This window comes from Molossus molossus, unplaced genomic scaffold, assembly GCF_014108415.1.
Source record: "Molossus molossus isolate mMolMol1 unplaced genomic scaffold, mMolMol1.p scaffold_m16_p_1, whole genome shotgun sequence".
Classification (NCBI taxonomy): Eukaryota; Metazoa; Chordata; class Mammalia; order Chiroptera; family Molossidae; genus Molossus; species Molossus molossus.
Genome location: NW_023425344.1, coordinates 244,121,126 through 244,192,489, shown reverse-complemented (window position 1 = coordinate 244,192,489; position 71,364 = coordinate 244,121,126).

Sequence of the window (71,364 nt, the reverse complement as noted above, 5' to 3'; positions counted from 1 at the left end):
TGGGAGCGTGGACGTGTGGGAGCGTGGACGTGTGGGAGCATGGGAGTGTGGGAGTGTGGACGTGTGGGAGCGTGGGAGCGTGGGAGTGTGGACGTGTGGGAGCGTGGGAGCGTGGGAGTGTGGACGTGTGGGAGCGTGGGAGTGTGGACGTGTGGGAGCGTGGGAGTGTGGACGTGTGGGAGTGTGGGAGCGTGGGAGTGTGGACGTGTGGGAGCGTGGGAGTGTGGATGTGTGGGAGCGTGGGAGTGTGGGAGTGTGGATGTGTGGGAGCGTAGGAGCGTGGGAGCGTGGACGTGTGGGAGCGTGGACGTGTGGGAGCATGGGAGTGTGGGAGTGTGGACGTGTGGGAGCGTGGGAGCGTGGGAGTGTGGACGTGTGGGAGCGTGGACGTGTGGGAGCGTGGGAGCGTGGACGTGTGGGAGCGTGGACGTGTGGGAGCGTGGGAGTGTGGGAGTGTGGACGTGTGGGAGCGTGGGAGTGTGGACGTGTGGGCGCGTGGGAGCGTGGGAGTGTGGATGTGTGGGAGCATGGGAGTGTGGACGTGTGGGAGCGTGGGAGCGTGGGAGTGTGGACGTGTGGGAGCGTGGGAGTGTGGATGTGTGGGAGAGTGGGAGCGTGGGAGTGTGGACGTGTGGGAGCGTGGACGTGTGGGAGCGTGGGAGTGTGGGAGTGTGGATGTGTGGGAGCGTGGGAGCGTGGGAGTGTGGACGTGTGGGAGCGTGGACGTGTGGGAGCGTGGGAGCGTGGAAGCGTGGGAGCGTGGGGAGGCCAGGCCCCTGGAGGACCAGGGTGAGGGTCTCCATTTCCTCGAGCCCTGAGCTGTCTGAGCCGCGGGGAGAGGAGTCAGAGCCAGAAGGTGCAGGAGTCACTTCCAGGAGAGACTTTATGGGGCAGTGGGCATGGATGGTGCTCCCTGGGGCCTGGGGACATGCAACCCCGCGAGCTCTGCGTGAACCCGTGGACACGTCAGGACTCTGCTAGCTCATGGAGGGCACAAGCTGCCTCCGTGCAACATTTCGATGAATCAGGTGTGGACGAGACCGAACACCTGACGAGGATGGCTCCGGGAGCACCCGCCACTTCCAGACGGAGAGGCGGCTGATTGGCAAAGCATGTGTGTGGTTCTGGCCAAACCCAGAGGGTTGGAAAGAGATCTTTCTATCGCTGCTCCCCAAACACCCAGAGGGGTATCTAACGTCAGGAGACACGACAGCTGCGTGAACTGGGGGGGGGACCCACAGTGGCCCCCCTATCGGCTGCAGAAGGAACCTCTGTCTCCCATGAACCCAGAGCCCTGTGGCTTCAGACTCCCACTGTCCTGCAGATGAAGCGGGAAAGTGCCACGGGAGGGCTGCCACACGCGTCTCAGTGCGGAAATCGTGTGGCCCAGCGGCCGGCCACGAGCCCGGCCAGGCCGGGACTTCCTCACGGTCACATCCCCAGCCCCTGGTGCCGTGTGTGCCCACGTCAGGAGCTCGGACGAGGTTCAGACCAGTGACTGAATGAGTGAATCTTTTTTCTTCCTCATCACAGCACACGGAGTAGGTAGAAATGTCCGAGTTTTCCAGTTGAAGACACTGAGGCTCAGTGACGTAGTTGGCCCCAATTCAAACAGCAGGATTATAGAAAAGCTGAGATTCGAACCCTGACCTGACTCGAGAGTCTGGGTGTTTTCTGGTTTTGTTTGTTTTTGAGCAGGTCGTGTGTCACGGGTAATTCAGAGAAGCCAGGAGCATTTCCTGTGTCAGGGGCTGGAGTTCCTGTGGGTACCCGAGCTGGCCACAGACGCGGGCTCGGCACTGCCCGCTGCCATGACCACAGCTGAGAGCCTGCTGCGCCCCAGCACTGTGCTCAGTCCGCCTCCCTCTGCACCCCGCCCTGGGGCTGGTCCTCGCCGGCCTTCCCCGTTATCAGGTGCGGAACCGAAGCCTGAGATGTCCCCAAAACTGAATGTGAAGAGCCTGAACATTCATCCGGTGGCTACAAGGCTTGGATATTTTAGGTGAGCTGATTTCTGGGGCAAATGGGTCTCTGTGCCGGGCAGTGAGTCCATGAAATGACCCTCAGTTTACACGAGGACATTGCGGTTGGAGGCGAAGGGACTTGCCGCCCGGTGAGTGATGCCGGTCTGGGCGTCTGCCTGGGCCCACAGCCACAGCCTCAGCGCTCAGGTGTCGCACTGACGCGGCCAGACCGGCCATTCTGTGCAGATGCTCGCGGGGCGGGGTCCCACCGGCAGCCGGGGCCGGGGGCGGGCTCCCCAGCAGGGAAGCCACCAGGTCTCCCATTTCTGTCTTCACCTGATACATCTGCCCAGGGAAGCAGGTTCCACTCACTCCCTTAGAGCCACTGCTGCAGGCTAACCTTTTCCAGAAAGTTCAAATGCGTGCCGGGAACCTTTCCCAAGGGGCTCCAGCTGCGCTCCGTTTCCAGGAGGGTCTGATAAGGGTGGGGGTGGGGAGGAGGGGGAGGGAGGAGGATGGGGGTGGAGGAAAGGGGGAGGATATTTCACAGCGTTGGGAATATTTAACCCTGGCGGGGTCTTTCCGGGGGGCGCTGAGGCCCTCTGTGGGCCCTGGGGGCTCCTGAAGGCTGTCCCGCTCCAGGCGGTGGTGACTGGGCCACGCCGCAGCGGACACCTCGCCTCGCCCCCCCGCAGGCACCCCCTCAGCAGCACTCAGCGAAACCTGCAGCACATAAGCGGCGACTTCCTACCCGATAAGCCTTCTGCCTGTCATCGCGGCCCTTCTCGAGACACCTCTGGACATTCGTCTGGGAGGAAGCGCCTCCCTGTCATAGCCCCGTTTCCTCGCGCTCAAGTCAGGATCTGATGCTAAATCTTGGGCTGACGTGACGCTGTTTATAATACTTCGCAGTCACTGCCAGGGTTATCCGGTGCTCACCAAACCACCCTCACCTTTCAGTTCAACTCCGAAAAGTGCGCGGGGGGGGGGGGGGAATCCTGATGGGGCCCGCTGACGGCACAGCCAGCTAGGGTTTGGGGTGACAGGGAGAGTGGGCTCAGTGCTCAGTTTCCAGCCACCAACCAGGGCCACCTACCTTGGCCATCGCCACTGGGAGTGAGGACAGGGGAGGTCCGGAAGAGCTGGGGGCTGTGATCATCCAGCAGGGAGGCCCCCCGAGGGGCAGGCAGCCCAGAGGGAGAGGGTGCAGAGGGCAGGGGAAGGGCGGAGAGACCTGAAGGAGAGGATGGGGACGTTAGCATGACGTGCTTCCATCCATGCACGGTTTATGTGTGCACACGTTCATGCCTAAGACATTCAGCGTGCGCCCGATCTGCAAGGCTTTGCATGTCGGCAGCTCTGTCCACAGCACCCTTGTGCAAATAAGGTCACCAGCTCCCACTCACTGGTGGCTTCCTCTGTCTACACACTTGCTCATTTCATGCTCTTATCAAGTGTTGGAGAGGGTGCATTTTTCTCATTTTACAGATGACAAAATGAAGGCACAGAGAGGTTAATCACTGGCCCACGGCCACACAGCAGTGGCAGATCCTGGACGAACACCCGGGTCTCTCTGAAACCCCAGCCTGGGCTCTCAGCGCTGTCCCACACAGAGCAGATTCCTGCTTGCCCAAGGCGCAGGCGGACAGCGCAGGAAGCAGGCCGAGGGGTTGGGAGGAGGGGTTGGCATTGCTGCTCAGGATTCCCGGGAAGGAGGTGCCCAGCGCAGTTTCGAGGCCGGCACTGCCGCGGCTCGGGGTCTGCGGCCGAGTCCGCTCCCGCCAGAGTTTGACCGCCTGTGTGGAATTGAGACGTTCAGCTGTTGCTCTTGGCACGAAAGATCCGATTTGCTCTGACTTCTTGGTAGTGTTGGCGTATCTTGTGAGGTTTTGTTTTTAATGAAGAGATTAACAGTCACGGTCCGTTACATGTCTTTTCAGGCCAATTCTAGGACCACTGATGGGACCCTTGCCGAGGTCGGGAACCAACCGGGAGATCTGTCTGCGCTTCCTCACCAAAGCCTCTCCATCGGCCCCCCAAGACACCTTTTTGTCCCCGTCTCAGAAACCCAGAGGAGCAGAGATGATTGTCCCAGGTCATTCGCTGAACAAATGATATCACCATAGCTGCAGTCTACCAGGCATCCTGCTGTGGAGGCACCAACCAGACACTGCCCAGTCTCTGTGACGGGCACGGCTCCCCAATGCCGGCTGGGCTGTAGTGACTTCACACGGGAGGGAACAGATCCAGAGGTGGGAACAGGGACCGGCCACGGGCAAACCGCTTCCTCTCGAGAACAGTTGCCTCCAGTTCCTTTATTGCATTCTTTCTACAGGTTTTGTTTTTTAACTTTGGATTGTTGTTGTTGTTGTTAATAAATTTTGGGGTGCTTCTATCCTGATCTCGGCTTTCTCTTTGATTGATTGCCTTGATAACTCTCCTGGTATGTGTTGAGTTTCTACCGTGTGCCAGGGCCGCTGCTGGGTGCTGGGGAGGAAAAGGGGGAGACACAGACCCCGCTCTCAGGAGGCCCCAGAAATGGGAGGGCAGACAGATAGCCACAGCTGTGCTGCCGTGGAGGGCAGGGTGCGACTGGGTTCCTCTTCTGCAAAATGAGAATTTCGGTAGGATTTACCCCTGGTGGTGAGCAGGAGAAGCGAGGGCAGGTGTGCCCACCTGGTGTGTGGGGACCTTTCGCTGTGTGGTAGGGATGCAATGATTCATGGTATCTTTTCCCAAAGAAATGGTAAGATGTTCTTCCCCATAAGAAGCACAAAATGTTTGCATGTGAAATGGTAACATTTAGACACCATGGATAAAATCATGACAGATCAGAATTAGGACGGCCCTAGATGATGCAAAGGATCACCTGGCCAACCTCCCTGATCCCCGACATGTGACTGACCTTTACAAATGTCAGCGTAGCCAGTCTGATACAAAAGTAGGTTGTTTAACTCTCTGTGTGGCTGTGAGTGTACCTTCTGCTGCTTCTTTGATTGCATTTCTGCTCTATCTGTTTTTGTAAAAATTTTAGTAACGCACACTTCAGAAAGCGATTCAACCACGTAAATTCAGCCTTAATCATTTTCATGAGGAAGTACGTTTTCATACAAATGTAAAAACGCACAAAAATGTCCATTTCAGTGTTATATGTAAGAGCAAAACACAAGAGTTATGTATCTATGGTCCATCCACTCAGCGGAACATTCTATGGACATGAATGGAAAATTAAATGAATAAAGAAAATGTGGAGTCTCCAGTTTGATTGCCATTTTACAGGTTAATTAGTTTGATCCACACTCTGCACGACCTTTGTTAATGTCAGAAGTACCCCTTCTTCAGGAGTACCCACTGCAGAGCTGGTTCCTTAATTCAGAGCATCTCATCAAAATGCCACCTCCTGGAGCCAACCCAAAAGAACCTCCGGCAGCCAAAGCTGGGATAATTTGAGCAAAAAAAACCTAAAAATATGCCATTGGATTATAGCCAATATATCCACGAGTCCATGCGGATAAAAATAAATGATTGAATAAATAGGGAAAGAGGAGATAAATCTCCCTTAGAGAAGAATTCACCGATGATAGGAAGGCAATAAATCCCATCCACACTCAGGGAGGGGGGATTAGGCCCCTTTCCTCCAGGAGATGGAGCTTAACCCCTCTCCCTGGAGTGGAGGCTGACTTACCGCCTTGCTCTCGAGGCGTAGACTGTGGCGAGGGACGGGAGAGGCAGCCCTGCAGCGGAGGAGCCTGGCAAACAGGACCTTAACCAAGGCACGAGGTCAAGTCCATCGTGATAAGTGGTGTTAATAGCATGAACCCCTGAGGGGAGGTGGTGAGAAGGGCACTCCACCTCTGGGATAATCTTCCCCACAACTGATCACCCCGGTTAACCATGAGACAGTCATCACACAACCCTCCGAGAGGATTTTTATTTTCTCCATTTTGTAGGTCAGGAAGCTGAGGCTCCTGGACACTAAGTGCCATGGGCAAGGTCACACGAGCGGGTAAAATCGGGGTTTCCTTGTGACTGGCCCGAGTCATACGGATCTGGGGGCGCCTAGAATTTCTCAGCTCTTTGTGTCTCCGCCTCTCCTGTTCCGGCTGGCTCTCAGAGGGCAGAGGGAAGCACGCACGTACCCAGGTGTGCCAGCTCAAAGGCATTGTTTGCAAGATTGAGATTCAGTTTGAGTTTGTTGATCAGTGATTTTCATGTTCACGTTTAACATCTCCAGTCTCTCTCTCCTTTCTGATGGGGACAAAGGACACAGTATGCGGAAGCTCTGGACGGTCCAATCTGCCTGATGGCTGGTCCTGAAGGGGTGCTCAGACCTGCTTCTCCCCCTCCCAGGAGTTGCTGTAGCGGGTTCGAGAAAGAGGGAGAAAGGGAGCTTGAGCTGGTAGGCGAGGGGGACTGTCACGGTCAGTGTAGTTCAGAGGAGGGGGTCACGGGGCAGGGAGGGACCAGAATCTGGAGCGGTGCCAGGTGGGTGGCCAATGAGGGTGAGGGTCAGAAAGCGAATGACAGGGAGCCCTGGCCAGGAGGAAGCAGGTGAGATGGTGGTAGGAGCAGAGGGACCATTCTGGGCAGAGGAGGACACGGATGGGCGTGAAAGACAAACATCAGAACCATAACGTCTACTCAGTTAGACAGTGATTCTCAAGGTGGGGTCCATGGGCCTTGCCTCCTGCACTATGCAGACATTCACACCGAGGGTGTGAAAACAATGACGGGTAGCCCTGGCCGGTTTGGCTCAGCGGTTGGAGCGTCGGCCTGCGGTACAGAGAGACCCGGGTTCGGTTCCTGCTAAGGGCACGTACCTCGGTTGCGGTTTGTCCCGGGCCCTGGTTAGTCATGAGGGTGGCAGCCACTCGATGTGTCCCTTCACATCGATGTTTCTCTCTCTCTCTCTTCCTCTCTCTCCCTCCCGCTCTATCTGAACAAAAAATGGAAAAATGTCCTCGGGTGAGGATAAAAAAAAAACAAAAAACAATGACAGGTACAACAACAGGCGCCTTCGCACGGGCCAAGGCAGGGCGCTGACTGTGCTGGTAGTCTGTGCCTTCTTCACTGCCTATCCGGCTGGGAAAAACACGCGTTTCACTTCAGGGTATCCTCGAAGCAGCAGTAGAAATCATTTATTTTATTCAACCTTGGCCCTTGAGTACACCTCTCCTCAACATTCTGTGTGACCCTCTAGAGAACTTCAGATACACACAGAAGCACGCTGGAGTTGTACGTTAAGTCAGCTAATTTTTTCATAGAACCCCATTTTTTAACTTGAAAGAACAACTAAGTAACTGATTCATACTTGGGCTCTCGGCAAGCATTTTCTAGAAAATGGATGAACGTGAGCCTGTCACTTTGAGGAAAAGAATTGAAAGCATTTGTTGCCAATAATAAACTTTAACCTTGCCAGGGGAAATTTGAATTTTGGAAAATTTGTATTCATAATTATACACTTCCCATACTTGAAGACTTTGTTGAATGAGATTGCAGGTGACAGTAATGACTGTGATTGTTACGTGCTATATAACAATATACATCAACCCATGGAAGAGCTGCAGAATTCAGTGACTCTATTTCCCAAGTGATGGATACATGACGTCTCAAAGGTATGGGTGGGTAAAGGATCTAGTCAAAATGCAAGATACACCCAAGTATAAACATTTCACTGATATGGTTTCAGATTCCACATTGAAGCTTTAAAAAATATTTTTTTCTTTATTAATTTTTAGAGAGAGAGGAAGAGGGAGATAGAAACATCGATGAGAGAGAACACTGATTGGCTGCCTCCTACATGCCCTCCACTGGGGATTTGGCCCAAAACCTGGGCATGTACCCTGACCAGAAATCAAACTGGTGACCTCTTGGTGCATGGATCAGTACTCAACCACTGCCCTGAGCCACACAAGCTGGGCCACATTGAAACTTTTTAAAAACGATAACACTTGTTGAGTTTTGGTGTAATATCAAAACATACCCAAAACAAATATCCACAATGATCTGAAGAGACAATTAAGACCCTCCTCCCTTTTGCAATTACACAGGGCGGGACAAAAGTACATTTATAGTTGTGAGTACATGAAACAGAGTTTATTCTTGAATTATTATTTACTAATTATGGTATTATTTTTCATATGAACAACTGTAAACCTACTTTTGCCCATCCTGTATACCTTTGTGAAGCTGGATATTCTTTGTATACTTCAGTCAAAGCAACGTGTTACAGCAGATTGAATGCAAAAGCAGATGGGAATCCATCTTTCATTAAAGCCAGAATTAAAGAGATTTGCAATCCCTTGCTGGGGAGGGGGCGGGGCATGAGGGTGGCAGCCGACCAATGTTTCTCTCTCACATAGATGTTTCTCTCTCTCTCGCTTAAAAAGAAGAATCAATAAAAACATATTTAAAAAATAGAGATTTGCAAAATTGTAAAACAAAGCCACTCTTCTCACTGGATGTTTTTATTTCAAAAAGCATAGTTATTTTTTACACAACATGTTATGTTAACACGTAATAGGTTTACATTTACTTTAAAATAATACATATTTTTTAAATTTTTAAATTTTAGTTCCCAATATGGCAAATATCTGTAGTCACGTTTCCCATAACCAGAAGCTCTCTGGAGACCGCGATGGCTTCCAGGAGTGCAGAGGCGTCCTAAATGGAAATAATCACTGGCGAACCGCGGGCCTGCAGCCTGCTGCCGCCGGGCAGCCCTGAGACACTGTCCCAACACCGCCCTGTCCCTGTCTGTGTCCCCAAAGGAAAGGCTGAGCAGGGCACAGGTGGTCTCCACCCACTTGTCCCCTCAGGGTACTGTGGTCTCTGTGTCCTCTTGCCCCACCCAGAGGTGAGCACAGCTCCCCAGCCCCAGGCAGCACATGACTCCGCCTTGCAACCAGTTCCTGGTTTCCCCACTTTCGAGTGAGGCGATTGGTCTGACCAGTCCTAGGGGTCTGTAGCTGGCTGAACAATGACCTCTGACGATGGCCAGGTCTGAGTCCTTAGAACCCGTGAATTTTAGCTCAGAAGGCCCGGGGATAGTGCAGCTGTGATCCAGGTAAGGTGCTGAGCGGGGAGACAGAGGGCCTGGGTTAGCCCCCCGTGGGCCGCTGGCCGTGGAGGACGAGGGACCACGTGGCGACGGGAGTGGATTTGGAGCCAGGTGCTCTGCAGACGGAGGGTGAAGAGTCCGAGCCAGTGGCCACGGGACGCCGAAAATAAAAACAAGGGATGGATTCTCCTCTAGAACCTTCAGAAGAACCCAACCCTGGGAACATCTTCATCTCAGACTTCCGGCCTCCAGAGCAGGTGGGACGGTATGTTTCTGTTGTCTAAGCTGCCCAGTCTGTGGCCTTGTTAACAGCAGCCCGAGCAAACTAATACAGCCATATACATAAACTTAAATTTTTCTACAGGCACATTAGATAAGGAACAAATAAGCATGCAAAGCTAATTTTAGTACATTTTGTAACCTGTGCTATCCCATATATTATTGCTCTAACACATACTCCATGTAAAACTATCACAGAGGATCTCACGTTATATTCATGCTTGTCTTTAAAATCCCATGTGAGCTCAGCTGGTGTGGCTCAGTGGTTGAGCGTCGTCCCACGGACTGAGAGGTCCTGGTTCGATTCCTGGTCAGGGCACATGCCCGGTCACAGGCTCGATCCCCAGGGGGGCCGTGCAGGAGGCAGCCGATCGATGTTTCTCTCACATTGATGTTTCTCTCACATTGATGTTTCTCTCACATTGATGTTTCTCTCACATTGATGTTTCTCTCACATTGATGTTTCTCTCTCTCTCTCTCTCTCTCTCTCTCTCTAAAAAATAAATAAATAAATAAATAAATAAAATAAAATAAATAAATATATTTAAATAAATAAAAAATAAAATCCCGTGTGAACGTGACCCTCACAGCACATCTCAGGTGCCCCAGTGACATTTGAAATGTGGTGCCACGGGTCCCCGGGGCAGTGGCTGCTCGCTGGCCAGCAGGCCCAGGGGATAGGGGCGCCTCTCGGGGTCTGCTGTCCCACAGCAGGTCACGTCGGGGGCCGGGCCCCGTCCTGGCCGCCCAGCGCCGCGGGCTCAGAGGCCGGTGCCAGCTGGCCCCACGCTGCCCCTCTCAGGACTCAGAGCCCGCGGGGCCGTCGCTCCCTGCTCGCGCCGACGCTGCCTGCTCATCCCCAACAGGTCTCCCTGTCAGTGAGCGGCCCCTGATGTGGGATTTATATCTGCACGCAGGTTTTTTTTTACCTTGCATCTAACTACACCCATATGCTTCCTTTTCATGGTGAAGATGTTACTGCTATTCATCTGACCACAGGCAAAGCCTTTCACTTCTTGTCATCTTCCTCCTAAAGGGGTTGGTGATGACGGATTAGCTGGAAGCCAGCAGGAAGCAGTTTTTTCCTCTCTAGGAGGGGAAATCCTCCTGCCTTTGTACAGGGTGACCAGCAGTCCAGCGCACTGGACCTGTCCAGGCTAGCACGGGGAGTCCCACACCCTGTCAGCCCCGGGTAGGCCAGGACTCCGGGTCACCCCACTGCTACCCCACCAGGGGCTGTCTGTGTGAGAAATAGCGCAGCCCTCGTTCCTGGCTCTCAGTGAAGGAAGAGAGGGTTTAGGGGGGTCTGTCTGTAGACTCAGAGAATTGGAGGGGACAAAGCTGAGGTCCAGCCCTTCCATTTGGCAAACGGGGAAACTGAGGCCTACAGAGGGGGCAGAATTTGCTGGGCTTGTCAGTGTCATGGCTAGAATCCTTCCGACACCTGCCCGCCTTCCTTCCAGTGTGCCACAGCTGTCTGCTAAAACGGGGGGCGGTGCGGGGGCCGTGCAAACCGCTCCTCTGGGTGGAAAGAAGGCTGGTGATGGCGGGACGTGGGCTCCGCCCTCATGCCGCGGCATGGCCGGGACCTGGGGGTCTGCCCTCCGGCTGCAGCAGAGGTCTGACACTGGCTGTGCCGTCCCCCGCGGGCTGTGGGCAGGAGCAGGCGGGTGGCTCCCTAGGGCTGTCCTGCAGGCGCTGTCTTCTCCCCACTCCTAATCCTAGGGTGGGGGAAAGGCTCCTCCCTTCCACTCTGCTCCCCAGGTCCCCCTGGACTGAGACCCCGGGGTCTGCAGGTCCTGGAAGTAGCCGCACCTTGAGGACGTGTGCACATCACATTGTCCATTGCTTACTTCCAACTGGAAAAGAACAAGACTAAACCTTGAATTGGGATGTTATTCCCTTTCCTCCTAAGGCCTGGACAATTAAATCAGCCATTTGGCTTCTTTTGAACCATGTAAACGTATTTTACAGTTTTACCCCTTTGACTCCTCTGGAGTGTGATTGTCTGCAGGGGGCTCAGCCACGACAGCCACTAAGGAAGCACCCACCGCGTGCCAGGCACGTGCTAGGTGCTCAGTGTTCACCCCTCCTGGACTCGCCCGACGACTGTGCCAGGGAGGGATTCACCTGCCAGATTCAGCAGAGGAGCAGGGGGAGGGCAAGGACCTCAGTGCCCGCCACACAGCTTCCTCGAGGCAGGTGTGGTCTATAAACTTCTACTATTGGTGACACTACTGTTATTTTCACCTTTTCATTTTCCCTAGCTTTTCCCTCCTTTCCTTTTCATGTAGTCGGTTCCGTCTGCTTACTGACTGCGGGATATTCTCCTGATGAACTTCATCTTCTTGGCCAATGAACCCTCCAGAGGAAGGTTGAGCCACGGGGTCAGCTGTGAGGACGGGCTCACCCCCAGGAAGGGGACAGGGGTGGATGTTCCCACAGCCTCCCTCGTCCAGGGCTGCTCCAGGGTCTGTCCCACACGGTCCTTCCTCCAAGCTGCCTCATCAGGGGCTTGCGGCCACCCACAGTCCGGGGGAAGACCAGGCTGCAGCAGCCTCTGGCCCCCAACTCTGCCCGGCAGGCAGCGACCAACCTCTCTGGATTCACTGAGGCAGCTTCTATCTCTACGGAGCTTGCTGGACCCCCTGACCTGCTCCCCACTTCCCATCTTCTCCCCCTCCTCGAAGTCTAGAAAGAGCACCATTCTAGAATTGTGTGGCCATTGTTTGTCCTTTGTCTGGCTCCCCAGTGGCCTTCCCTGGCCAGCCTGTCTCTAACTGCTCCTACGCCCCTCCCAGCACCCACAGCCCCCTTTCCTGCTCTGTGTTCCTTGTAGTATTTATCCCTCAGTGATACAACAATCACTGTCACTCACAGTGGAGCACACTGTGCTCACCTTGTAACATACTTCTCCGTGGTGCGTGTATTCTGTGCACTTTGTAACATTCTTCCCCACAGTGCATGTGTAACATACTTCCCCATGGTGCATGTGTTCTGTGCACTTTGTAACATACTTCCTCGCAGTGCATGTGTAACATACTTCCTCATGGTGCATGTATTCTGTGCACTTTGTAACATACTTCCCCGCAGTGCATGTATTCTGTGCACTTTGTAACATACTTCCCCATGGTGCATGTATTCTGTGCACTTTGTAACAAACTTCCTCAAGGTGCATGTGTTCTGTGCACTTTGTAACATACTTCCTTGCAGTGCATGTATTCTGTGCACTTGTTTATTCCGTTGAGTTTGCCTGCTTTGTCTCATTTACTCAGGGCTGTGTCTCTGCTGCTTAGAATAGTACTTGGCACACAGAAGGGGCTCCGTAAACCTTTGTGAGATGAATGAGCGTGTGGGGCTTTTATTAAGATTTGGAAGTGATATGGGGGGTCCAGGGACCCTCGGGCCACCAGTCCTCTTAGGTGATTACGATAAGTGGGGACTGCGGACACGGTGCCTTTTCCTTCTGGGGATCGTGACTCCCCTCGCCTGACCACACCACATCCCCCATCCAGGTTGCGACCACATGGTGCCTGCACACAGTAGATGGGACGTCAATGTTTATTCACTGAATGAAGGAGACCAAGCGGGATAACTATCCTCAGGCAGCCAAGTTTCTGGGAGGGAGGGACCCCGCCTGTGCCCCACAGCTGATCCCAGCGGGAGCAGCTCCAGATGGAAACCCCAGTCATTCAAGTGAGCCCAGTGGTCTGGAGTGGGAGGCTCAGCTCGTCCCTCGCGGAGTCTAATCCAGAGGGACAATGGGCTCGGAACTCAGTGTCCTCGGTTTGCAGGCATTCACAGCTGGTGGCTTTTTTTGAAATTACAGAGATGAGGCTCCCAGCCTGGGCTGCCTCATACCCCGGACGGCAGGGAGACAGGAGCAGCTGTGCAGATGTGGAGGGCGTGGTCGTGGGAGGCCCTTCACCTCGTCTAAATACAGCCCAAGTCCGACAGAAATCAGGACCGTGCCCAGGAAAAGGTGGCACAGCCGCCTCACAGCCTCAGGCTTACTGATCTGAAATTTCATACACACCAGTGTGAGACGAAGAGGTTGACCAGAAAGCTGGTTAATGTCCCATTAATCCTGCCTTCTTTATAGGACTGTCCCCAACAAATACGGTTCTGTCCAAAGAGGAATTCGGTGACTAAAACATCTCACGTCAGTGTGTGAGAATGTCACCGTGCCATGCTCCTGCCGGTGTGGGCAGGGGACGCAGGAAAAGATGTCCAAACAAAACCGACAAGACAGGGATGCGGGAGACGCGTCCCCTTCCCCCTTTTCCTAAACCAAATGGCCGCAAGCTTCCCGGAGAAGGCCTGCCCTCCTCTGCTCCACATATGCGCACAGGGGAGGAGGCTGGGGTGAAGCTGCTCCCCGGGGACCCGAGCCCGCCTCTGGCATGTTGGCTCCAAGCAGAAGCAGGACCTCGAACCCGAGTGACGCCGGGTGGGATGCGGTGGAGCCAGGGCTGTGTGGCCCTGAGGGAGGCCGGCCTGGCAGAACCCCAAATGTTGTCTTCGCGGCTCCTGACCCTTGGGGAAAATGTAGGCCAACTCAGCCATAGTATCTCCGCTCAGGGACCCTGGGAAACTCCGCCCTCTTTTCCCGACCAGGTCCCAGGACCTCAGTTTAATGCTAAATAAGCCACAGGATGAACTGGATTAGATGGAGTTTGGCAGCCAGCACTGTGCTTGGCGCCTTGGTGTCCTCGGAGTGCAGGGCCACAGGTCAGTGCGCTCAGGTCAGACTTTTCCCCGAGACCTGATTTAGAATTTAGTGGGTGTGGGCAAGATTCAGGCCTTATCTTCATTCTGGAAGTTTCTGGAAGTAAGGGAAGCATCCTGGCGGCGTGAAGAGAGCCCTGGCCTGGCAGCTGGAAGGCACTAATTTTGTTTGCCCGTGGGCAAGCCACGCGCCCGGCTCACCACCTGTGGAATAAGGGGTTTGGACTATCAGAATCTTGTTGGGATACTTTTTTTAAAAAAATTTCACCCGAGGACATTGCTGCATTCATCTTCAGATAGAGCGGGAGGGAAAGAGGGAGGAAGAGAGAGAGAGAAACATCGACGTGAGGGAGACACATCGAGTGGCTGCCACCCACACGACCCCAACCAGGCCGCGGACAAACTGCAACCGAGGTGCGTGCCCTTAGCGGGAACCGAACCCGGGACTCCCTGGTCTGCGGGACAGCACTCTAACCGCTGAGCCAAACCGGCCAGGGCTGGGATACTTTTTAAAAAATTCGCCCTGGCCGGTTTGGCTCAGCGGTTAGAGCGTCGGCCTGCGGTCCGGAGAGACCCGGGTTCGGTTCCCGCTAAGGGCACATACTTCGGTTGCAGTTTGTCCCCAGCCCTGGTTGGTCGTGCGGGTGGCAGCCACTCGATGTGTCCCTTCACGTCGATGTTTCTCTCTCTCTCTCCCTTCCTCTCTCTCCCTCCCACTCTATCAGTACAAAAAATGGAAAAATATCCTCGGGTGAGGATAAAAAAAAAAAAAAAAAAAATTCAACTACTCTTTCCCCTGACTTACTAAGTCAGGTTGAGGCCATCAGTGCTTGTTACCCCAGGGAGAGAAGACGCAGCAAACAGCGGAGAAGGAATCTGCTGGGCTTTTGATTTTCATAAGAAGCCGAGTCCTTTCCTGGAAATGGATTCGAGCGAGTTGCGAGCAGCTGTGTTCTAGGGGCTGGGATCCCAAATCCTGCCTCACGATCAGCTCCTTGGGCCGGGACCCCAAATCCTGCCTCGCGGTCAGCTTCTGGGGCCGGGACCCCAAATCCTGCCTCATGATCAGCTCCTGGGGCTGGGACCCCAAATCCTGCCTCACGATCAGCTCCTGGGGCCGGGACCCCAAATCCTGCCTCGCGGTCAGCTTCTGGGGCCGGGGCCCCAAATCCTGCCTCATGATCAGCTCCTGGGGCCGGGACCCCAAATCCTGCCTCACAATCAGCTCCTGGGGCCGGGACCCCAAATCCTGCCTCGCGGTCAGCTCCTGGGGCCGGGACCCCAAATCCTGCCTCACGATCAGCTTCTGGGGCCGGGACCCCAAATCCTGCCTCACAATCAGCTCCTGGGGCCGGGACCCCAAATCCTGCCTCGCGGTCAGCTCCTGGGGCCGGGACCCCAAATCCTGCCTCGCGGTCAGCTCCTGGGGCCGGGACCCCAAATCCTGCCTCACGATCAGCTCCTGGGGCCGGGACCCCAAATCCTGCCTCACGATCAGCTCCTGGGGCCGGGACCCCAAATTCTGCCTCATGATCAGCTCCTGGGGCCGGGACCCCAAATCCTGCCTCGCGGTCAGCTCCTGGACCATATTTCCCCAAACACCGGCCGAATTCCTAGTTACAGCAGTGCCTAGCCGTCACTTCATGTCTCGGTGCCTCGGCGTCCCAATTGATAACATGAGGAGTGGCACTGTGTCCGACCCCGTGGGGAGGGTGTGAGGACCCACGCGGAAGCATGGTGCACAGGAGTCTCTCCATGGTTATTAGCATCATTGTATCACTTCACTCCGTGCTTTTTTTTTCAATGGCAGAACCTTTTCTTCAACAAAATTGGAAGCAGACAGCCAGGGCTTGAAGCTGAAATAAGGCAGAGCTACCTGGAGTGCAGTGGGGACGGGGGCCTGTCTTACCTATGCAGAATAAACCCCCCCAGGACGCCCCGATAACTCCTCAGGGGACGTCAAGGTAAACTGTTGAAAAATCTCTTCAGTGGCTTCAAATCAAAAAACATCAGAAGAGCCTTAAGAAACGCCCGCTCCCCTTGCTGGTCTCATCTTGGTTCTGTGCGGCTCCGACGGAGGCCCTGTCCGGGAGGGGCGCTGTGCTGGTGGGTTCCCAGGGAAGCAAACCGAGATGCAGAGTAGATGGGGGAAGGTGGGGAGGGGTGCCCTCGGGGTCGACACCTGTGCAATGGGCGGGAAGCAGTGGTGTGGGGTGAGGGGTGAGGGGTGAGGGGTGAGGGGAAGTCGAGCTGTGATGCTCCCAGTAGAGGCCTCATGACCCCCGGCCCCCGGCAGGGAGCTCTACAGCTCGGGGACCCATCCAATCTGTCCCGAGTGGGGCGAGAGGGCCAAGCCTTTCCCCAGGCTGTCCCATCACTGGTGCAGATGGTCCTGGAAGGTGGGGAGCTCTCTCAGGTGCAGACAATCTCTGAGAAAGGTGGACAGCTGAGGGCGCTCAGCCCCGGGGAACAGCCCCCCTGCAGGGGCTCTGGGCAGCTCGCTGGCAGCCTGGCTGGGCCCTGGAGACACAGCCGTGGACCACACACCCCGTCCTTACTCTCATGGAGCCTACCATCGGGACGGGGTGAGGGTGTCCAACGCCAGCAGATGAACTCCCAGATATTTGTAAGGGGATGGGCGCTATGCAGGACAAGAGGAGGGTGCTCTGGGGAAGCCGAGAAGGAAGGCCTCTGGGAGCACTTTGCACTGAGACCAGGGACAGCTCTACAGCAGCCGGAAGGCCGCCAGGCTGGGGCCAGGACGGAACAGCAGGGCGGCATGGGTGGCGGTGGCTGATTCTTCGAGCAGTGGGAACAGGTCAGCTTCTCCACTAGTCGTGAAGCAGGAGTGTGCTCAGGGCCCCCCGTACTTTGCGAGGTGTCAATGTGTCACCTCTTACAAGTAAGGATAATAGCCTGAGAGAGAAAGTGACCCACTGGGTTCAAGAGTCAGTGCTCAAAACGCAGACATGCCGCCTCTCCTCACTCCTGGCCTGTTCGTACCTCCCAGCCCAGCGACCATCATTCATTCATTCATTCATTCATTCATCCACCCGGAGGGGGCGCCAGCAAGGTGCTGGGTGCTGGGTCCTTCTGCAGGGGCCGCACCCACCCAGCAGTGGACATGATGCTGGTGGTGGCCTCAGTGCTGTTGAGTGGACCCTCCCCCGCCCCCGGGAGCAGGGGGGGAAGAGAGCCCCCGGGACCCTAGTTCCTGCTCAGGGGGAGAAGTTGGTTCCTGCCATGGGCTGAGCAGAAACCCCAGCCTGGACTTCCTTCTTCCTCCTGCGGCTGCTCCGGAGAGTGTGCCATGGGGCCCGAGGTGCAGAGGAAGCATCCCCGTCTGCACCTCTGTAAACACTCGGTTTCCGGTGCCCTCTGCCAGGTGGCTCAGCTCTTTCCAGACCTCGCGCCTCCAGGATGCTTATCTTTCCAAAAAACAAACAAGGGGGTGCAGAGCTAAGCTCTGCCCGCTCCCCGTGGGGACCCACAGCTCCGGGGGCTCTTCAGGAGGGGGTGGCAGGAGCTCCCAGTCACCAGCAGTGACGAGGGCGCCCGTGGGACCTCAGGCAGGAGTGGAGGACACGGATGCAGCCCTCCCTGCCAAGCACCCACCGTGTGAGAGGAAAGCAGACAAGGGGCCAACTCTCGGATTCCACTGGTCATTGTCAACTTCCACACGACCGTCGGATGTACCTGCCACTGTGCTGGGGCTTTATTTACTTCCTTCATTGATTTCAGAGAGAGGTGGGGAGAGGGAGAGAGAGAGAGACATCGATGAGAGAGGACATCGACTGGCCGCCTCCTGCATGCCCCCCACTGGGGATCGGGCCCACAGCCTGGGCATGTGCCTTGACTGGGAATCGAACCGGCGACCTCTTGGTGCATGGGTCAACGCTCTACCACGGAGCCACACCGGCCAGCTTGTTATTTTTTAAGTACAGATTATGCCATGTAATCTACAGAACCAGCTCGTGCGAGAAGGCTTCCTGAATTTTCTGAGTTCCAGCACGCCGTCGCCTGGCAGACCAGCCCTGCGGCAGTGCCGCATCGTAGGGACAGAAACGAGACGCCGCATTTCACCTGTGCTTGAGGTGAGCTGTGCCCAGAGTCCTACACGAACGTGCAGGTGTCGATCGGAGGGAACGTGGGCCCATTTTACAGAGGAGGAAACGGAGGGTCACAATGCTCAGTCACTTGCTCCAAGTCACAGCCAAGGAGCAGCAACGCCATTTGGCCCCGGCCTGACTGGTGAACCCCGAGTTCCGGCCTGCACCCCTTTGCCTCATGGTGACAGGCAGGGCTGAGAAGCAAGACAAACCCAGAGTGACCCTGGGGTGGGGCCTGGGGATGTAGGGTGGGTTGGGTTGATGTTTACATGGTGACTAACGGGCCTGGCCCTCTGGACTGAAGAGACCAGCAGAGAGCGGTGTGCCGGACAGAGGGACAGAGCCCACAGAGCATGGAGGTGGGGCCGTATCTGAGGACAGTGTTCCGGAAGGAGTGAGAACACAGTGGAAGGGATGCATGCCACATGGGGCCCTGTGAAATACCACCCCAGAAGAGCACCAGGCAGGGCTACCCCCAGCTCCATCCCCCCGACTCGCTGTGTTGTCTGGGACGTGGCCGTCCCCTCTCTGGGCTCTGTCCCCTCATCTGTGGCCTAGATGATCCCCAGGGGCCTTGCCCCTCATGCTAGGTCTCACACACCGGTGGTAACTCAGCTCCCCTTTACACCTCTGGTGATGCTGAGATCGTTCCTGACACCTTCTGTACCTTCAACTGTTCTGGTAGATCACAAATCCTATGGCAAAACCTCTCCTGCCTCATCAGATTTGCAGCCCACCCTACCTGGGACCGGGCGAAAGCAGATTAAAGCTGAAATCTGGAAGTGCTGACCTTTCTAGAAGACCTGATCCCTGCTTCCAGTGTCTCCCATCAACACGCGCGCACACACACACACACACCCACACACACACATACATACACATACCAGACAGACACACGTGCCACATAGACATAGACATTTGCATATACCACACGGACACACACTCACACATTCACATACTCACACACATACACACTCATACATGCTCTCATATATTCACACAGGCATACATAGACACACACACCACACATATACTTGTACAAATAGACACACATAGACATACCACACAGACACATTCTCGCACACATACACAGTCACACAGACAGACACACAGCCAAACTCAGCCAACCCAAGGGACAAATAAAAATATGACTTTCACCGTGAAGTGGCCACGCACACAGCCTGGTACACTGGCGGGAGCCCAGGACCTGGGGGATCGGTCCCTCTCAGGACATATTTCCCTTTAATAGATAGATGACCCCTTTAAAGGGACAATATGATTTAAAATTTTAGAGCCCATTATATGTTTTCTTCTTCACTGTTTAAGAAGTCTCTCTTTCAAATGACCTGGTATGAGAAATGCCTCTTTTATGAAATTCCTATCCTGAGCGGGACCTTCTAGGAGGTCACCAGGGTCGGCCTTGTCTCGGGTCTGCCTGTTGACTTGGGAGCAGCCACAGCCCAGAGACTGCGCTTGACCACTTGCCTGTAATGTGGGGAAGCCAGGGCCTCAGGGGGACCCACACGTCTCAGGCAGCCTCGGGGTGCGGAGTGGGAGGAAGCTCTGCTGAGCTCTGTCTGTGTTGGGGTGGGGATGGGAAGAGGTTTTGATCCGGCCTGGTGGCCAGAGACAAAACCTGGGGGCCGTGGGTGACCCGAGCCGGCGGCCCAGGCCTGAGAGACCCGAGCAGGCCCAGCCGGCCTGCCCACCCCAAGTGGCCCGAAGGCGCTGGCTGGGGCTTCAGGCCCGGCCTCCGCCCACTGCTGGGCTCCAAGAGTAAATCAGAGCCGTCAGTGTGGTAGCAGTTGATTAAAGTTCAGGGGTTTAATAGATCATTTAAAAAACCCCAAATTACTCCCACCCCCGGCCCAGCCACCTGGCCCGCTGCCCCCGGTGCATGGCAGCTCTCGGCCAGCACGGACGAGGCCGGCCGGGCCAAGGTTCCTGCCTATTCCCGGAGGACGGCCGCCGCCGGGCGAGCCCGACATTCTCAGCTGCATTTAATCTGCCCTGAGACAGGCTGGCGATGGGAACGCAAGGGGCAAGGCACGCGAGGCGAGACGCGGGGAAAGTTGGACAGTTGGCCGGCTTTGTTCACTTGGCAACCTGGAGCGGGGCCAGCCTCGGAGGAGCTCCCTTGGCAGCAGAAGTCTGTTCCAATTAATCGTGTTTAACCATTCTAATCACACTTTAGCACATTAATCCTATTTTCAATCCAAAACACATCTGAAACAGCGGCATGTGGGCCTTTTTATGGGAACCGCAAATCAGATGTAGCGGAGAGACACAGGACCCTCGTTCGCTCTGCACTTTCACTGAACTTAAACTTAATAAAATATGGGACTGGCTTGTGGTTGGATTTACTGCACGATGCTGATGCTTTCACATATAAATAGATCCCTTAAGTGACTTAAAAACCTGTCAGAGAGCACAGTGAAAATTTGATTATAAGGGAACCAGCGCTGCGCTGCTGCCCCTCCTCCCCGCAAGGACACCGTAGGGCCGGTGGCTGGGTGGGTGGGTGCGTGGGTGAGGGCCACCTGACGCGCTGAACCTCTGGGGCGCCCGCCAGAGGTGGCGGCTAGGCCCCGGGAGGCCCCGGAGGCTGGTGCTGAGCAGCCTTGCAAAGGGGTTTATGGAGGTGTAATCTTGAAAACTTGATAAACCTCAAGCACCTCATCTCCGACGTTTCTGTCGAGTTTCTCAAGCGCTTTGACGTGAAGGGTTTCTTCGAAGCAGGCCGAGGGGGGGGGGGGCGTTCAGGGCTGTCTCTCCTGCAAATGGCCAGGAGGAGGGACGGGAAGGTTCTCCGAGCTGCCCACAGCCGGGGACACCCAGTCGAACGCCCATGTTGGATCAGAGCGAGAGGTGCCCGTGTGAGGTCAGAGCTGTGAGGTGGGGACAGTGGCCGGGTTTGGGTCAGGACCCTGCCGCCTGGGCTCCCTGCAGCCTGGCCCGAGCCCTTTCTCCTCCGCTGAGTCACCCCTGAAACACGCAGCAAAGCTGAGTTCCTGCAGCCTGTGACCCCACCTTGTCCCAGCGACGCCGGGTCTAGCAGCCGTTTAGTTCTGTCATAACATTCCCTTCGCTTTTATCCTAAGTCCACTTGGGACCACGCAAGCCGCCGGGTCGGAAGAAGTCCTCTGCATCTGGATGAAAACACAGAGGCATTGCCATTCTTGCATTGCACCCATGAGTCACGTTGGGGGCCCTGGCCTGGGAGCCAGGACCCCTGGGTTCGATTCCCGCCTCTGCCACGTCCCAGCTGTGCCCTTCGGTGAATTACTTGACTCCCAAGGCTCAGTTTCTTCATCCACAAAATGCGGGTGCCAAGAATATCTACGTCGTAAATTCTTTTTGACTGCGAGGATTAAGTCATATGATTAGCACACCGCCTGGCATACAGTAAGCGCTATAAAAAACATCAGCTGTCACTCCCCCACCCAAACGCCAAGGACAGAAAGTGTTTCGGTTTTCTTATACATTCAGCAGAGCGCTGACTCCTGGCACACGGGGTCGGGGAGCAAATTAAGTAAGGTGACATCTGAAAAAGTACGTGCCTGGTGAGTGCTGGCTCGGAGGGGAAGGACATTATCTTCAGTACTTTCTATTAAGGCAGGTATAGAGTAAAATTGCTTAAATAAAACGCTTACATTTTAAAACGAGAGGGGAGAAGCAATTAGATCAAATATCCGGGCTAATACAGTTAATTGTGTCTGAGCATAAAACCTGGCACTGGGTTTCTGGGAAAAAAAAGGCGAAAAGGGAAATAAGATGACATGGTCATTCTCGTCATTCGCGTGTTCAGTTCGTCAATTTAGCAGGCCCCGGGTGAGGCACACTGTGTGCCAAAGGCGCTTTCGGCGAAGATGGGGGGGATGATTGAGTCCTCAGACCCAGGCTTCTCCAAGAACGAGCTCGAAGCTGAGCTCACGGTGTCGACCCCCAGAGAACATCCACTCTTCTGGAATGATTTCACAGGGGGCGGTAGCAGCGTGTCTATACACAGCTTCTTAAATGGACCCTTGATAATCCTGGAGAGCTTCAAGCAGGAGGCATTCAAGGCCTTTGGGAACAAGCATTGCTTTAAAAACCCATTTCCAGCCCTTAGGTTGGAGGGGTGTCCTGTACACCGAAAGTCTGAGGGTTCCATCAACGGTTAGGGACCGTGTGGGAGGCAACTGATCGACGTTGCTCTCAAATCGATGTTTCTCTCTCTCTCTGTCTCCCCCTTCCTCTCTCTCTTAATAAAAAAAAAAAATCAATAAAAACGTATCTTCAGGTGAGGATTAAAAAAAAATCAATTTCCCAATATGCCTCTTCTGCCTTCTTCCTGTCTGACCCAGTGTAGGTTTCAGGGGTGTGCTGGGAAGAAACAGACTCAGAGGAGCTAACTGAATGCCCACATCTTTCTCTGGATGTGGGGTGGGAATTATCAGTTCATGCTAAATGAAATGCACACCAGTTCATAATGTGGTAGGAAGTGTGTGTGGGGGGGTAGACATTGCAAAGATTTTGGATAGGAACCAGGATTAGGGTCTGATGTTTGGCTTTCTAAGTAAACACGTCTAGCTTTTTATTTTACAAATAACAATCTGGAAAGATGCATTAGGGACTCTAAATGCAAAATAGAAATGAGTTTATCCAGGTAAGTAAGTTTTTATTAAACAATTTAATTCATTCCAGTTCCTTTGGAAGAAACTGTGGGTTATGGTTAATGTATTGAGCCAGACAGAAAGTGCATTCATGAAGCCACCTGCATTTAATATACAACTGTCAGAAAACTGCTCACCAGCCCTTTCCCAGAGAGGAACCAACTGAAGGCGATTTTATTTTGGTAAATGCAACAACAGAAATGGCCAATGGATATTCAAGGCAAGGAAAACCTCACACCAGAATGTCAGCAGCCGAGAGTGCGAACAGAATGTGGATCACCAAGGACCTCGCCCCATCCTAGCCCCTTTCGAATGTGCTATGCCGGAGAGAGAGTTTTCAGATGTGCCGTACTGGGCAAAAGCAAACAAACAAGAAACAAAAAAAAAAAGCCAACTGGAATTAAAACACGGGTCCCTGCAGATACTGTTAAAAAAGTAAATCAACTTATGAAATAAATCTGCAACAGCCATGCTCAAACCAGGAAATTCTCAGAACAAGTATAATCGTTTTATGAGTGTGCAAAAAATCCTCTGTTCCCATAACGTTCTTTATTGGGAAAGCTAGACGGGTTTGCGTGGGCGTTTTTGCTCCCTGCTTGGTATCCCTGGCAGTTGTGGTTTCAGAATAGGTATTTCCCAAGTCCTCTAGCAAAAGAAAAACCATTGCTTTTTATAGGAACGGGTTTACCAGGCATCTGGTAAGAAGTAATAAAATAATCCTGGTTACAAGTACACTCAAAGGCCGTCACGCAGCGCGTGCTGCAGGTCGGGCTGTGCCCCGCTCGGAGGTATTTCTTCCAGCGTCGGCTGACGGCCTCTCCTATGTTTTCTGAAAGTCGCCGCAGTTGCTCTTCTACCTGGTCTTTCTTATTTTTAAACTTCACTTCCTATCTGGGCTTTTAACTTGGAATCGGCTCTTGGTGCCCAGGGGCTGAAAGGAGCCAGTCCAGTGGAACTCGGAGTCATGCCAAGTGGTCACAACGGCCCGGCAGCGCCTCCAAACACTGAACCTGGGGCTGGAGCAGGTATCTGCACCCTCGTGTCCCAGTAGCTTTATTCACAAGAGCTGGAAGGTGGAAACGACCCAGGGCTCCCTGGACGGATGAACGGATAGCGAAAGGTGGCATCTACGGACAATGGAACACTATCGAGCCTTAAAAAGGAAAAAGGTTCTGCCGTGTCCTACAACATGAACAAACCCTGAGGACATTATACTAAGTGAAATTAGCCAGTCCCAAAAGGACACACAGAAAGTAGAATGGGGGGGGGGGGGGCAGGAGCTTTGAGGAGAGGGAAGGAAGGCTGATGTTTAATGAGGACAGGGTTTTAGTTCTGCAGGATGAAACGCTTGATGGAGACAGATGGTGGTGATGGAAGCCCAACGTTGTAAATGTATTTAATGCCGCCGAACTGCATACTTAAAAATGGTTAAAATGGTAAAATTTATGCTGTGTGTTTCATCACACGCAAACATGTGATTCTGAGAAAAAGAGCTGTTTCTCCACAGTCTCTCCAGGAGCTGCTGGAAGAGTCAAGAGGGCGGCGCGTGGCCTGGTCGGCAGTGAGGTCGGTGAACCAAGAGGGGACAGCGCTGAGCCCGGAGGCCTGACCTCGGAGCCGAGGTGGGTGCCCAGGACTGAGAGCCGGGTCGGAAAGCGAGCCGGCGCTGGGGTGGCAATAACAGCACTGACATTTGTATGTCACTGGACAGCGTACAAAGCAATTTCATGTCTATTATTTCATTGGAACAATCCTATGAGACTATCGTATCATTACCCCCTTTTGCTGGTGAGCGAGCCCATGAAGGCTGTGGGCTGGGACAAAGCCCCCGAGAAGGAGAGAAGAATGAAATGGTGCTGGAGACCCGTCAGGGCAGGGTGGGAGGGTGCCCCTCCTTGCTGCTGCAGCGTCTCCAGGAAGAGACCTGAAGAACCCCATCCCCTCTCAACTTCCTCCTCCTCCGGGAAGCTTTTCAGGAATACACAGTACCCCAATGACGGGCATCCCTCGGGAGGGTGGGGTGAAGTTTGCCAGCAGTTTGAAGGGCTTCAGTGGCCAACAAGGACGGGCAGAGCTGGTTTCCCGAGCTTGTCTGCCTGGCCCCGCCTCCCAGGGGCAGGAACGGGTTTTCCCCTGCTGTCTGCGGCACCGAGCAAGTGTTGAGAATACAGTAAGGACTCATACATGCTCGTAACCGGGGACAGACTGCTGGGCGGCTCTGGAGGGGACTGCACTGGGGAGTCTTCTCACCGTGCGTGCGGGTGGGAGCTGTGACCAGCTCCAGAGGACTGGCTTGGAGGGAGCACTGCAAAGTGTCAATGTGGCCGCCACCCCACCAACGGGCTCCCGGTAAAGACAACGCTTGTGTTGTTGAATAAAGAAGAAACCTCTGTGCCAGGCCCTTTCTCATGTACCCTGTGTAGACCTCGCAGCTCTGTGCTAGGACCTGTTTCCCATTGTGCAAAGGAGCACGCAGAGGTCAAGGTCAAGGCCCAGCCAAGTGCAGCTGGGGCTGGAGGCCAGGCCTGCCTGCTCCAAGGCTCTTCCTGCCCAGACACCACTGCTCTGCCGCTAGAGCGAGCGTGGGGCACGGGGTCAGCGCTGACTGCGGAGCCTGGGGGGCTGCAGCGGCAGCAGGCTGGAGGAGGCTGATGGAACCCCCTGCTGGAATCCCTCCCACGGGCCAGATGCGGGGTGATTGGCAGGTCCTGCAGGAGCCTTGAGGTACAACCAATTTAGAACTCGGCAGAGTCAGAGATGTGTTGAAATCTTAAAAAAGCTCCCAGTTCGCTGAGTGACGTTGGGTTCGATGGAACCAAACCTCAGTTTCTTCATTTATAAAAATGGACTTAATTACAACTGTCTTCCTCCTCTGGAAGAATGAATAAAATCATGTACGAAAATGCTGAGTGAGCCTTAAGATGATGCCACAGGGCTCGGCGCACAGTAGGCGCGCAGCAAGCGTTTGCTGAATAACGTCTAAGCGACCAGGCAGCATGTGAAAGTGGCACTTCGGGCCCAGATGTATGGTGCGGTCACATCACAAGGCCACTCCCTAGGTGACTTTATAAACACATCGCTGATTTGCTTCGTAGGAGCCAGCAGGGTGTGGGGGAGGACAGCTCCCGTTTGCAAGGCAGGAGACTGAGGTCCCAGAGGTGACTCAACTTGTGCCAGTTCTCAGGGTCAGCATCCGGCACGGGGGACAGGGCGTTTCACACCCTTTTCTGGTTAGAGAGCAGAGACCCCCGGCCACTTCTCCTGCAAGGTCATAGGCCACAGAGGTCACACAGGAGAATGAAGAGGAGAGAGGAATCTGTTACCTCTCACTCTGACATGCTCACCCTGCTCTGCCGGCCAGTCCTGAGGAGGCATCCACACTGTGGTCTCCTCCCTACTTACCCGGGTGCCCATGAGTCCTCCAAGACAGGGCTTTGGTGTTCATCTTGTCTGGATCCAGAATGCCCACCCAGGGCCCGGCACACGGGGACTCTGCATGCTGAGCGAATGAATGGGTGGATGAATAAATGGATAATGAATGAATGAAGATCCCATATCTGAGATGCTTTTTATCTGGAGAGGGAGGCATAACACACACTGTGTGCTCAGTCTCCTGCTCTGCAGAGGAGTTTTGGGCTGGAGGTTTTGCAGGGGTGTGGGGAGGACTGGGTAGTCAGTACTGAGCTGTGGAGATGGTGGGCCGATGGGGAGAGACAGGTAAACCCACTGAGAGATGAGAGGTCTGAGTTGGGGCCCAGACTGGGGGTGGCTTTTGACTGGATTGGAGAGCAGAGCCTGGCTGACTCACGGCACCCCACGGTCAGAGGGCCCTGCATTTGGTTGAATATGCTCTGTTGCTGCCATCTTAAAATTCCAAAGTTTTGGACAAGATCCCTTGCTTTGCTTTGTACCGGGTTCTGCTCCTGGGTGCTGGGACCTCCCATCTGCTTCTTCCACAGACTCCTGGAGGGGCGTGTGGTGAAGCAGTCTCTCCAGGGGACAGTTACTGCTCTTTGGAAGGAAGGTCACATTTCTTGGAAGCCCCTGGGGCAGGGCCAGGAGTAAGGGAAGATGAGTGACACCCTGGCCTCAGGCACAAAAATAAGATACCACCAAAAGGTTCAGTGATTGATTGACACACATAATACCTCAATATAGTATGTTTGAATCCAGATTAATGCCAAACTCCTTGATGAACAAAATATCAACATTGTATATCCTGGGTCAGTAACATAGTTGAGCCATATTGAAGCCAGAGGCAAAGGAAAATGTTGCCCCAATTTACATGTTTTTACATATTTTTGATGGTTAATTTTTTTTGCCCCAAACTATAAAGCATTGGAAAAAAAAATTGAAAAGGAGGTGTATTAAAACTCATAGATTATCTTAAGTTTAAATATTTTACTTTATCAAATCTCAAACAGAATTTATTATAATTTTACTTTCTGGCCTTTAATGGAAACAGACTCATCAATCATTATTTTTAAATCTACTTCTTTGCTAATCTAATTTACAGGGGAGAGAATTGCCATGTTCGACAATTTCTCTTAACCAAGTGACAATTTAAAATTAATTTCTACTTACTGATTGTGCCTTCAAATTGTTATTTTGGTCATCACAGATTTTTTTTTACATTAATTTTGATTTCTTTCAAAATATTGCCTTAAAATATTACTTCTCAAGACTTCCTGTTTCGTGGGTACAGGCTTTTTGTTTGGGGTGATGCAAAGTTCTGGAAGTGGATAGTAATGGGGGCCGCACAATGATGGGGAAGTCCTTTATTCCACCGAACTGTGCACTTTAAAGTGGCTGAGCTGGTAAAGTTCGTGTTATGTATATTTTACCACAATAAAAAACTATGCAATTTTTCCTGATGACTGAGTTTTCCAGACCCTCCTTAAATGTTGTGCCTGTGTTGAGTGCCTCACTCACTGAGACCCAGCCCTGACCATGATGCCAAGGCCCCAGGAGCAAAGTGGAGACCCAGTCAGGATGTACACTCACTTTGTTGGAGAGAAACAAGGATCCTGAATTTGAGCTGGAAGGTATGTAACTCTTTAAGACGGGTTGAGGCTTTAAACGTAATCAATGGCCAAGCTTCAAATGAAAAAGTGTAAATATAGTCCGGCCAGTGTGGCTCAGTGGTTGAGCGTCGACCCAGGCACCAAGAGGTCGCCAGTTCGATTCCCAGTCAGGGTACATGCCCGGGTTGTGGGCCTGATCTCTAGTGTGGGGGGCATGCAGGAGGCAGCCATTCGATGTTCTCTCTCATCGATGATTCTATCTCTCTTTCCCTCTCCCTTCCTCTCTCTCTCAAATCAATAAAGGAAAAAATAAATTTTAAAAAGAAAAGAAAAAGAGGAAATATGGAAGTGTTAATAGAAGGTGGGTCTTTGTTATCACAGAAAAGAAACATACAGCTTACCAGGTGGGGATGGTTTCCAACTTCCATCAACAATATCTGTTTAATAATAAGTGTTTACTGCCCTGGCCGGTTTGGCTCAGCGGTTAGAGGGTTGGCCTGCGGTCTACAGAGACCCGGGTTCGGTTCCCGCTAAGGGCACGTACTTCGGCTGCAGTTTGTCCCCGGCCCTGGTTGGTTGTGCGGGTGGCGGCCACTCGATGTGTCCCTTTCACGTCGATGTTTCTCTCTCTCTCTCTCTCTCTTCCTCTCTCTCTCTCCCACTCTATCTGAACAAAATATCGAAAAATGTCCTCGGGTGAGGATATACAAAAAATAATAATAATAATAATAATAATAATAATAAGTGTTTACTGAGCACTTACTATGTACCATGACTTGTGTTAACACTTCACTTGCAATCTCTAATTCTTACAAGAGCACAGTGGAGGGAGGGGCTCACAGTACCCTCACTTGCAGACAGGTGAACAGAAGCACAGAGAGGTGAAGGGAACTGCCGAAGGTGAATGGGAGACTGGGAATAGAAGCCAGGCCCCTGCCTCTCCTGCTCTTCACCTCTGCCTTGTCTCCCCTCTCACATCGTCGCTGGCCACCAATGATAAAATACCTACCCGCTTCCCAGTGGAATTATTGTTCTTTTCATTCTTTCAGTTGTGTCTGTACTCATTCACCCAGTAAACACAGACTGGCACTGAGCCTGGCACTATGGGAAAGATGACGGTGATCTACCCAGAATCTTCATTTCAGAGGACTTGGCGCCCAGTCGGAAGTAAGGGCATAAAGACACGTGGCCATGCTGAAAGGGAGAAACATGACGGTGGACGTGGACAATGCAGAGTGCAAACTCAAATCAGGAGAGGTCAAACAGCACTGGGGCCATCGGGGGTGCTTCCAGGAGGGGGTGGCCTTGCAGCCATTTTAGAAACCTCAGCGAGTGCATGGTCCCTGAGCTCCATGAGGACATTTAGTTTGCAGATGACGAGGACAGTGTGGGATACTGGCAGGAGCAGGGATCCCGAGTTCTGAATTAGAATTCTGGGCCGTGGTTCTGGACTCATCTCTGCCGCTAATCTCCTGAGACCCGGGGCAACGCACCCACCAGTCCAGTGGGGTCTTGGCTTTCTCATCTGAAAAAGAGGACCAGCCAGACTTCACGTCACTGGCTCTCCACTCAGAAAGAGAAAGGAGAACACATACATCAGATGCCCAACAGACATGTCCAAGAATAAAATATTTGGGGTCTGGAGAGGAAAACAATAGCCATTAATTATTTAAAAAATAAAGTAGGCAAAATTGCCCGGTGAGGATGAATGAATACGTTTGAGCTGGAAACGATGCAGGCTGGTGGCTAAGCTCTATTACAGCGTAGCTTAAATATTTGTCGAATATTTATTTGGAATAAATTCCTTTAACGTATTAGTGGGTGCTCTTGATTATAAAAATAACAAACGAAGTAACTGTGTAATCAAGAGAGGTCCTTCAATATTTAAAGTGCCTCGCCTCTGTCCCCTCCTGCTTTGACAAGCTAGAGAGGGCGGCATGTTCTTTATCGTAAACCTTTAGCACTTTTCTCAGGAGCGAAAAATGGGCTGCGGCTGGGCCTTCTGCTCGCCTGCCATGCGTGCTGACTCTGACAACGTGTCTGAGAAGAGCTGAGGAATTCTCACAGCCAACAGGGATGTGGGAAGGAAAGAGGCAGGGAAAGCGCAGTGCTGCCCAGCGCCTCCGGGGGCGCTAGACCAGGATTCGGGACAGAGCAGTAGCTCTGGGTCTCATGGGCATCTGAGCCTTTCAGAATTGGGTGTCTGCTGTGCTGTTCTTCTCTACCATGTCCCCTGAGCGGTGCCTCAGCTCCCCCAGCTCCTGGACCTACTCATGAATGGACTCCTCTAAACAGCTCATGTGCAGACCTGCTAAGACAGAGCTGATGGGTTTGGCCCAATCACCAGCCAGCAGCCTCCTTGGCACCCACTCCTGGTCCAATCAGCTAAGACGAGGTGGAAACATTGGGTGGTGCTCTGCTTAAGAGGGGGAGGAGCCTACCCTCCATGCAGTCAGCGAAGGTGGGGCGGAAACATTGGGTGGTGCTATGAAGACTGGGACTGGGCAGTCACTCCTCAACAATTCAAACAGAAGTTGTTTCTCTTCCTGAAGATAAGTTGGTGAGGAAAAAAGTCAGGAAATAATGTGCTTTACTTTCTAATAATAATAATAATAGGAAGAGAACTCTTGATAAGTACCAAGTGCTGGGTCTTGCATGCCTTATCTTGTTTGATTTACAAAATCCTGCTGGCTCATCAGTTTGCTCTCCAGATCCTCTCTGTAGCCCCCTCCCCACTGCCACCTCATCTGCTGCAGAGGCTGACCACGTGGACCGGGCCCCCTGGTCTCTGGCTTCCTGTGGGGTTCAGGAATGGGAGGCAGCATGAGGGCAGGAGGAGGAAGGAACGAGGGGTCTCTGCTCCCCTGGTCCCTGCCCTACAGACCTGACTGTGGCTCTGGACCAGGCTACTCCTCTGTCAAGGTGGCTGACTCCCTGGGACTTCATCCTTCTAGATTCTAGTAACTGGTCTACCACCCACAGCTGTGAATTCTTAGGGCTGCTGGCTAAAACCCCCTTTGTCAATAGGCCCTTTGTCTATAAACTCTTCTTGAACAATCCTAGAATTACCTTAGTTCAAAGTTGCCACCTATTTCTTTCTGGGACTGAACTGACCACTCATCCCGGTGAGGGAGATGGAGGGAGATGGGCTGTCCTCCTTTGCACAGGGTAGGAAGTCAGCCCTTAGATCAGGTTAATGACTCTGCCCAATGTCACGCTGCATAAACGACAACGAGAGTCCAAACCCTGGTCTGTCTGATGCCAAAGCCCAGTGTTTGTCACTATAGAGCACCCCTGCCCAAGCAGCCGAGCAAGATCACACCCTCGCCTCTGTGGGCCACCACCCAGGCACCTCTTGCAGCGGGTGGCGCCCTCGTGGGAGGCTGGACATGACTGAGCGAAGACTGAGCCGTACAAGCCCAGTGCCGGGAGGAGCACCAGGCCCTGGGAACCTCAGAAGGAATCCCTACAGGATGGAGAATATGGAAGGGGATGTCATATAAATAACAGAGGAACAAAGGAACCGGGCAGGGAGCAAGCCAAGAACAGAGGGGAAAAGGAAAGGGAAGCAGAGAAAAAATACAGCTTTGGCTGCAGACACTCAAGAATGTACCAGGAGACAGGTGCAGGGGAGCCGGATCCCGCTGAAGCTCTGCGGCCTTTTCCTGGATTAGCTGGAGAGGAAAGAAGAGGACCGGAGGGTGTGGGGATGCTCTGGGCTTGCCGCTGAGATGCTGTTATTGACGGCGGGGGAAATTGAGGATTTGGGGGCCCAGCGGAACTGGCCCAGAGGTGGGGGCACAGAGCTGCTTTAAAGGACGATACCTGGAGCAGATGGCCGGAGCGGCCTTGAGTGAACAGACTCCGAGGACCGCAGGGAGAGCGGTTCTCAATCCCAGTCGGAGGGAAAAGGGCTACAGGTGTGCTCCGGCCACTGCCGTGGAGACAGGGGGACAGCGGGCAAGGTGGGCTGCACTCCCAGTGAAACCTAGGCAGCAGACGGAATAGCTCCAACTGCCAGGGTGGCTGGAGGGGATCACTCGGGGGTGAAGGTGGGGGGGGAGGAAAGGATGATGCAAAAAACTCAGAATTTGAGGAGGAAAAGAAGAAACTCTAATTGCTTAGAGGCAGGAAAGAAAGAGACAGGGTCAGAAAAAGGAAAAAAAAAGACAGAATAGCCCTGGCTGGTCTGGCTCAGCGGTTGGAGCGTCGGCCTGCGGTCCGGAGAGACCCAGGTTCAGTTCCTGCTAAGGGCACGTACCTCGGTTGAAGTTTGTCCCCGGCCCTGGTTGGTCGTACGGGTGGCAGCCAGTCGATGTGTCCCTTTCACGTCGATGTTTCTCTCTCTCATTCTCTCTCTCTCTCTCTCCCACTCTACCTGAACAAAAAATGGAAAAATGTCCTCAGATAAGTATATATATATATATAAAAAGAGAGAGAATAAAAACAGTCTATCTTCCAACCTTTACAGTTATTATGGGCCGAATTTTGTCCCCCATACAAGACATGTTGCAGTACTGACCCCAGCACCTCAGAATGTGACCTTATTTGGAAATAGAGTCTTTACAGAGGAAATCAAGTTAAGCTGAGGTCGTCAGTGTGGGCCCCATCCAGTGTGACTGTGTTCTTAGAAAAAAGGGAAATCTGGACACAGAGACGGACGGGCACAGAGGGAAGACGGTGTGAAGACCCTCAGGGTGAAGGCCATGTGAAGAGGGAGGGAATGGGGTGACACGTCTGCAGGCCAAGGGACACCTAACATCACCGGCGACACCTAAGCCGGGAAGAGCCAGAAAAAGATTTCCCTGCAGGTTTCGGAAGGAGCACAGCCCTGCCAGTCTGATTTCAGACTCCTGGCCTCCAAAACAGTGAGAGGATACATTGCTGTTGTATTAAGCCCCTCACTTTCTGGTGCTTTGTTACAACAGCCCTCGGAGACTAACACAGCGGTCATGGAAGCAGGGTTGCACCGGACGGAATAGGAAATGCCCCGTGTGGCGGGCCAGCGGGGCCCTGGGTGTCAGGCGGCCATGAGGAGGTGTCCAGCCTTGGAAGGCAAGTACCAGGAAATACTCCAGAGCATCAGTCTCCGTCTGCTGCTGTTCCCCAACCCCTCACACTGTTCCCTCTGCCAGAACGCGCTCCTCCCAACTTTGCAGCGGGAGAAATCCTCCCCATGGTTTCCTCCTGGGGCTTGTTCAGGTCTCGGTCTGTCCCCTTGCTGCCCAGCTCCGGAGGGACTCTGCTCCAGGAAAGGGCCACCTCTGTCCGTCCGCCTACCTGACACCTGGTGCCCTCCTTCCTGCTGCCTACCTGAGTGGACTCATCTCCTACTCTGCTCCCAGCACCTGACCCAGCGCTTGGCACGCAGGAGGGCCCTCATTCACCTTGGCTGGACCGAGTTCGATTCTTCATCTGTCCCCGCGGGAAGCCCAGGCAAAGATGCTTGTTCTCAACACGGCTTTAAGTGTGTGATGAATCAATCACACGCATAATATTGCCGGGAAATAGTGTCTAAATGCCAGAGTAGGAGAAAGCGTTTTTCAGAAGACAGGAAATGATCCAGTTTTTGCTCAGGCCTCCAGCTCCCTTCTAAACGGAGAAACAGAATATTCTCAAGTCCATTAAAAAAAATTGATAGATAATACAGATGTTCCTTGCTTCACAAAATAGATTGTCCCAGCAATATTGGGTGTAAATCAAATTTCTTAAAATCAAATTACCTTGAAAAAGCACCCTGGGAACGCGCTTTTAAAAGGAGTCCCGTAATGAATGCTTTTGTAAATCAAAGAGACACTCATACGTTGGGTCATTCAGTCGTGTATTTATTCCAGCAGTTGTCAGCCCTGGCCAAACATCAGAATCACCTGGGGAGCTTTTAAAAAATAGACCAAATTCAGGCCCCGCCCCTGGAGAGTTTCTTTTAATTGGTCTGGGGTGGGACCCAGGCCTCAGTATTTTTAAAAACTCCCAGAAGGTTCTGATGTGTAGCCAGTCTCGAGAAGCACCGGTTTATTCAATAAACACATATTAAGAACCCTCTAAGTCAGACCTGGACTGAGCGCTGGGAATTGAGTGACTACTAATGAGACACAGCCTGTTTCCTCCCAGGAGCTCAGCGTCCAGAGGCCAATGCAGATACATTAGCAGACAATTTCCCCTGTAATGCAACGTCTGGGACCCATATATTGGCGTTTGTCTATTTTATAAGTTTGGATTTTTCATACCACTGATTGGGCTGTTTGCTTTCCGTGCTAACGGAGACCCAGTTAAATGACAGCGTCAAGACTGCTTTATCTGATGTAAATACTGTGACACAAAACTTCTTCCCATTAGCATTGCGTTGCCTGGTGTATCTTCCTCTGTACTTTTGCTTCCAGGATTTCTGTGGCACGGAGTTTTAGGTATATTGCTTCCACATTGTAGAACTAAGTTTCAAAAGTGAAAAAAATCTGTGTTTTAATCGATGAGTTTGATGCGTTTACATTTGCTGTGTGTATTCATTTGGGGGACCGCTGCCATCTGGCTCTGTTGTCTATTCACTCTGGTTTTCCATGCCTTCTCTTTTGTCTTATTCCTGCTTCATAACGTTCAGTCAAGTATTCATTCGTTTATTCCCGCTTTCATTGTCTGGAAGTTATTCTTTTATACATTTATTTGTTTATTTATTTATTCTTTATTGATTTTATAGATAGAGGAAGGGAGAGGGAGAGAGAGAGATAGAAACATTGATGAGCGAGAACATCGACTGGCCGCCTCCTGCATGCCCCCCACTGGGGATCAGGCCCACAACCTGGGCACGTGCCCTGGCCGGGAATTGAACCAGTGACCTCTTGGTGCATGGGTCAATGCTCAACCACTGAGCCACACTGGCTGGGCCTTTTATGCTTTTAGTGTTAGACTTTGCATGTTTCAATTTGAGAGCTTAACTTCTAGGTTAAAATATATTTCCATCATTCTCCAGGACAGTATAAGGATTTTTAGAGTGTTTTAACTCTGATCTTCTACAGTCCAATTTTCATCTAATTTTTGTCAAGTATTTTCAGTTCCTTCTTGTGTTTAAAATTCCCCCAAATCGTGATTTTCTTTTTGTTTTTACGGACAATGTTTATTTATACAGATTTAGCAATGGATTCTCTAATTTCATTTCTCACCACCACTTCTTGAATCCCTCTCCTTTTTATTGGATGTAATACGTCCTTTATTAAGGTCTGTAATCTCTTACATGAATGTCTGAAATTCAAAAAGCTTTGAGAACCCAAATTTATTTTAAAACATTTTCTACAGAAACGTGAGTGTGTTTGGTAGGAGACGCTGCCCTGGTCTGCACCACTGGGTTTGGTGTGATATCTTTCTTTCTTTTTTAAAAAATATTTTCTTTATTGATTTCAAAGGGAGAGGAAGGGAGTGGGAGAGAGAGAGAGAAGCATCGATGAAAGAAAACATTGATGGGCCGTCTCCTGCACGCCCCCGCCCCCTGGGGATTGGGCCCACAACCTGGGCATGTGTCCTGACCGGGAATCGAATGGGTGACCTCTTGGTGCAGGGTCAGTGCTCAACCACTGAGCCACACCAGCCAGGCTGGTGTGATATCTTTCTAAAATCTGGAAACGTGAGGCCGCCGTTGTGCCAGCTCAGCCCACCCTGCTGTGAACTTGAGATCCCACACCCGTGGGAGCACGGACATTCGAGGCCCACGCCCTCCAGCCCGAGGGGTGACAGGTCACACCCAGCCTTTCCAGTCCTTCCGTTCAGAACCAGTCAGGTCTCGTGATCACACCTGTTCACTGAACATCCCACCTCCCTGCGGCTCTGTGGGCAGGTACACACCGTTCTTCTCCTGCATCTCAGGCAAGGTCAGATTGCGCCCCTTAGACGGGGGCCTGGCTAGGCCTGGAGAAGACTTAGGGTGGGAAACCTTGTCATTCCTATTTACTTTATGTATTGTTGATTGAAAAAGAAATGAAATGCTACATGGTATGTACAGTCTACTTACAGATGTGTGAAAAAGCAGATGTGAGTGCGTGCATGCATGTATGTGTGTGTGCATGTGTGCGTGCATGCATGTGCATGTGGGTGTGTGCGTGCATGCATGTGTGGGTGCATGCATGCATGGATGCATGCATGCGTGTGCCCATGTGTGTCTAAGGAGACACGAGAAATGTAACATCCTCTACTTCTGGGTGGGAAGGAGACGATTCCATTGATTATCCTGTGCGGCTCACCTTCTCCCACATGCATCCATTGTTTTCCACCTGAAAGGCCATGACTCTGAAGCAAACAGCAGCATCAATAAAGTATGTCTTTGCTCTTTCCTGTCCTCACCGTTCCCCTCTGTCATGTCAAAAAGATGCTCAGCCACTTAGGTGCAAATAGGCTGTGAACGATAAAAGGACTTTAGTTTAAAACCGAAAGGGTTTAAACAGTCTTTAAACAGATCATCTTTTCGGGGTCTCCGCCTGTGGACGTGACTTATATACCCGAGGAACCTCTGGCCCTGTGAAACAGTCCCTTCGTGAGATGCCACAATTCGCCAGAGAGGCTGGCCCTGCCCAGTGGTGCCAGCCGCCCTTTGGTGTTGGGCCAGCAGAGGGGGGTGGCTTAGCTTTCCAGGGACACAGAAGGCCACTCAGTAACCCAGGGCTTGAGACAGCAGGCAGGGGCCAAAGCTGCCACTGGCTCCTAAGCATCACACTGTAGGGCAGGGACCGATCGGTCACTCAGGAGGAGACTTGAGCCGCACTGCAGGGAGGGCTGTTACCCTCAGATGTGCCTTTCAGGACATCTGTCCTCTGTCCTCCCTCCCCAAGGGCAGGCAGGAGGCAGCAGGCAGTGCCAGGGGGCTGGGGCCACTGGACCCTGCTGCACGGGGTTGGTGCTCAGCAGGACTCCCCGGGAAATTCCCCAGAACACGTGCAGCGAATACGGATGCCTACTAGCTACACCCTTTGATCAAAAGGCCTCTTTCTTATCTCTCACTCTCCCTTGCCCCCGCCCGCCTCTGCTCTCCTCAGACCGTCTAATGGATTTCCCCGGCCCCGCATCCTCCTCGCGGTCTTCCTCTCTTCAAACAGTCTTTCATTTAAGAGATGTAATGGGGTGTGGGGTGAAGAGGCATTAGAAAATTATGCCAGCGGCGGCTTTTATGTGTGTGAAGGAGGCATAGATCACCCCGGAGCAGCCGCTCCTTTTTTTCCTTTTTGTAAAATTTATTACCTTTTTAGTCCTTGAGAAACACAATACGTGAATATATTTTTCTGTGTAGAAGGTTAAAATTTACCGATCAAGCTAGTGTCCTCCCTGGCCCTCTCCGTTCTCGTCTCCTCCTTGGGAGGCATCGAGGAACTCAGTTTGACGAGTCTAGTTTTCCTGACCTTTTTCTGTGTCACATGCTGAATTCGATAAGACCGCACGGAAACGCACCGCATTGGTTTGCGTCTGTGTGAGTGTGCGCAACGTTTTGTTGGCTTCCAGAGACTGGCGATACTTCACGAGTTCTTCTGCACTTGCCTCTCACTCAGCATCTCGCCTGGCACCTTTCCCCACCAGCTCTTGGAGACGGGTCTCGTCTTGCTCATTGTTGCTCAGCGTTGCGTGGTTCCCAGCGTACGTGCTGCTGTTGCCCGTCGGTGTCCGCTTTGCTAACAGAGCCTGGTGACATTGGTGGCGTAGCTCAGGCTGTCATATCCGGACCCCGCAGGCTGGGTGTTTTCTCGTGGTGCTGGAGGCTGGCGGTCGAGGATGGAGGTGGCAGCCTGGTTGGTTGCTGGTGAGGGCTCTCACCCTGGTTTGTACATGGCTGCCTTCTCTGTGTGCACATGAACTCTTCTTTGCATGCTCAAGGTGGGGGGGGGGGTGCCAGCGGGGAGGGGGAAGGAATGGGGAGAGGCAGGGGAGAGAGAGAAAGAGGGAAAGAGAGATCTCTCCTCCTCTTCTTATAAGGCCACCAAACCAATTGGATTAGGGCCCCACCTTTATGACCTCATTTAACCTTAGTCACCTCCTAAAACCCTATTCCCTAATACTCACGTTGGAGGTTAGGGCTCTAACACATGACTTTGGTGGGGAGACGGTCAGTCTGTAACGGTTGGGGTGGCAGGTGAGTGCCCCTGGAAAGCATCCCCCTTTGTATCTAGTGCCCCACCCATTACGCTGCCTGGTCTGTAACATGTGCTCAGTAATGGCTGCGAGGTATTTGTTTACTTGATAGAAGTTTCCACTAATGAGCAGGGTAACCTTGTACAAAGGATCTGTCAAATGGAGACAAGATTAGCTAGAGTGCATTGAGCACTCATTACAAGTCGGGCATCGTTCTAGAACTTTCTGTGCATCATCTTACATACTCCTCCCAACCCTAGGAGGTAGGTCCCATCATGACCCCATTTTCCAGGAGGGAAAACTGATGCCCGAGATCACCTGGGTCGTGCCGCTGGCGAGCAGAGGGCTGGGACGTGAACACAGGCGCAGTGTCCTGGGCCCTGCTCCTACCTGAGCTGTGCATGCTGACTGCTCCACGAGCTGTCACCACTGCTAGTGCCTCCCATCATCACCCCGGTCACAGGCCCTGCGGAGCCTTCACTCGGCAAATGCAGGCCGTCCCTGCAGGCGGGCGGCCCAGTGCTCTGCGTTCGCAGTTCCCAGCCCCGCCGTCTGCTGCCGGGTGACTTTACACCTCTCTGCGCCAGCACTTTCTCTTCCTTCAAATAAAAATAATGATGCCGAATCCATAGGATGACAGGGGCATGGATTAAAATAAAATACATGGTGATCAAACAATATTTTCCCATTGCAGAACACGTAGAAAAGTTGGGTCCTGGGAGGGGGACGAGAAAGGAGACTTGTCCTTCCCTGGTAAGATTTCAACACCCCGCCCTAACGGAGACCATCGCCGTGCCAGGCACCGGGCGGAGACCTGATGCCCCAGGCTGAGGGAGCCTGCAGCCCCGGGGGCTCCCTTCCGTGGAAGCAGAGATCTGAAGCACCAGAGCTTGAGGGCACTGCCATGGGTCCCACGTAGGAAAACGAAACAGCCGTTCTCAAAGGCCGGCCCACCTGGCTCCACAGCTTCCATGTTTTATCTTGAAAAGAGAAATTCAGCTCGGATCTGCTGTTTCTCGTCCACTACCCGTTCGGGAACGCCAGGGAAGCAGGACATGGGGATCCTCGCTCCTCTCAGATCCTGTAGGAAGGAGCGCGAGTCCCAGCTGCTGCCCATATGACCATCTCTGCAGAAGCTGTATGGGGTGTTTGCATATCTGTGCGCTGCCTGTGTGCTGCTGCGGAGGACAGGGCTTACGAAATGTGGGGTGTCTGAGAGCAAAGAGCATGCAGGGAAGCAGAGAGAGCAGCATGTGCAACCCCACCTCCGCAGGGGCCCTGAAAGTTTCCCTCGCCTCGCAGGACTCCCAGGTTTGAAACCTCAAGAGGATACGACAGCAGCAGGCCCGAGTGACAGGCTGCTCTCAGGCATCACGAGCGGCTCTCGTCTACACTTGGTCTCTACACCACGCTGGCCGCGGCCATGTGTCGGGTTAGGTTTCCGACAGTCAGTTTGTCTTCCCTGGGCTGGTTAGGATTGAACTCCGGAGGGCTGAAACCCATGCTGAGCCATCTGGAGGGGGCGGGAGCCTGTGGGCAGCAGATTTCGGTTTTAGTCTGGCTCGAACACTTGCTACTTGTGGGTGACCTTAGGCAAGTCGGTTTCGCTTTGTGACTCTGGGTTTCCAGATCTGGAAAATGGGGCTATTGCTCAAATTCAAAGACAGGGTGGGGACCAAGTGTCTGGCGTCTAGTGCTCAGCTCAGCACAGAGCTGGGGCTCTTTGTAAACGAGTCCCCTCTCTGCTTTCACGTGCTCTTCAGACCCCCAATGCCACACTCGCCAGGACCACGCTCTGCTGCCAGGCCTCGTCCCCTGACTGCAGCTTGGAGAGGACCAGGAGGATCTTCAGAAATGCAAATAGCATCCTCAGGAGATGTGGTGAGAACCTGTAGCCCTGCAATGGGAGGTAAGGACACCAGGCCCAGCTCGGTGTATGTTGCGCCCCAGGTCCCAGTTCCTTAAGATGTTGGACCAGATTGAGTGGACTGGAGAGACTTCCACATTGTGAGGCACTCAGCAAACAGAAAGTGGGTGTCAAAGGAAACAGGGGTCTCCAAGCCAACATTCTAATCCCAGGTTCTCACTCTCCAGATGCCCCAAGAAAATCTAATGTCAAATGGAATCTCACACGAGCTGGTATTGTTCGTTCATTCCTGCAAAATATATTCAGAACCCAGCCCTTTCTTCCCCCTTCCACAGCTACCGCCTTGGCCAAGCCCCCATTATCTCTGGATCGCCACAATAGCCCCTCCTTGGCCCCTCAGCACTCACGGATCAGATCAAGGCCTTCCTCGGCTCTCAAACCTTCAATGGCTCCCCATTTCCTATTTAATACTTCACACTGATCCCGCTTCCAGAACTGCCAGCCTCGCTGACCCTGTCCTCACTGTTCTTTTCTCACGGTTCTTACAACTTCTAATAGGCTACGGTGCTCTCATCCACTGTGCTTATTCTCCGTCTCCTTCACCACGTGCGCTCTCCAGAAGGGCAGTCCTGGGGGGGCTGACATGTAAAAAGACAACAGCGGTGCGGTGTGTTAAGACCTGGGAGAGATGAGGGTGCTGAGTGGTGGGAGCTCAGAGGAGGGGGACGGTCCTACTTTGGAGGGAAAGGGTGATGCTTTTCACAGGGCGAACCTCGATGCTGCAACAACTTTATAATCCTAGGTGGAAAGCATAATGCATTTATTATGTAGGTGTGACCCACTTTTTAAAAAATCAGTACTTGATATTTATGTTAGGGCTGTATAAATATTGTTCACGGCTGAGCCATATGGTTATTGAATTCTCTTCCTTGTAGTAATAACTTCTAATCAAGTGGCTAATTGTGGCCTTGTTTTTTTTTTTAATGTCTTTTTCTGTGTATCCCAAGTATTTTTTCCGGAAGTGTGAATTTTCTCCTGATACGTTCACACACGTCGGTTAATTGATCAGTTTCCTTGGTAGCTCCTGGCGACTTCCATCCTCTGCGCTCGTGATGGCGGTTTCCTAGATCTGCTGCCCAGACGGCATATGGAACGTTCCTCAGTCCTGTGTCAAGTCCCCTGTTTCATGGATTCCCTGTTGCTGTGGGCTGAATGGTATCCCTCCAAATCCACGTGTCGAAGTTCTAACCTTTAATGTGACTGTACTTAGAGATAGGGCTCCGAGGAGGTAACTGAATGAAGTCAGAAGGGTGAGGTCCTAATTTGATAGGACTGGTGGCCTTATAAGGAAAGGAAGAGAGAGATCTTTCTCCTGGTGCAGGCACTGAGGCAAGGCCGTGTGAAGACACAGCGAGAAGACAGCTGGGTACACACAGCTGAGTGCCAAACTGCTGGCACCTTATCTTGGACTTCCAGCCTCCCAAACTGTGAGCCAATAAACTTCTGTCGTTCAAGCCACCAAGTCTGTAGTATTTTGTTATGGTGGCCCAAGTAGGCTAAGACATATGCCTTCCTCTTTCTTTCATGGCTTACTCCCTTATTTTACAGGAGCGCATCCTCTAGTAGCTTCCTCAGACATGGTTAAAGGAAGTACTTTTTCTCCCTTATTTTACAGGAGTGCATCCTGTAGTAGCTTCCTCAGACATGGTTAAAAGAAGTACATTTTCTTTACACCTTCCATATCTAAAATTGTTTTTAGTCTGCCCTCACACTCGATTGGTACTGTGTCTGGGTATATAATTTTTTATTGGAAATCATTTTCCTTGGAATATTGAAGGCATTATTCCATCATTTCTTTACCTTCCAAAAAAACAATAAGAAATTCAGTCCATTGTGATTCATGATTCTTTGTATGTGACCTATCCCCACCTCCTGGAAGCACTGAAGATCCCTTTATTTGTTTTCTTAAAATATTTCTTGATGATGTGCCTTGGTGAAGACCTTTTAGTCTTACTGTGAGCAAGGTGTTCAGTGAGTCATTTCAATCTGGAAACTCATTTGGCTACTTTCTGTCAAACTTAATTGTATTATTTGATTTTGTTTTCCTTTCTCTTTTCACAATTCTCTTGTTTTTTGGAAATCCTAATAATTTAGTATTTTACATCCAAGTTGACCCTTTCATTTCTTTGGTTTTCTATTTTCCAGCCCGCTGTCTTCCGTTTATATTTTCCAAAAGGTTACCTCAATTACATCTTCCAACCCTTTACTGAATTTTTATTTGATGTAGGTTTTACTTTCTAAGAGCTCTATAAATGACATCCTGTTCTTGAATGCAATGTTTTCTTTTATCTCTCTGAGGATATTAATTAGTGTTTTGAAGTCTCTGTTTCCTACATGTTCCTTTGTTCTGCTCACTGGTTTTAGGGCTTTTCTCGAGGGCTGGTGATTCCTGCCTGCCTGTTGATTTTTAAGAACAAAGGACTAAAAGCCAACTGGAAGCTTTGGATACGGGGGTGGGCCTTGTTGGCGGGTGGGCCTCTCTACAGGGTCATGGCTGTTTCACTGAGGGACCTCAGGGGTGAGTGGCTATGGTTATTTTTGTCTTAGATAGTCAGTTTTCCCAGACAAGTCTGCTCCACCCTCCTGCTGGTGGAATATGCTGCCTGCATCCCGGGAGCCCCGAGTGGGGAAGATCGGGGGTCCCACGGCCGAGGATGCCAACCCTTAATCCCCTCAGCTGGGCCTGGTTTCCTTGGGTTCCGCCCTCCCCGATTCCGTTTCTTCAGAGATTAGCCTTTACCTGCTGCTAGCGTGGGGGGTGGGTGCCACATGGTGGAGCATGATCGGGAAGGGAAGCTGAGGTTCTAACCGCTCTATTTACAGGGTCTCTGGACCCATGTTCTTATTTTAAGACACACCTTGCTCCCAACCCTTTGAGGTGTCTGCAGTCTGCAGCTCCCGAGTCTTCAGGGTCTGGTTCCTGAATCAGCTTGAAATTTGAACCTGGCCACCCCTGTACCCCAACCCCGGCGGGCACTCCTCTGCTACGTCAGTTACGATTGTCCAGCCAACAAGTCACTGTGAGCATCTGTCTTCTGAAGCCTGCCGACCCCCCAATTCTCTTGTGTGGCTTTGTGTGGGGGGGGGCTCATACCTTCATTATTTCTTTATTGTCACTTTAGAAGGTGTTAGAGAGGGAGAAGATAAACATGTGTGTTAATTCTCCATGTTTATTAAAAATCAGTTCATGGGTGTCTTTTCTTTAGCTCATGAGTGTTGTTTTCTCTGGACTACACACACACACACACACACACACACACACACAACCACACACACGTACAAGCGCACACCCAATTCAGTTAAAGGAAGCGTCAACTTGCCCCCAGAGACCACATACCCGTGCAAATTAGTGAACACTGGAATCAGCGACCGGACTCACCTGGTGCCTGCGCTGTGTGTGGAAGCATTTGTGATGCGTCCATTTAGAAGCCTGCTTTGATTCACAATAATACCAGAGTAATATTAAGTACACATACATAATAACCACCGTGACAACATTATCATGTTTGACTGCGAACGAAGCTCTTTTCTGATTTGGTCTGACCAGTCGATGGCCCGTCACTTGCGGAATGGAGGGAGCATGTGTTTGGAACAGGCGGGCTTGGGACAGAGGTCCTCTTGGCCACTGCAAGTTGGTGTTTTGAAGATCGCCCCAATCCTGTTGAGTTGCCCAGGCCTTGGGGGCTGGGGTCCACCGGCCTTCTGTGTTGGTCTGATGTTCCAGGTGTGTGCGTGTGCGTGTGCGTGCGCGCGCGCGCGCTGGGAAGTCTGGTCCTTCCCTGAGTCCCGAAGCGTCTGTCCCCAGGGTGGGACCTACTTCCCATGCCCCTGTCCTCGCTCTGGACCTCCAGCTCTCTGACGTGGATGCTGCCAGGATGCAAAGATCCAGCTACTTCCCAGAAGCAGGACCCCGCAGCCTTTGAGGGAAGGGGCTGCTGGGAGCTGCTGCTCCGTGAGCTGCGGAAAGGAGAGGCGGGTGGGCATCTGGTCCCTCTCCATGTTCAGACTGGATCAATGACCCAAGTTGTCAGCGCCAGAGAAGAAAAATGGAAGTGACATTGATAAAACACCTACTATGTGCTAAGCACACAGTAGGCACTTGAAGCCTCCCCCAACACTAGGGGGCAGAGACTCTTCCTCCATCCATTTCCCAGAACAGCCTCACGGAGGTGGGAGACTCACCCAGGTCTCCAAATGGGGGAGCCTGGATTCAACCCAAGGAGAAGAAAGTGGGGTGAGCTCCTGGCACATGAGGGGCTGCAGACAAAGGAAGGAGGAAGGAAGGAGAGACACGCCCTGGAGAGATTCCGGGTGGAGCGCAGGCCGAGCACTTAGGGGTGCAGTCTCACCTACCAAGTGAATAACCACAGTGCCTCCTGCTTGGCTTTGGAGAAAACCCCAAGAATCAGGCTTTGGAGGGTGGGGCTCTGCTCGCTCTGCCTGGTGATGGTCCAGACCTCAGCACCCAGGGAGGCCACTGGGGAGGACGAGGGATGCCCAGTGCCCAGCACAGGCCAGCCTGGCAGGGGACAAAGGAGGGGACCGCACGCAGAACACAATCTCCACGCAGGGCGCCCTTACATCTGGGCTGCTTTTCGGCTTAAGGATCGTGAAGGGTCGAAGGCTGAACCCTGGTCACGGCTGACTTGACTCCCCTCAGAATATTTGATAGGGTTCGCCTATCGCTCTTGCTCTCCCTTGAATTGTGACAAAAGGAAAGTATTTATTACAGGCAGACAGAGCCCTCGGGCGAGAGCCCGTCATCTCTGATTTGCCTGTCAGCCCGGACCGGGGAATTAAATGCAGTTTTGTTTTTATCTATTTGCATGGAAGCTTTCCAGAGAAAACAACAATTTTAGTGACCTGCGCACTTCGTCTCATGTTAATTAGGTTTGAAAACTCATATATTGTTTTCATAAGGGCTATTACATTTTCTCTAATTAAATTAAGGGGAAAATAAGGATGCACGGCAATAATATTTATTATTAATACCAGACTCCAGAGGCGCCCAGAAAGTTAAATTGGAGAGGGGGGAAAAAACACACCAAAAGCCTTGAAGACAGCCTGGACTTCATAACAGCGTGGGGTCTTGCAGGTTTTCAGCCAGTGATTACTCTGAGCCCCGGAGAAGTGGAAGCGGAGAGAGACCCGTTTGCGGGCGAGCAAGCTCCTGCCCGGGTCACGGCGAGGGCTCTGAGCTGCTGACTACCGTTTCCTCGCTGGGCTTTCCTGTCGCCGCGACCACTGTGCTCCGAGGACGACGCTCGACTTGGGTTTCACGCGGACTCCAAGGTTGCAGCCGGCTGCGATTTTAATCTTAGCCAAAGAGTGGGTTCCCTCCCCAGGGGTCTTGTTTGAGGAAGCCCCATAAGGCGGGAAGAGCAAGGGGCCTCTGGGAGAAAGTGTCACACTGGAGAGAGAGAAGGCGGTGACGAAGGGGTGTTCGGCATGAACGCACGTGACAGGAACACGGTGTCTCCCTCGGGCAGTCCCTTCTGGAGACGGGGCTGAGTCGGGCCAGGTTCTACTGGGGAGAAGGGAGAGGCAGGCCGATGGGAAGGCCATTCTAGACTGGGAAGTAGAACACCCTTCCCCGAGCTCATGGCTGGAGGGAACATTGTAGTTTGGGGTCTCCCATTTCTCCTTCCCAGTAGACCTTGACTTGCTTGGGGGACACCCCCTTGGAATGTGGTCTTGACGGCAGATGGGACCCCGGTACGTGCACTCCGCTGTGGAAACAGCTGACTTCCAGGGAGTCCTCTGTCCTGCCCTCTGTCCCTGCCCACCCCTAGAAGCTGGGCTCTGTCTCCTGGGCCTGGACCTTGGGTGGGCTCAAAGGTGGAAACCTGTTTGGAACACACTAATTCCCAGGGGCAGCCTGACCGGTCTGAGCAGTCTGTCCTCAGCTGGCGCCCCGGCTGGGCTTTCTGGGCGGTCTCGGACCCACATCCTGCCCAGAAACTCCCTCCACTTGGTCAGCCAGACAGTGTCTGTTGCCTGTGACCGGAGAGCTCCCACTGCCGCATGAAATGTGTGTGCTCAGAGTGGCCGCCAGGGAATGTGTGTGCTCAGAGTGGCCGCCAGAGAATGCGTGTGCTCAGAGTGGCCGCCAGGGAATGCGTGTGCTCAGAGTGGCACCAGGGAATGTGTGTGCTCAGAGTGGCTACCAGGGAATGCATGTGCGCAGAGTGGCTGCCAGGGAATGTGTGTGCTCAGAGTGATGCGTGTGCTCAGAGTGATGCGTGTGCTCAGAGTGATGCGTGTGCTCAGAGTGGCCGCCAGGGAATGGGTGTGCTCAGAGTGATGCGTGTGCTCAGAGTGATGCGTGTGCTCAGAGTGGCCGCCAGGGAATGCGTGTGCTCAGAGTGGCCGCCAGGGAATGCGTGTGCTCCGAGTGGCACCAGGGAATGCGTGTGCTCAGAGTGGCACCAGGGAATGGGTGTGCTCAGAGTGGCACCAGGGAATGGGTGTGCTCAGAGTGGCGCCAGGGAATGGGTGTGCTCAGAGTGGCACCAGGGAATGGGTGTGCTCAGAGTGGCGCCAGGGAATGGGTGTGCTCAGAGTGGCGCCAGGGAATGGGTGTGCTCAGAGTGGCGCCAGGGAATGGGTGTGCTCAGAGTGGCGCCAGGGAATGGGTGTGCTCAGAGTGGCGCCAGGGAATGGGTGTGCTCAGAGTGGCCGCCAGGGAATGGGTGTGCTCAGAGTGGCGCCAGGGAATGTGTGTGCTCAGAGTGGCGCCAGGGAATGTGTGTGCTCAGAGTGACCGCCAGGGAATGCGTGTGCTCAGAGTGACCACCAGGGAATGCGTGTGCTCAGAGTGGCACCAGGGAATGGGTGTGCTCAGAGTGGCGCCAGGGAACGGGTGTGCTCAGAGTGGCGCCAGGGAATGGGTGTGCTCAGAGTGGCGCCAGGGAATGCGTGTGCTCAGAGTGGCGCCAGGGAATGCGTGTGCTCAGAGTGGCGCCAGGGAATGGGTGTGCTCAGAGTGGCGCCAGGGAATGCGTGTGCTCAGAGTGGCGCCAGGGAATGCGTGTGCTCAGAGTGGCGCCAGGGAATGCGTGTGCTCAGAGTGGCAGCAGGGAATGCGTGTGCTCAGAGTGGCACCAGGGAATGCGTGTGCTCAGAGTGGCTGCAGAGATCGCCTGTCAGGGGCCCACACCTCTGCTGGTCTGGCTTAGGGCGAGCACTGGATTCGGAGTCAGGCTTTCCCACTCTGCACTCCTAGGTTTCATCTATATAATGAGGCGTTTGGCATGTAGCAATAACCACTGTAATTTACCACGGTGCTAAGTGCCATCCGTGTATTACATCAAATCCTCACACCGCCTTGGAACAAGACTTTTTTTTTTCCTCTATTGGTTTTAGAGAGGGGAAGGGAGATGGAGCGAAAGATAGAAACATCAATGGGGCCCACAACCTGGGCATGTGCCCTGACCGGGAATCGAACCGGCAACCTCTTGGTGCATGGATTGAGGCTCAACCACTGAGCCACGCCGGCCAGACTGGAAAAAGACTCTTCATCTCCCTGCTTAGAGATGAGGAAAACCGAAGTTCACAGGGAGAAGCACCTCCCCTGAGGTCACATTGCCAAGAGGTGGACATTTGAGAGCCTGCACCTGAGTCTCTCTAGGTCCCCTAATGATCTCTAAAGCCTCGGGGGACTGTCCCTGTCTGCCCAGGACTGAGAGAGTGCTTGGGACACAGGACTCTCAGAGCTAAAGCCAGGATAGTCCTGGGCAAACCGGGATGGTTGGTCACCCTGCTCAAGAACCGCCCAGCCTGAGTGCTCTGCGGTTCGGGGAGAGTGTGGCATCCGCTCGCCCTGGGAGCATTGGAAACAGACGAGCACGAGTTCACAGTGCTCAAACCTCAGCGTAAAAGCAAAACCCAAGTGGGGTTTCAGATGCCACCTTCAATTGCAGCTGAACCCCGATGTGTTTAGCCTGCATCCTTCAGTGGGCGAAGAAATCCCCGGCTCTTCCAACAAACTCCTGGTCGAATCAGCCTACCCCTCAATCATCTTATGAGTGATCCTTCATCCTGCCGTTCTGTCGCAGGCCACACTGAAACTGATCGTCACCGTTGCTCCTCCACCTGACACTGATCTTTCCAACCGTGGAACACTCGGTGGCTGAACGTGTTCCATGCAGTTTGGATCTTGAAGGAATTGAATTCTGTTTTCCAGCTGGCTCATGCTATAATAGTCTCCTCTGAGACCCAACTGGCAGAGGTCTTAGAGTCTGGCTCCTCCGTCCATCCTCGTCATCCCATCGTGAATTGGTTTATTGATTCATCAGACACGTATTGAGCACCTGTTGTGTCCGGTCACCAAGCTAAGGACCAGGAGACCAGAGGAGACATGTTGAGCAGTGCCCTGGAGATGCCTCCACCCACCAATTCTCAGGCCCAGCAGTAATGGTGAAGTCTACAGGATAGGCTCACAGGGCTTGTAGAATGCAGAGGAGGAGGTTGACCGGAGAATCAGGGTATTCAAAGAAGCAGGTGGTTAACTGTTCTGTGCCCTGCTCTCCCGTGGCCTCGTTGCTGTCATAGCTGGTTTCATATCGTGTCATCATCATGTTGCTGCTCGTGGTGCCTTGCCCAGTGCTGGACACATGGCAGGTGCAAAGCCTGGGCTGACCACACCCTTCATGCAGCCGAGGAGGCTGCGAAAGCAAGTGAAAGGCTTTGCTGAAACAGAGGCTTCTTTGGGAAATGTGATGAGCTGTCCTCTCTCAACCGTTACGGATTCCATTTTCTGAATTCCAACTTATTCATTTCTCTACGTAGAATTTCGAAAGCTGGCCCTGACCTGTCAAGGCAGGCACTGCTGCCGGGCCAACCTGACAGAACTGCAGACCTGGAGCCAGGAAGGAAGGACAGACTTAGAACAGCAACGTTAGCCAATGTTAGAAGGTCAGCCGTTCCAGGGACCATTGGCCATTTTCTTTAAAAATATGTAAGAGAAAGCCTTTGGGGGTCATGAAAAGACTCCTGGAGTGGAGGGTAGAACACCTGGATTCTAGGAGATAAAGTAAAAAATTGCAATTGGTAACTCTGGGTTTTCACATCAAAGTAAACAGCAAAGATTACACCTGCTAGGTGTTCAGCATCCTCTTGGAAACCGAGTTCTGTGAAAGTCAACGTGTTGGGTTCTCAAAGGCAATCTCCTGAAGGAGGCCTCATCCCCACCACCCACCGCCCGTCAATCAGCCAGGACTAATCTTACAGTCGCACAGACTGAAAAGCCACAAGCTTCCCAAAGATCCTCTTAACTTTAATTAAAAACCTTTGATAGATTCTCAAACACTAACAAAGACTGGTCACCCGGCATGTTCTATATTTGTCGTCGGGGGACCCCCGCTCTGGTTTGCTCCCAGCTCCTTAAGGTGATGCTATAGCAGGTGTGGCCAGGTGCACCCCCTGCCTCAGACTTTGGGCACCTTCTCAGGCAGTACTCATCAGGGGGTCCCCTACCAGCTGTCACAAAGTGCACATTGTCCACCTGGAACAGAGTGAAAACATTTTAAGGCAGTTAGACTCTTCTAGATAAATTGCATCAGGGAACCATTTTGGCGGTCAAACCCAGTGCCAGCCTGCAGGGTAAATCCCAGCTGGTGACCAGTGTGTTTGTACCAGTACATCTGCGTTCTGGGGGTTGTGCACAGCAGCTGACATCCACTCTGGTGGGGCAATGCCCACGCCGTTCTGGCGGGGAAACATTGCGAATTGACTTCTGCTGTTGACTGCTCTGACCTCGTCCCGTCTCTGCCGCTACACCATCCTGTCTGCTCCAGGGACGGGTTGGGCGAGAGGGGATGGAGAAGAACATTCCTAGCTGATCTCCCTGTCCCCAGATGTGCCGCTTCAGGAGCTCCCTGACCTCAGCAGAGTGACATCCAAACCTGGCCCGTTTCATCTGGACCACTTGCCCGGCTGTCTCCCTCCGCTTCAGTCCACATGGCCTCTCTTTCCACCCCCATCACCGCCGAGGTGCTCCACACACAGTCTCCCACCCCGTCCTTGCACCCTGACCTCTCTTCCTGCTCTGCCTCATGTCCTGCCCTCCTGAGGTCCTGCCTGCCCATCCCTCAGTGGCTGGCCAGCTCAGCTCCTGCAAGAAGCCACATCTGGGCTTTCCACGTGGGACAAATGCCTCGCGCTCTTCTCTTCCCCGTGGTGGCTTCCTAAGCTCTAATCAGCTTGCCTTGTCCAAGTGCCTTGTGAGTCGCTTTAGGCCAGGGACCAGGACGGAGGTGTCTGCGGGCCCCCATGGTGTGCGGAGGAGTGCCCAGCACGTGGTGGGTCTAATAAATGCTCGGATTGGTTTATTTAGATGCTGGGGGGTCTCCTAGCTCCAGCATTCTAAAAGTGAATGCTTGCTGAGCCTCTAATTCTCAATCCAGGGTATGTGGACGAGGAGGGTGAGGCCCCCAAAGGGACTCTCCCTGGGGATGACCACGTCAGGACTTGGATGCTACACCCACGTGACTTCAGGAGCCGCGTGTGGGACAGTCATGGACCTTAGAGTCAGGAAGACATGGGCTGCAACCCTGGCTCCTCCAACCTGTGTGCTGTGTGGCCTTGGGTAAGTCACTCAACCTTTCTGGGCCCCAGCTCCCTCATTGGCAACATGGAAGTGATGATATCACACTTTGTTGTCTTGAGGATTTAATGAGATAATATCTGCAAAGCCTGGAAAATATGCCATAATTGTGGGCCACAAAGCTGGATCCCTGGGTGCAGGCGGCCCTTCGCCTTCTGATAAATGTCAGATCGATTCGCACTGTGGTTTCCAGACGTTCACCATGTGTCAGAACCACGTGGAGGTTGGTGAGAGCACAGATGGCTGGGTCCCACCTGGGTTTCTGATTCCGAAGACCTGAGGAGGGACCCGAGAACGTGCGTTTCTAACGAGTTCCTGGGGGATGCTGCTGGTCCAGGGACCACGCTTGGAGGACCAGTGCCTTAGGATCTTATCAGAGCATCATCTGTGTTCAGAACATAGTCAATCGTAGGTAATTTTCTCAGGGTTTCTACAGAGGGCATATTTTAATCATCGAGGCTTTTTGGTAATGATACAGAAATTCTGGGCTTCCGCCTTATCCGAACACACTATTTCTAATTAGCAATAGACAATGAATTGTACCGCTGTAGTCTATGATCCCTGATGCAGTGCCCTGTGTGTGTCCACAGACATGTTAAACCTGCAGGTTGGGGGTGGCAGTGTAGCACACAGACAGACCTGGGGGGCACTTCCCATCCGCCCTTGGCAAAGGTGACCGTGCTTACCAGCTGTGTGTCCTGGGCACGTCACAGTCATCTCTCTGAGATACCCTCACAGAGAGGGAGAAGATACTGGTGGTGCATATAACTGACACTGGATTAGTAGCCAGAATATATAAAGAAGTCTTGCAAATCAATAAGAAAATGACAGACAATCCAATAGGGCAGCAGGCCAGCGATTTGAACAGTGACTTTCCTAAATCAGTTATCAGAGAGACACAAAATAAAGCTCCAGTGCAATCCTGCCACCCCCACCAGAAAGGCTCAGATTTAAGACCCACAACGCCAAGTGCTGGCCACGACGGAGAGCTACGAGAACCCTCAGACACGCCGGGAGCAGTGGGAACTGGAGCCATGGGCTCTAGCAGCCTGTGGGGCTGCACCTCCTGACGTCCCGCAGGTGCGTGCCTCATGTCCCAACATTTCTGCCCCGTTTCACTCAACAGGCATGTGTATGTGCGCCCACCCAAGACACCTATAAATGCTCAGAGCAGCATTCTCCATAGCAGCCCAGGTCTGGAAACAACACAGATGGCCACTAACTGATGACTCGAGAGTAGAATGTGGTGTATCCCCACAATTTGGGTACCACAGTGGTTGTTGAGTGCATTTCCTGTTTCCTGTGCCGGGGGGGTGAGCACAAAGTGGGTTCCTCTGAACCACATTTCTAGGCTCCCAGGCAAGGGCCCGATGGGTTCTTTCACACCTCAGCTCGATGAATTGTTTGAACAGCTGTATGAGGTTAGCGTGTTCTCCCCACTTCACAGATGAGAAGACTGAGGCTCCGAGGAGGTGAAATGACTCATGGTGCATCCCCATGCCTCTGGCAGCCCTGGCACAGTGCGAGAAACCCTGCAGGCAGCTAATAAAAACGAGGAGGATGACACCGGTAGGAAATCCTCCTGTTAGGAAGCACCCTGATCGCATTGATAAGGGCATCAAAAGCACATCGTGCTATTAATTACAGCACCCAGACCACCGGACGTGGCACCCTTTCCCCATCCTTCCTATTTCAGGAATCCCACGGCTGCAAGTGGCTGTGGGCAGTGTGTGCTGGGGGAGGTGGGGAATGGCCGTCTGTTCAGCCCCCAGGCACAGATGTCCACACTGTTAAGGAAACACGTACCCAAATGATTACCATCTGCAAAGCAGGTCACGCACGCCGACTCGCTGGGTCCTCCCTGGGACGCGGCAGGGGCTCTGATTTACAGAGCACCAGGGCTTCGTGCATCGGAGTGATCCCCCCACCCCCTCCAGCTACTGCAGCACAGAGGCGAGTCCAGACTCGCGGCAGAAGCCAGGCATCCCTGAACTGCACAGGGCCTTTGTGTGTGCCGGTCCCCCTGACAAGTATGCCTGTCCCCTCCCTCCGCTCTCCTGCTCCCCCTACATGCCCTGACATCTGCCATTCCGCAGAGGGCTCTTCCAGGCTGCCCAGCGGTGGTGGTATTGGGGACTGTGCTCTTCTCTAGACTTTCTCAGCCTGGACTCATTGTCTGAAATGGTGTGTGTGTGTTGGGGGGGGGGCTTCCTCACCTGGGGAGCCAGGTTTCTGCACTTGGCTGCGCACCAGCTCACCTTTGTCTCCACCGCAGCACCCAGCGCAGTGTGGGCCCACAGCAGCCAGTCAACAGATAGCTGTGGTCCTGGGCTGGGCCCCTACAGGCTAACCCTGCGACAAGGACGGTGTCAGTTATTTGAGAGGTGATCCCAGGAAGCGCAGGGAGGGCAGTGGGGTGCCAAGGGCAGGAGCATGACCAGGGAGGTTGTCACGAAGCTCCTGAGGCGCAATCTGCTGGACACCTCAGGAGATGGAGACCCTGCCTCCCAGGTGCACCGACGGCGAGGTGGGGGCGGGGCCTTCCTCTGCCCCCGGCACCTCTGTCCTCCCTCTGCCTCCATCCGTTTGACTGTTCCCTGGGCCTCACAGGAATGGTGTCAGACAACATCTGTCCTTTCGTGTCTGGCTTGGATATATTAAGTTTGAAAATGCACATATCCTTTGGCTCAAAAATCCCAATTCTGGGAATTTGCTTTGCAAAAAAATAAAAGCAATAGTACTAAATGACATGTTGTGGAGATTTTTTTAAAAACAATTTTATTTACTGATTTATTTTTTTAAATATGTTTTCATTGATTTTTTAGAGAGAGAGTAAGAAAGAGAGAGATAGAAACATTGATGTGAGAAACATCGATCAGCTGCCTCCCACACGCCCCCTACTGGGGATCGAGCCCACAACCTGGGCAGTGCCCTGACCGGGAATCGAACCGCGACCTCTTAGTCCGTGGGATGACACTTAATTCACTGGGACACACTGGCCAGGCTCAGAGATTTTTATTGCAGCAATTGTGTCAAGGTGAAAAGCCCGGAAATCACCTCCATCAAAAGAGAACATTAGCTGAATAAATAATTTTACATTCATATTGTGGGACATTATAGAGCTGTTAAACAGAATGAGTAGATTCATACGTCTGGGACAATGGCCAAGGTATGCAAAGTTTAAGCAAAAAAAAAAAATTCAAGTCACGAGCAATGTCCTAGAATGGGGTGCACTAATGCCCAGCATGGAACTGGCACGTGCTGTCCCTTTGCACAGACACGGACTGCAGTCCACGCGTGGCATCATGCCCGTGGCACAAGCCTCGCACGTCCAGGCCTTGGATAGGTGCATCTTTTTTTTTTTTATCCTCACCCGAGGATATTTTTCCATTTTTTATTCAGATAGAGTGGGAGGAAGAGAGAGAGAGAGAGAGAGAAACATCGACGTGAAAGGGAAACATCGAATGGCCGCCACCCGCACAACCAACCAGGGCCAGGGACAAACTGCAACCGAGGGGCGTGCCCTTAGCGGGAACCGAACCTGGGTCTCTCTGCACCACAGGCCGACGCTCCAACCGCTGAGCCAAACCGGCCAGGGCTGTATAGGTGCATCTTGCTTTTGTTCTGGGTTCTGCCTCCTAGACCTCAAAGCCCTTGGCGACCAGTAGAATGATCTCATTTTTGTTTATAAAGTATTTATTATTATTATTTTTTCTTTTTCATTGATGAGAGAGAACATTGATTGGCCGCCTCCTGCATGCCCCCTTCCCCCCCCCCCCCCCCGGGGATCGGGCTCACAACCTGGGCATGTGCCCTGACTGGGAATTGAACTGGCGACCTCTTAATGCATGGGTCTATGCTCAACCACTGAGCCACACCGGCTGGGCTGTTTTTTAATAATTTATTTAGTTAATCCTCTCCAGAGGGTATTTTTTCTTTGATTTTTAGATAGAGTGGAAGAGAGGGAGGGAGAGAGAAACATTGATGTGAGAAAGACACATCAGTGGGTTGCCTCCCACACCACCCTAACCAGAGCCAGGGATCAAGCCTGCAACCCAGGTACGAGACCCTTCTGTTCGCAGGCTGACACTCTAACCACTGAGCCAAATTGGCCAGGGCTATATAATATTTTTTAAATAAAAAAAAGAGCCCTGGCCAGTTTGGCTCAGCGGTTAGAGCGTCGGCCTGCGGTCCGGAGAGACCCGGGTTCGGTTCCCGCTAAGGGCACGTACTTTGGTTGCAGTTTGTCTCCGGCCCTGGTTGGTTGTGCGGGTGGCAGCCACTCGATGTGTCCCTTCACGTCGATGTTTCTCTCTCTCTCTTCCTTCCTCTCTCTCCCTCCCACTCTATCTGTACAAAAAATGGAAAAATATCCTCGGGTGAGGATAAAAAAATAAATAAAATAAAATATATAAAAAAAAGAAATGCAGAATACTATATGTGTGTGGTGTATGTGCACATGTATTTGTATGAGCAAGTAGAAAGTGTGCTAGAGTGTACCCTGGGAGTCCAAAGCAGATGGGACTTAAGACAGTTACAAGAATGCTCAAAGAAACATTACACACATTAGCTAAAAAAAAAAAGGAAACAACCAAATGTCCATCTAAAGTAGAATGGATAAGTTATTAGTGATATAGCTGTCTAGTGGAGTACTGTACAGCAAGGAAAAAGGAATATAATACTGAGGCATGCAACACTGAAGTTCAAGAACCAGTGAAACTAACCTGTGGTGTCAAAGGTCAGGACAGTCCTGACCTTTAGGGAGTTTGTTGGGCAGGGAAGGGAAGAGGAGGGACGAGGGGACAGAGAGGTGATTCTACGGACATACATATATGTGCAAATTCAGCACAAGCTGATAGCTGGGTGCATGTTAATGATATAGGTCTGATTTTAGCAAATAAGAAAAATTAATGATCAAGAGAATAAAAATGCAGGGAGGAAAGGAAGGGAAAAAGGAATGGAGGAAGAAGGAGGGGAAGGAAGGATCAAATAGGAAAAAGTGACTGAGCAGCTTATTCACAGGGCTCTTTTTAGGAAAGGAAAGCAAATATAGAAGCATGAAGGGGCCCGGGAACATTAGCCTGGGTTGACGGGGGGAAACATCTCTCTACTCCAATTTCCCTGCATTTAACAGTGAACCCACTCAAAGGAAAGCACTGTGCAGGGAGGGGGGTGCGCTGGGCTTTGGGGTTGCACAGAATCTGCTGTGCCCCAGCTGGTGCCCAAGGCCAGGCTCATGGCTTCTCTGAGCCTGTGAGTAGCCCACTACCTTGGCAAACTCTCTCCGAGGCCGGCGAGAGATGCCAGATGTCTGTGTCTGTGCCCGGCTCACTGCAGACCCTCAACGTGGTCTCCCTCCCCTCTGCTTTGCAGAATGAGAGAGGAGAGTGATCTGTTAAGTTTCTGGACAGAGGGTTTTTGACAGGTGAAAGCATTTGAGAAAGAAAATCCTTCTTCTAATAGAACGGATGGTCGGAGATTTCTTCAAAAAAAAAAAAAAAAATCAAGCTTCCAACTCAAGCAAGCCTTGGGTGAAATTTCAGCATTTCTCTGATTATGTATCCAATATTGACCAGAAAGGGGCGGGGTGGGAGGAGATAAAAGACGCTTCTTACTCAAAACTTGCTCTTTCCTCTTTCCATATGCTGTGTTTATGATTATGGGGTTTAGAGCATTTTTCTTCTTGTGTTTCATAAAATACCGCATCTATCCACATAATTCCCCTTTCCCTGATTTTTTTGTTGCTGCAGAGGAGGAAGGGAAGGGATCGCATGCGCCTCTGGGGGCTGCCCGCCACCTCCCTGGCACAGGCCTGGAGCCTTCGGGCCGGTGACTCACCGGGAGTTGCCCAGAAGTCGGCGCCAACCTTCACAGTCCTTCCAGGTCTCCCTCGTCTGCGAAACCTCACTGTCGTGTGAAAAAGACGCGGGAGGAGGTGTGGGTGGTGCTGGGGGAGGAGACTCCAGGAAAGCTGGAAGGCAGGGTCGGGGAAGGCGTGGGGACCGTGAGGTGCTGCCTACTCTCACCAGTGCCTTGCTTCGGGGCCTGTAGGCTGAGGGCCCTGCTGGGGGTCTCCTGCGGGGGCCTGTAGGCTGAGGGCCCTGCTGGGGGTCTCCTGCAGGGGCCTGTAGGCTGAGGGCCCTGCTGGGGGTCTCCTGCGGGGGCCTGTAGGCTGAGGGCCCTGCTGGGGGTCTCCTGCAGGTTCCCACCAAGCGTTACCTGAAGCTGCCGTGATTGCAGCGGGGAAGGACAGCCTTAGGAATGCTGAGAGCGGCGTGGGCGTCGTTGGGGAGTTACAGTGTCACCTGGCGTGCGGGCCTGTGGCTGGGGCTCATGGGAGGAGGCCCCTGTGGGACCTTGGGCTGTTCTGCGTAAAAGTGGCAGGGGTGACGTGGTCAGGACCCTGCATTAATTTAGGCCAAGACCCCAAAACATAGGACTGAGAGATGGTTCCTCTTGAAGAAAGGTCCCTCGGGATCATGGCGTCTGGGCCCCCTTCCCGGGCTCCCCGGCCCCCGTATCACCACCCGAACCCTCATATAATGGCTCCACGTCTCTCTCCTCTCCCTGATGAGCACTTGAAAGCAACGAGTCAGGCTTCTCCATCTCTCTGTCCTGAGGATCAGGCATTGGACGGAGTACACGGTAGGTGCTCAATAAAGCCAATCAATGAATGAAAGAAAAAATAAATGATATGACTGGCCAGCATGGGTCCCCGCTGTGCCCACGATCAAACAGCTCTACCGAGCATATCGGGACAGCCAGATGAGTTAGTGGCAGGTTAGAGGAGGAATTTTTATGAGGGACCCCGTTCTTCCACTCTCTTAGGGTATGTCTCATTGGGTACTTCCTGACACTCAATCCTCCCAACCACCCAAGGAATAGGCACCATTATCCCCAGCATCCAGGTGAGAAAAGAGGAACAGAGAGGCGAGGGTCTGGCCCAGGGTCATACACAATGAGTAAAGCCTACACTGGATAAGAACTGGGCCATCAGACGGCCAAGACCTGCCTCTCTCCACCCCGCAGAGTACGGTCTGAGCACTGGCCGGGACACCGGGCACCCCACGCCGTGGGAGAAGGAGGCTGACCCCATAATCATGCAGGTATGATGGGACGAGCTGCCCCAGGTGGCTCCCGGAGCCGCGTCTCACCCAGCGGCTGGCCTGGAAGCCATGCTGGGGTCCGCCCTCCAGGGAAATCCCGTTAGCATTAGGAGTACGTTCTCGCAACACATCCTGAGCAGAAAGCCCAGGAATGAAACTCAGGATAAACCTGTCTGGCAGGAAGCTCCACCCCTACCAGGAGCTACAGATTCATTTAGCCAGCTCAAGAATGCTTGTCCAGGGAGGACCACTCCAAGGGTCTCCCGGACACAATCTGGCCACCTACAAGACAGTCCCCTCACTGGGACCTGAGAACACAGAGGCCGGTAACGTGGCTGGGGTCACAGGGCGGTTCCGCGGCAGGGTCAGGCGTCACACGGCCGATGTCTGACGCTTGGCCCTCGCATGTGCAGGGCTGGCACGGGGCACAGCAGTAGGACTCCGCCTCTGCGGGACCCACCCCCTGTCCTATTCGGGCGCCGGGCTGGGCGCCACCCTCGGGATTCACCCCGCGTGTGTGGGGTCTCCACAAAGCCCTTTGGAAGTGGGTGAGTCGGCCGAGAGCTTTCTCCTGGGGAAACAGAAGAGCAGAGGTCAGAGCCCCCCCGAGGTCACAGGCAGTGGTCTCAGGCGGCCCCAGGCTCACAGTCAGCTCCTCAGGAAGATTTAGTATTAAAGTGCTTGAGGCCCCCTTCGCTGGGGCCCAGTGTGTGCGGGTATCATTGGGCCTGGTCACTTCTCACAAGGGCAGAAAGCTGTTTGAAAGGTGGATGAGGGCTCCATCAGAGCAAAAACACCACCGTCCCTGTACCTTCATGGTTAAAATCTCTCTAGAACGTTCCCTGACCTCAGCTCACAGGAGATGAAAGGAACCTCATTCCCTGAGTTCCACCCAGGTGCTGGGGACGTGCCCGGCACTGCCCATACTTGAGGTCCTCCAAATCCCAGGAGACAGGGTGTTCTCCAGCCTTACAGATGAGGGACAGTGACCAGAGAGGTCGCCCAGCCACGTCGCCCAGCCAGGCCTGGGCAGAGACCTCGTGACCCCAGCTGTGGCCTCCAGCTTTCTCAGTCACGCTGTTGGTTTCTAACAGACCAGCTCCTTGGTATCAGACAGCAGATTCCCAGCCCCGTGGCTGGAGGCGTCCTACTTTGCAGCTAGAAAGCAAACAGCAGTAGAATTCTCTCCAAATGGTCCCTCTGAGCTGGTAACAAAGCCCAAAACGGGGGGAGGACTTGGAATTCCTGGGGTCAGAGCAGGTGGGCAGCCCCAGGTCCCAGTGCGAGTGCCTGTCAGCTGCTTTTGGCCTTGAGGGGCCCCCATCAGTAGGCGGGAGCTGGGTGGAGGGACAGGGAGAGGGGAGACCAATGTGTCTCCCGACGCACATTCCACACCTACCTGCACACCCCCTGCCCTGATCTGGCCCGAGTGCCTCCCCCGGGGCCACCCTGAAATCTGGGGCACCCAAGCAGAAATGGGGTGGTGGAGATGTGAGATGGGGTCTCTTTCAGTGGAATTTAATTAAAAGGAATCTGTAGATTGCCCAGCCCAGGGCATGGCACACGGGAGGTGATCAACAAATACGCATGTCTTCCCCTCAGTCCCCAGCAGGAACGGGGCCCAGGGATCTGGTCACATTGGTGTGATCTGGGAAGTTGAGGAGTGTGGTGTTTGCCCCTGCAAGCCAGCTGTGCCCAGATGTTTTGTGTGCACCTCGGGCCTAATCTGCGCTAAATCCTTGTGCTGTAAAGAGGCATTGTGTGGAGAAGCCCCCAGCTGGAGCTGTTAATGAGCAGGGGAGGGAGGGATCCGCTTAGCGGCCCTTCTGATAAGCGAGGGTGTGTGTTAAGAGTACTTGGACTGTTGGTGGTCTGCAGAGAACAGAGCAGCACCTCTGCTAATTATCTGCCTTCCAGGGGATTCTCCCCTCCGATTTGGGGGTTGGGGTAGGGGTGACAGCCAGTGTTGCTGATTGATTGGTATCTTCCCAATAACTCTCCGATGAAGGCTGGGGATTACAGTGAGGAGGTGAGGAGCTAATACCCAAAATCAACACAAGGACCCCTCCTAAGTGCATTCTTGCCAGCAAGTTAAATAACCCAGCCGCTGAAGCCCGTTCCTAAAAGATTTAAATACTAATTCAGGGCTGGGGTGGGAAGCGTGGTAGATTTCTACCGATTCTGACTTCTTCTGACATCTTTTAAAGGCTTCCTTGCTGCGTGGTCTGATTCCCTGTGACGATTGTCAAATTACGTTTACTAACAACGGGAGAAGACTTTGTTCCGGGGTGGAAGGGGAAGGGGCGCTGGATTGGAAACATGAGTCGTCCCAGCTTGTCCATTCACCCTGGCATCGTTCTGTCTCTGTGCTTCGAGAGGCCCCGAGTAATCAGTTCCAGAGGCCGGGCTGGGGGAACGTTGGCAAAGGGGCCTCCTTGGCTATGGCTTCAGCCATGTGACGCAGCTCAGAGTGGCGATGGGTCCTGTTAGAGTTTACGTTCGACGGCTATCACCGCCCCCTGAGAGCCCGTCTCTGGAGGCAGGAATGTATGAGTGTTCAGGTTGCTATGCCAGTTTTGCGTGAATTTTCACGCTCGGAGGGAAGAAAAGGTCTTGAGAGCAGGCTGGTCTCAGAGTCACATATACGGAGCATGTACGGTGTGCCTGGCACTCTCCCTGTGGTTTAACCCTGACGACGAGCAGCCCAGCGAGGAGGGACCGATGCAAGTCCCCACTTCCCTGCCGAGACAGCCAAGCCTCACAGATGTCAGGGCTCGGCCAGGCGGTGAGTGGCAGGACAGCCCCATCCGGGTGGAAGGGGGATGAGGAGCCCTCTCCCGGCTGGTGTGTCACCTGAAGGAGCTCTGTGCTGCACTGTGTCCCGTCCTCGGAGACAATGTGGGCACAAAGTTTCCTAAGGCGCAGAGAGAGGCCCCCGTGACAGGGGCAGGACCTGCTTGCCAAGCGGTCAGTTTGGCTCCTTTGTCTTCCAGCCGCCAGCCCCCCCCCTCCCCGAGGGTGGACACACGGCGGGAGGGCAGCTCTGGAAGGGAAACAGTCCCCTCTGCCCCCACAGTCACCCTCAGTCCTAAGAAATGAAAAGAGTCCCCAAACCTCCCAACCACCTCGAGTTGCTACTTTCCCCTCCAGTCCCCTAACAGCAGAAGTCTGAAAAGCAAACCAGCCTTCCCGTGTGACTCACTTGCAAACCACACGTTTGGTCCCCTCCTGACCACAGTACCCACAGGACAGACATAGCTGGTGTCACCCTTGGGTGCCCTGCCATGAAGAGACTTGCCCTGGACCTAGAGGCTGACCACGTACTCTCCGTCACCCTGGCCAGTACTTCCTGTCTCCGAAACTCTGTCGAATGGCATTAGCATCTCCTCTCTAGTGAAGGTCACACACGAGAAGTTGTGAAGGTCACACAGAAGAAACCGTGAAGGTCACGTGCAAGAAGTCATGAAGGGCCAAGGGTTGCCCAGATGTCATCAGCGCAGGGACATAGCAATGCTTAGCTTGTCCATGTTGTCCAGTGTTTGACTCAAGTGACGTCTATGCTTCCTCGCCAGAAAGCCGGGAATCGATGGCAGATCAGATAAATGAGCTGGAGTCGTAGCTCCGTGACCTTCGCCACTTCGCTCCGCCTTCGAAGGCTTCAGTTCCTTGTCCTAATAATCAGTACTACTGTCATCTCGAAGCATTAGGAGAAGAGCCAGCGCCTGGTACACGCAGGTGCGTGACAGATGGCTGCTGGCCGTCCCTTTCCCTCTCTTTCCTTACCCCATCTGAAGACGGAAGTATTACAGCCACCGAAAAATTCAGCAGATTTTTTTTTTTTAATTAGCATTTAGCAGAGAGGTGAGAAGCAGCATTGCAGAAGTGCCACCCTCAGGACATTGTGGCCCTCGTACCTGGGAGGGAACCTCTGTGCCATTCGGCTGTGTGGACGTAATTGTTTTCCAAGTGGCTCGTTCCTCAGGTGACCCGACATTGACGGCAATAATGCAATTTCATATCAAGATGTTGTTCTAGAAGGAGGGTGTCTGTTTCACTTAGGCTCGTTGAAACCCAATCTACAGGAAAGGACGTTATAACAGAACTGGAGGTTAAATTTCATTTGCTGATTTAATAAAAACTAACAGGATGGATTTGGGGATATTTCATTAATCTTTCTTTCCTTTCAGTGCAAAGGAAATTAAGTTCACTCTAGTTCAAACTTTGTTTCACTCTTTACAATAGGCTGCCAATGTCCACTTTCTCTCTGGCAAGTTAAAACCTAATTAGTCACAGAAAATTCTTCCCTGACCTTGTCCTGTGAGCGGGAAAACACCAAGCAGCCCGCGCGGAGCGGCAACACGCCCACACCCCCGTCATCCTCTGCCGAGTCTTGTTTTCACTGTAGGTGGCTTTTAAAGCCCGGGTGTGATGACATTCCTAAAAGCGCATCGACAGGACGTGAGTTTTGCAGATGCTCCTTGCTAGGGCTTCGCCACGTGTCCGTGAGAACATCCTGAGGTATGCACTTGCCGAATGGGCCAGCCCTTTCGCAATGGAAAAAGAAGGTTTTATCAGTTAGAGGCACCCTACTCTGCATCAACTCTGTGTTTTCACTCTGCTGAGTGATTTGCAGGGAAAATTATGTAGCATATGTAAGGCAATGAAGGTATAAAGGGCCTCAGGCTGGGGGTCCAGGGAGTCCACATTTGAGCCCTAGTTCTGGTGATTATTAGCTGTGTGACTTTGGGTAAGCAACTTAACGTCTCTGAGCCTGGGTTTTCTGGAAAATAGGAATAAATAACCCCTGATCCTCCTGTCTCAGAGACAGATGTGAGGATCAAACATGGCCCTGAGGTTCAGCCTGGTGGCCACATCTCATAGTGGTCAACCCGGAACCCCTTTTTCTCTTAAGCACAGCATGCTGTCTCCTTGGCCCAGTTCTGATTATACATCGTTGGTGATCGTCTGTTGACGTCTCTCCCCACGCCCGTGGGTGAGCTCCAGGAAGGTGAGGCCCTGTCTGTACCCCGCTGTGTGGGGGCACTGAGCGCTGTGGCCGGGCCATGGGAGACCCCAGCAGGTGTTTGATGAATGGGTAGACGCACGCATGGGAAGGACCCTTTACATGATGACGTGCGGACGTGACGTCATAGTCACCGGCCCAGGGAGACGTAACCATAGCAATGTGATGTGTTTATAGCAAATTCGCATCCAGTATTTCTGGGCCATCTGGAATGGACAGCCAGGGTGCCCTTGGAGCTTTTGAGAGGCTGTGAGTGCTCGGAACTTTCCAGTCTGTTCCGAAGGCAGAGACCAGTCCTGTGATTACAAGGGTTCCAGGAGAGAAGCCATTACTAGGTGAGGGGCATTTCCACCTCTTGGGTGTGCAAGTGCCCCCTCTGTGGACAAACCCCATTCTGAACAGTGGGCAGCGCTGGAGCCAGGCCGCGGGACAGCTTCTGGGCTTGTCGTGCCACTTTGTGAAGGGGGCGCAGTGAAGAGAAAGCGGGAGGGCCAGGTCCCGGGGGAGCCCCTGCCGGGCCTACGAACTGTGCGGCCTGGGCAGGCTGTTCAGCCCTTCTGAGCCTTGGTTTCCTCCTCTGTTTATTGGAGATGGTACTAATGCTGGCCATGGGGTCACAGGGATGACATGAAACAGTGTCTGGGGAGCTCCTCCACTTCCCAGAGGAGTCCTTCCAAAGCCTTCCCTGCAGCTCGGATCCCCGAACCCCGGCGGCCCAGTGCGGGTTCTGGTCCAAATGGTCTCTCTGTCGTTGGACTGGCTTCCCTCTAGCCTCCTCCCGGCCACTCACCTCCAGAGCCCACCCACGCCGCCACCTGCCTGGTAACTTGTCATCCTGGGGACCCAGTGTTGGGGAGAGAAACTGGACCACACTTTTCCAGTTTAACCACAGTCACCCCTGTTGTCTTGCTGTGGGCATTTCCATCGCCTCTTGCACCGTTAGGGACACATCCTGAGCTGACGCGTCAGGGTGAGCAGAAGCCCAGGACCCAGTGAACTGCCACGGAGTAGTCTCGTCATTTGAAAAGTGGACGTAAGCATGCTGCTGCCCCGCCTGTCCCTCAGGGTCGCATGGGAGGAATAAAATGGGTGAACACAAGAGAAAGTACTTTAAATGGTGCTGCACGAAACACGAAGAGTTTCAGTCCCTTAGCTGTCTTTCTGGGGCCTGCGGTGCTGCACAGGCCCGGGGGTGGGGGGCTGGGGGGTAGGGAGGGGAGCCAGGACAGTAAGTGAATGCAGGATCAACAGCACAACACGGCGACTGGGAATGTCATGACGAAGTGCTTATTACAGGCCAGGCGCTGGCTGAGCCTTGGTGCAGCCAATCCTCATAGGAGGAAGGTACCGGCAGTACTCTGCCCATTGTACAGATTGGGAAGCTGAGGCCCAGAAGTCACGTGGGTTTGGAGGCAGCACAGCCAGGGCTTGGACTCTGGTGCCCGTGACTGGGCTGTGCCAGTCAGCAGCTGCAAGGCTGTGATGCCAACAGCGGAGGCAAGAAGAAGCTGAGTTACGGGGCATTGGACTTGGTCTTGGGAGACTGGACTGCGTAAGGAAATGGGGAAGGACCTCTCAGGTGTGGGCCGGAGGCCTCGCTGGAACATACAAGGGTGATGGATTGGAGTGGCCCGGACCACTTGACAAGGGGGAATTGGTCGGTCGCCTGCGTCCGAAGGACACACTGCTGGGGAGGCATTAGCATTCCCGCCACCCTCCAGGTTTGGTTAGGACCGAGGACAATCACCGAGAACCGCTGTGCCGACGACAGCAGTGCGGAGCGGCCGAATTCAACAGTCTGAGGCGCGGCGTTGCTTATGCAGCTCGGGACTGTCGAGGCCCACGCGGGGAGCGAGGGTGCTCTGGACTATTAGACAGACTCTGTTGCTATTAAAGAGCCGAATGGAAGGGCCTTCGCACCTCTGGGGACAGGGTTCCCACGCCATCCGCACATTCCTGGCAGGCTGCTTGGGACGGCGGGCTTCTCCCCAGGGACAGCCACTTTCTCCTAGTTTCTTTTTTTTTTTTAATCCTCACCTGAGGACATTTTTCCATTTTTTGTTCAGGTAGAGTGGGAAGGAGAGAGAGGAAGAGAGAGAGCGAGAGAGAGAGAAACATCGACATGAAAGGGACACATCGAGTGGCTGCCACCCGCATGACCAACCAGAGCTGGGGACAAACTGCAACCGAGGTACGTGCCCTTAGCGGGAACCGAACCCGGGTCTCTCTGGACCGCAGGCCGACGCTCTAACCGCTGAGCAAAACTGGCCAGGGCTTCTCCTGGTTTCTTGCTTCAGGAGCATCACCTGCCTGCCAGCAGGTTTTCCAAGTAACCCACCCTGGACCCCACAAATACCCACCGATCCACACACCATTGGGATCCAGCGGCCTGGGTGCTTATAGGAAAGTCACTTGATTTTCCTACCTCTCTGGGTGCTCCAGACAGGATACATAGCCAGGGTCACAGAGTCGGGCCCAAGGAGCCCAGAGGAGGGTCCAAGAGGCTGCTGAAGAGCCTCAGGTGTGCTGCCGATGCCCCATCGAGGGCCGCTCTTCACCTTCAAGATCCACTGAAAAGGTGGCTCCTCTGCCGCTGTCCCCTCGGCCCTGCCATCCCAACCTCAGGTCACAGACGTCTCCATGGGAGGCCTGTCTGGTTCTCTCGAGTGGGATTCTCCGTGGGCCTCCCGTCTCCGTGGGCCTCCCGTCTACATGGGCCATGTTCCTGTGCGCTGGTTCCATCGGCCACACACTGGGAAGCCAGGGGTGGCCTGGGCTGTCCCCTCTGTGGACCAGAGTCAGGCGAGCCTTTGCATTTTACTGGGTGGCAGGCCAGGGCACACCCACACGTGCACACGCGCGCACATGCACACGCGTATCTGCAGGAGGCTCCAGCCCTGCCGACCTCAATGGGGCATTCCAAGAAGTGTGCCCATCCTCCGGGGTGAGAATGGGGTGTCGGAGGCAGGACAGGGACAGTGAAGGCAGCACCACCTTCTCCCCGTGCGTGGCTGTTGCTCGGGGACTCCAGGGGACGCGCCCAGGCGGGGAGGGCCCAGCAGGCCGACGTCGGCCTGGAAAACACATCAGGCTTTATGGGGCACCGGCTGCATACTCTTTCCCTGTGCTCAGGTGCGCGGAGGGCACAGCCACCTAAGACGGACAAAGACACAGACTTGGGAAAAGTGGAAATTCGTGTGTTGGTTTTGAAGATTCATGACTAATTTAAGGGTCCAACTCAGAAGCCTCAAAACACTTTAAAGGAGAATGTTAAAAATATCAAGGTCAGCCCTGGCCGGTTAGAGCGTCGGCCTGCGGACCAGTGAGTCGTGGGTTCGATTCCGGTCAAGGGTGCGTACCTGGGTTGTGATCCGTCCCCAGCCCTAGTTGGGCTGTTCGGGAGGTAGCCACTCGATGTGCCCCTTTCACATCGATGTTTCCCTCTCTCTTTCTCTCTCTTCCTCTCTCTCCCTCCCACTCTATCTGAACAAAAATGGAAAAATATCCTCGGGTGAGGATAAAAAAAAAAATATATATATATATATATATATATATCTCAAGGTTAAATGTGACAAATACGACAGTGATGTAACCTGTTGTGAGGACATCTCAGGAGGCCTCTGGAAAAGAAAGCTAAGGGCCATGTGCCCTTTTGTGCTGTTCACATGCCGACCATCAGCGTAGGCTGAATATCAAACTAGAAGTTTACCTGCATGAAGAAAACACAAACACATGTGTGTTGGTGTATGTGTGTAATGTTCAACAGGCAACCTTATCATAAAACAAATCATGAATTGTCTGCCCGCGTCGCTGTGTAAACACATGCATTTACGTGACTCCAAGTACGGATGTGACAGAGGTCAGCTGAGAGCCCTGGGCCCAGTGCAGAGACTTCAAGCACTCTGGAAACACGGAAGTGGATACCACGGCGTGAATTCTCCTGTCTCTACGGGACGGGGCGGTTCTGGAAGGTTCTGAAGGGCCCGCAGAGGCCTGGCTGGGGCTGTGGAGCGAGGGAGGCCACTCCCTCCAGGAGAAGCAGGGCGCAGCCTCCGAATCCCAAGTCCTCCCCGTTCACCCAGCCTGGGCCTTTCTCTCCAGTCGGCTCGGTTCCGCTCCTCTGGCTACATCAGGAATTACCTCTCCTTTGGGCCAAAGACAAAAAAGAATGCGGACTTGTTTCCAGGATTATTAAATTACATACAGCGTATTCTTCTTAGTGGGGTTTAGAGCCGCGCTCGGGCCGCCGAGCTCCGGTTACCTCTAATGAGGATAATGACCAGGAGGCTTAGCGATAATTCCTCATTGATTCTCCTGTGCGTGCAGAACCTGTGTTGGCCAACTCGGAGGACCCCAGACCAGCAGATCCCCGCCCGGGCTCACCTTGGTCCGCCCCGGGCCCGGGCCTCCGCCCGGCCTACTTAAGAATGGCCCAGTGCTCCGAGGACAGGATTAAACACCAGCTTACACCCCGCGGAGCAGAATGAAAGTTAGAGCAAGAAATAAAAACCCAAACAAAAAAATGCAGCTAATTCCATCCTGTCAGCGGTGGATATTAAAGACTCTTCGTTGGCAAGGCCAGCGATGTGTAAGCCACAATGGTACTACTGTTAGGTTTTAATTTAATTTTCAGAGAGGTAAGCGAAGCCCCCAGTGCTGGCTGGGAAGGAGGCGCTGGAAGGTCTCCTCGCTGCAGGCAGTCTGGAGCTGTCCCGAGGCCTCGCCGGGGGCTTCCCTGCCTCAGTGAGGGGAAATGTCCCAACGACAGAGACGCTCCGGGAACTGCTGTGTAAGGAGCATCTGCTCTGCGCCCGGGCTTTTCCGCCGTCTGTGACATCAGAGGTGGATGTGATGATCTCTTTTTCGTGGAAGGGGAAACTGAGGCTCAGAGAGGCTGTGTGATTTTGCTGAGGTTGCCCAGCAGATACGTGGCAGAGCCAGACTCAAGCCCGGGGCTTTCTGACACCACTGACCTTGCATTTCTCTGTTCGCCGAGCCTCAGGACCTGCGGATTGCGAGGTGACGGCTGTGGCCCTGTCCCCAAGGGTGGCTCTCTGTAACAGCAGGCTCCGCTGCTCACAGGTTGAGTGAAGGACCCTCTGCACAACGATCCCACCTGCACCTTTCACCCCTGGAGGGCCGCTGCCCCACCCCACCCCTTCTATTTCTTGGCACTTATCAGTCCCGTCCCGTCCCCCAGCCCTGGGCTTCGCGTGTTTTAGAGGTTCCCCAGTGTGAACTATTATTTCAGGCCCATTTTACAGCCAGCAAGTGGTGAGCCCAGGAACTGAACCCAGGTCACTGGTCCAGTGGCCAGGCCTCTGCCGAGCGGCCTCCCTTGTCCTGAGGCCAACAGCCTCCTTCTGGGGGAAGGTGCCCTTGCTCGAAGGATCGCGGCAGGAAGAGGGAGTGGCAGGCAGAGGTCTGTCACCGCTCATCAAGCTCTGAGGAATGCACCACGTCAAGCCCTGGTCCGTGTGCTCAGTGGTTAGAACACTGGCCCACGCACTGAAGGGTCTCTGGTTTGAGCCTTAGTCAGGGCACATACTCAGGTTGCATGTTTGATCCCTGCCCCTGGCCAGGGGTGTGTGTGGGAGGCAACCAATTGATGTGTGTCTCTCACACGTGTTGATGTTTCTCTCCCTCTTTCTCTCTCCTCCTCCCCACTCCCTTCCACTCTCTCTAAAAAAACAATCAATGGAAAACGTATCCTCCAGTGTGGATTTAACAACAACAAAAACTTTTAAGAAAAGAATGCACATTGATCTTTCTACATTGACAAGGGTCATCTGTGGTTAGTGCCCTGGGGGTCGCTGTCCTGTGAGGCCTTCTGGAAGTGACCGCTAGCACTGCCCGTGGGGTGGGAGGGTCAAGCTGGGAGAGGAGATAAGGGGTCTAGGGAAAATGGTCCTTGATTCTTGGATCCTTGCAAGTTGCATTAGAAATTCCCAACGATACCTCGAGACATCAGGCAGGTCCCATGAGGATTTCAAGCAGACAGGCCTAGATTTAAATCCCAGCGTGCCCTGAAACTTACTGGGTACCTGTGCAGTTTTCTGAGTCTTGGGGTCCCAGTTTCTTTGCTTGCCCCCCACACACGCACACACGTTCCCCCCATGCTGACTGATAGGGTTGAGAGCCGTGTTGCTAACTTATTTTTATCCTCCTGATGGGACAAGGGCTTTTGAAAACATGGCCCACGGGCCTTCAGTCGCACAGTCCGCAGAGGACTTTCCCGTCTGTTATAGGAGAAACGGGCCCCGACTTCTCCGGTGAAGAAGCTGAGGTGCCCAGAAGGCGGTCCCACCTGCCCCTGGCTAGAGGGTGCTTTCCAAAGCCCAAATCTGGTGATGACACCCTCTGGTTCCAAGGACCTGCCACTGCCCTCAGGGCGGAGACAAGGCCTGTGTGCATGTGTGTGCACACGCGTATTCGTGTGACGGTGTGTGCACGCATACCACATGGTCATGTGCACGCATGCGCACGGGGCCATGTTCACGTGTGTGGAATCTGGTCTCCACGCACTCTCTCCCGCTCTCCACACTCACACCTCCCACGCCAGCCCGATGGAGCGACAGGTGAGTTCCCAACCACTCCATGCTCCATGCTCTTGGCTGCCTTTCTGAGTGGCATCCTCGTGAGGGTTACTGACCTTGGGACTCAGGCTGCCTGAGTTCATATCCAGTTCCTTACTCTTCTGCGGCCTCAGTTTACTCATCCAACAATGGGCGTAACCACACTTGGTTTATGAGGTTGAAAAGTGTTCAGGGCCGTGCCTGGCACATGCTGCATGAATGTTAAGTAAGTCAGTGGGTTGAGCAAGTGTCCCTGTCCCGGAAGTGTCCATCCCCCAGCCTGTCACATCCGCTGTGTTTGAAGCCCAGTCCCAGCAACATGCAGATGGGGACCTCAGAGCATTCAGGAGGTCCCCTCACACCCAGCCAGGTCCAGCTCGAGGGCGCTTCAAGGCAGCGTGCCCTGCATAAATGTCTCCGGAGGGCAATAGAAATCACAGCCGTGCTACTTAAGCCCGTGAACAGAGAAACGTCAGGCAGTGGCTCTCCAATTAAATGATTCTTGCTCAGCTTAAATTGTTTCTGATTTTCACTGGAAACTTCTCGGGGCCTCCCATTCACAAGCACGATCACACCCGCCGGAACAGTTGCGCCCTGGAGGGATGGAAGGTTTGGCGATGCCGTCCTCGCTGCTGGCCCGCCCGGTGCAGCCGCCCGAGTGGGGCTCCCACATCTAGGCATGTACCCAGACCAGACAGTCCCCTTGGCCACCTGATGGCTTGGAGATCCGGCAGAAAGTGGGAGGAGATAAGGCCCCCCCGCGCCCTGGAAGACCCAGTTCCCCGGTGGGTCTGCAGAGTTCAGAGCACCCCAGAACAAGCCTGGGTTTGCCCGGGGGACCTCAAGGGGGCGAGCTCACAGGCGAGGCCAGGACCTCAGGCTCGGTGGCAGGGATGTGCGGAATCCGGCATGCACTGGCCCCTGAGAGCCAACTGTTAAAATACCAGCAGGTCATTAAACAGAGACATCATTAAAAATTGAATTATGTAAACTTACAATCAAATAATGTATATGAAAAACAAAGGGAAGTTGAAATGACTCTGTCTGATGCTATAACGGGAATGCATGCTGTTATCTGCTTGTCCAAACCCACATAATATAGTTTACAATGCCAAGCGTGAACCCCAATGTCAGCGATGGACTCTGGGTGATAGAGATGGGTCAGCATAGGTTCATCAGGTGTAACAGAGGTGCCAGTCGGGGGATGTTGATAGTGGGGGGGAGGGCTGTGCATTGTGGGGGCAGGGAGCATAGAGGACTCCATAGTTTCCACTCTATTTCGCTGTGAACCTCAAACTGCTCTTAAAAAAATAAAGTTCAGCCCGGCCAGTGTGGCTCAGTGGACTGAGTGTTGCCCCATGGACTGAGAGGTCCCAGTTCAATTCCTGGTCAGGGCACATGCCTGGGTTTTGGGCTCGATCCCCAGTAGGGGGCATGCAGGAGGCAGCCAATTGTTTCTTTCTCTCTCCCTTCCTCTCTCTCTAAAAGAATCAATAAAAACATATTTATTATTTATTTTTTAAAAATATTGTTGAATGTATTACAGATGTTCCTCACTTTTCCCCCATTGACCCCCTCCTCCCCACTCCCGCCCCCCCTCCCACCTTTTCCCACACTATTGTCTGTGTCCATTGGTTATGCATATAAGTTTTTTGGTTTATTTCTTCCCACCCTCCAACCCCTTTCCCTTTGAGGTTCGTCAGTCTAGCAATGAATTTGTACTTCTTAATCCCTTCACCTTTTTCACCCATTCCCCCAACCCACCTCCCATCTGGCAACCAACACAATGTTCTCTGTATCTATGAGAATGTTTTTGTTCTGCCTGTTCATTTTGTTTGTAGATTCCATTGTCGATAGATATGTATTCATTGCCATTTTGTTTGTTCATATATTTTATCTTTTTCTTCAAAAAGACCCTTCATCATTTCATATAATAACGGTTTGGTGGTGATGAACTCCTTTAACTTTTTCTTGTCTGGGAAAGTCTTTATCTGTCCATCGATTCTAAAGGACAGCTTTGCAGGATAGAGTAATCTTGGTTGTAGGTTCTTGCTTTTCATCACTCTGAATATTTCTTGCCACTCCCTTCTGGCCTGCAAAATTTCTTTTGAGAAATCAGCTGACAGCCTTATGGGAACTCCCTTGTAGGTAACTAACTGCTTTTCTCTTGCTGCTTTTAAGATTCTCTCTTTGTCTTGAACCTTTTGCAT